This window comes from Pleurodeles waltl, chromosome 10 (assembly GCF_031143425.1).
Source record: "Pleurodeles waltl isolate 20211129_DDA chromosome 10, aPleWal1.hap1.20221129, whole genome shotgun sequence".
Lineage (NCBI taxonomy): Eukaryota > Metazoa > Chordata > Amphibia > Caudata > Salamandridae > Pleurodeles > Pleurodeles waltl.
Window position 1 is genome coordinate 1,008,738,597 of NC_090449.1, and position 72,089 is coordinate 1,008,810,685.

At 45.9% G+C, this 72,089-nt stretch overlaps 1 pseudogene; it reads left to right on the forward strand.

Annotated features, from left to right (window-relative positions):
* The first annotated feature begins 15,388 nt into the window (after positions 1-15,388).
* LOC138262471 (cis-aconitate decarboxylase-like) lies at positions 15,389-53,519 on the forward strand (annotated as a pseudogene).
* Positions 53,520-72,089: the final 18,570 nt, after the last annotated feature.

Genomic DNA, 72,089 nt, shown 5'->3' on the forward strand with positions numbered 1-72,089 from the left:
ATACTGCCAGTGGACGGTGTACCTTTGGCTACCACAGTACTTTCCATTTATGCCACCCATCCCGGAAAGTGTGTTGTTAACAATACTGCCACTCCCGCTTTTTCCCCAGACATGACGAGAGGTATTGGCGGTCAAACCAGCAAGATCACAACCGTTTCCAGTCAACCCTTAGCAAGTGTCTTTCCTGTAGGAGGCAAATGTCACATTTAGCCTCTCTAACAAGGGAGAGGAGGGCCATCCTTTTCACAGGGGAATTGAGGTCCCTGACATTATTACTGATTATTTTAACCATTGACTTAGTAATAGGGATGGACTAAGGCAGGCCAATGAACATGTGTACAACCAAAGGCCCTCAAGGAAATCGCCCGCAGAGCATGCAGTCACTGAGGAGTCGTCAAAGGGAAGAGAGGAGGGGTAAACAAAGAACATGACAAGAAAAGTGTACCCCGCCTGGAAACACAAACAGTCGAACTTGAGGGGTCCATATTGTGGATTCGAGGGCTCTCATCATGATCATTGCCAAGTATCAGAGGGTAGGAACTCTGCCACCAAGAATGGCTTCTACAATGGAGGCCATCCTCTAGTGCCCCAGGTCATCTCTAGGGAAGGGGGAGGCATCTCCCTTACATGATGGTCGCTTTACTGGCAATGCTTGGTATATTGATAAGAAAACTCCAGCGGATCAGTGGTCACTCTCTGCTTCCAACACACTTTCATGGCACGGCAACCAGCGTATCAGCACCACCAGTTCCTTGCGGCTCTCAGTCTCTGTGGGTTTGCATAGTCTCCCTTTCTTCGTGCTCAGCCGGTGACGCTGGACCGTCCCGAAAGGATCCAGGGCCTGCTCTGATTGCTGAGACGAGGGATTTTTCGAGAGAGGAAGCATATCCACTAAGGCTTGAGGACACTCTGCATCTCCTTATGCCACACAAACTGGAGGCAAAAGGGGTGTCCCCATCTGTATCAGATTCCCTTCTCTACAAATGGTATTGCATTTCTAGGTATATATCCCACAGCATGAGTGGTTCTCGGCTGTGAGTGTCCAACTCCTTTTCACTCGATCACGAGCCAGAGACAATTCTGTAGCCTGTTTTCCGCTAGGCTGGCGAGTGGAAACGGAGGTTTCCGCCCGCCGACCTAGCGGAAAACTCTTAATATCTCTGGCGGGGTGGTCGCCGTGAAGGCAGCGGCCACCCTGTCGGGAGTTTAGGGGATGGGCTTTCCATTCTGCCAAACTCGAAATGAGGCCTGTAGTCTCTTTTGAATTCCATTATTATTATTGTGAATTATTTTTCTGATAGTTTGTAATTCTGCCTCATCAGATTAGTGCCTCTGACTATCTATTAACTTTTATGCATGGGATAATTTATCTGATATTGTTATTGTCAATCATGATTTCTGTATTTTTGTGTAAGGAAAAGAGAGGTAACCTATGAAAACTCCAGTGTTTTCTTATTTTTGACCTCCAGTATATTGACCTTTTCTGTGAAGTGAGCCTACCTAATAGAGCCTCACATACTGTAAGGTCTGTTAAATAGCATTGTAAGTAGTATTCCTTTTAATATAAGTCCTGTGGACAGCTGGGGAGAAGGGTTCTGGGTAGGATGCAGGGGACCTAAATATACAAATATTTATTTTACATTATGTATATATGTATATACACACATATATATATACATACCTACATATGTGTGTATATACATATATATATATATATAGTAATACATTTTAAATGTTAATACAATAAATATAATGTGAAAAACATTTTGTATTATTTAAGTTACGCTAAGGGCTTCGTTACGAGTCTGTCAGTCACTAGACTGCCAGACTCGTGGATCGCAGTCGAACCACCACCAATGTGGCAGTCCGACCACCACATTACAACCCTGCCGTCGGACTATTATTATTTTATTTCCCCTGTACCCCCCGACCACCCCTCCCCTTGAGATCTGCAATGGCCACCGCTGCTTTTCATGCTGCATAAGCCGAAAAGGGCATTATTGATGACACTAGGGCCCTTATTGCCTTACATATAATCAGGGCCACTGGAATTATGCGACTACGGGGCATCGGCTCTTTAGCATGATTATGGATTTGCTGCGTTTGTCACATAATTCCATCATCTGCAGGTTTGATTAACTGGTCATCATTCAGCTGCTTATTTCTGTATTTGGTTGTTAAGCTAGTACCGATGAGAAGACATTTTTCCCATACAGTATTACCATATGTAAAAATGTCAAAATAATGAAGTAATACTATTTAACAATGTGCTGAATTATGCTGCATATTGTGCCTTTTCTTGTTGCATAATTTAATCAACGCTGTTGCATAATTTGGTGCTCCCCTGCAGCATTATTGCAGTGGTACTGAATGGAACTGTGGCTGCAAAGTGCCAAGAGGATGCTGCCATAGCCATGTGGGCACTGTGCCCTACTGGTCAATGAATATAGAGTCAGTACTTGCAACCCGTCAAGTAACATTGCTTGCCAACCCTTTAAAACTAACCCAACTATAATCTGTGTATTTAATCAACCTTTGAATTGTGTCTCTGGCACCGTAAGCACGTATTGTCTATTTGTTGGCAACCTTGGCGCTCTCAGCAGTCCTGACGTATTTCACTAGCACACCTGACAGGCTGCTACATTGAGGATAAGACGTTCTGTTGGCACACACTTTTATGAATGGCAAAACCACATGCGTCATTTCTACTCTGGCCAACCTGAGCACTTCTGGGATATTTAGGGAGTTGGTTACTTTCCAGAACTCATAGAAAGACAATGACTGCAGCTAATTTTGTGGGGAAATGTGCTAAGGCAAAGCCCTGCTCTAATTTTTTGAACAATTTCTGGTGGTGTCAGGTTTCTGGTGGGGGCAGATTCTTACACATCTGTGGGAAGGGTCAAACATGCTTGGCAAACCAAGAATTCGATGAAAGAGTCCCTTTAGAAATGCCTCTGAAACCTGTGCTGTGCTGGTCGATTTCATAGACAAACTGCTGAAAAACCTTCGGGTCAGATCTACGAGAAAGTGTTGCATCAGTGCTCCTCCCTTAGTTCCTCTAACGTCACCACTAGCACTGTATTAACAATACAGCGCATCATGGCGCATGTTGCCACTATAGCATCAGTATTTATGATGCTATTGTGGTGCTTTGCTGGATTAGCGCCATATAGCGCCATTAATTATGCCGCTAGTCCAGCAAAGCACCAGGGAGGCCCATAGGTTATTACGGGCCCATTGCTTTAACGCCTGCATTGTGCAGGTGTTAAAAATGATGGAAAAAATGACACAGTGAAATCTTGTAGATTTAATTGCCCCATTTTTTGTGGCCTCCTAGTGCCTGGCGCAGGCATAATGTGGCACAAGGAGTTACAAAGTGGTACAATGCTAGCATTGCACTACTTTCTAAATATGGCGCTTCAGAAATGCCTAACGCCACATTAGCATAAAAAATGACGCTAATGTGGCGCAAGGGCCTTGTAAATCTGGCCCTTCATTTTGCTGACTATTTTCTAAATATTTTCAGCGAATGAACCCGCTAAGCTCCACCTTTGGAGCACTCAGGATCTTTCACTACACTTCCAAGCAAAACAAAGCATCATTTGCAGTGGAACATTCCTCTCAAGTTCAATAGCCACTAACAGCCCTACTAAAAGCCACGCATCACGGGTCAAACTAACACAAAATGTTAATCCTTCCTGCATTGGAACACTTTATCACGCTATTTTGAGCTCAGTAGCAGCCCTTCTTTGTTTGTCACCCAGAGGAAAAAAGTTCTTGTTTTATAAGTGCAGCTTCTGTAAAAGTCTACAGCCAGACTAGATAATAAGGGGTCGAGGAAAGCTTAAATGATGTCACACCACCGAACATGTTGCACCAGTAAGGATACTTTCTGATACTTAGATTATTACAGTGAGTTTTCTGTTTGTTTAATCGTAATTAAGTTTCACTCTAAGCTTCACACAAACGTCATGGAATGTCACACTTAAAAGATGATAATGTCACACATATGCAATCTGAAACTTGGCAACTATGCACCAGAAGCTGGTATGCTTGCTAGTTGACTTACAGGCTTTTGTGACTCTATAATTAAAGTGAAAATAAACCACTGTCGGGGAGGGCTTCATTTAGAGTGAAAAGTCAGTGTACTTTTGCATCGCCAATCTGAAAGATGACAGCAGACTGCGTGACGTCACGAAAGAGAAGCTTGAGAATCAACTCTAAACTTTAGAACTGAAACATAAAGAAATAAAGGCAACAGTAACCGTTACCAGAACTTGCGATACTCATTTAAACAAAACATACGAAAAAGGCATAAACCTCAAATAAGATTTTGGCACAGAGGCTCCGGGCTGAAACTGACTAGTCATGCATGCTGTAAGGGGCAGATTTACTAAAAGTTCATGCAACGCAGCAAGGCAAGTTGCTGTGCTCTGCTCGTGAACGGAAGAGAGCTGAATAGCGCCTTATGTACAAAGATATGGCACGGTTCAGCTATCTCCCTGGGATGGAGGACTTGTGGCTTCCTAGCACAAGGGTGTTTGTGTGTTTAGCAGGATTGTTTTTTGTACACGTGGTATATCGCCCTTCACAAAAACAGTCGTTAGAGGCATTTTCCTCTTTTCATGTGTGCTGCACAATGCATCACGCATGGAAAGAGGAAGTAACGAGGAGAAATTAAGATATTTCACCTTGTTATGCCTTTCTCAGGTAGAAGCACCACTTTGGTACAAACCCAGGTTTAATGTCTTCAGAAAATTGGATTTGTGTTAAAAGACATGGGTGGATACTTGGAAACACCCATGCAATACCCATGTAAGGCCTACCTGACGCAGTGTAATGTAGAACAGGGCAAGGCGCCAAGCAAGGCAATGCAAATCGACCATTCTGTGGCTTTGTAAATCTAGACTAGCATTTTCGAAAATGTTGGTAAACCTGGGCCAAAATAATTGACATAGTTGGTTTGACTTATCTTGTGAAGGAAAAACAAAATGAATGTCACAATTTCTGTCAATCACTTTAGACAGCCAAAAACCAGATAAAAGTATATAGAAATCTAATCTGAAGGATTAAGGTTGTTTTAATTCTCCCCCTGAAAGAATCTAGACCTGGAGACTAATCTGAAAGGTTAACGTTGTCCTGACTCTTCTCCTGACAATCTAGAACTGGAGACTAATCTGAAGGATTAAGGTTGTTTTGATTCTCCCCCTGAAATAATCTAGAACTGGAGACTAATTTGAAGGATTACGGTTGTTTGAATTCTCCCCCTGAAAGAATCTAGAACTGGAGATTAATCTGAAGGGTTAAGGTTCTCTTGACTCTCCCCCTAACAATCTAGAACTGGATACTAATCTGAAGGATTAAGGTTGTTTTAATTCTCCCCCTGAAAGAATCTAGAACTGGAGAATAATCTGAAGGATTAAGGTTGTTTTAATTCTCCCCCTGAAAGAATCTAGAACACGAGACTAATCTGAAGTATTAAGGTTGCCTTAACTCTCCTCCTTATAAAATCTAGGGCTGGAGACTCCTATGGTCAGTGGCGCTCTTTTTACGTGTGTGAGCCTGTTTCTAATTGTACTGCTTTCAAAAACACAAAAAGTCACTAAACTGTCTTGTGAGGTCTGATGTGACCCAGGTAGGGCTTTAAATAGAGAAGGTTGAAAAGACCTCCTCGCCCAGTAAAGTCTGGGTCAGCTATGGGGACGATCGGCAGATTCACAGATTTCGAGTTATTTTGATATAAACTGGACTAATCTGTCCAGCCTTAATTCCAAAGCCAACCAAGAATCTCAAGCAGTGCATGTATAAAAGGCCCACGATGCTGAAAAATGGTGACTCAAAGCTACTGAGCAATTTACTACCCAATAGAAAAGCAAAACACTGTGATGGGTTGGTTTACCTGAACCAATCAGGTTTACCAATGGACATGTTTACCCATGATGATGGCTCTTTGAGGATAGCTGGAGTTGTGACTCATTGAAAAATACGGAAAGGCAACAGGACATGGCAACCGAACTTCTGGATGATGTGAAAACCTTCAAATGTTTAAACTGGATCTTCGTTAGCAAGATGATCTAAACAATCTCTGACACTGCACATTATGACCCTGTTAAACAAATAAGGATTGTGGCAAAAAGAGATTAAAGGGAAATAGGTAAAATGTGGGCCCTCAAGTATCAGGTGGTGGTCAGCAGAGAGTTGATGTATCTCGACTGGACAACAGCAACCAAGAAGTACATAGGGATATTTACTACTAATGTTCAGAACACCTTTACATCAGAGCTTTGTCCATTTACACCTGTACATTTCACAGAGATGTCCAGCCAGCTAAACAAGGGGTCGGGGGGGCATTTGATAAATACAAGAACAGAAGTTGCCTAAAAGAATTGGACTTGTCTCTCAAGGGGAGTGTTATGTCCTTAGAATTTTGCCAAAAGTAATGCAGGGTGCAAACATACAACAGTAGGCGTCAATAGCAGTTTTGAAATGGATTATTATCCTTGAGAAAACAGTGGCAGTCCTAAGAGCCCTATCTGCCTTTGAACTCTGGTTGTAGTGCAGCCGCAGCTTTTTTGCATAATAATCTACAGATTTTAGCAAAAAAAAGTTTCTATCTCACACAGATCAAAAGTTACTAAAAACAGTGGAACACCTTCACAAAGTTTAGCTGATAATCTTTCAGTTGATTATTTCTGTATTTGGTTGCTATACTGGTACTACTGGGATGAAATCTTTGCCCAGACAGTATTACCATGTGTAATACTTTTTTTTAATAATGACGCTTATGCTGCATAGTTTGACTTTCATGCCACATGTTAGTCACCTCTGTTGCATAATTTGGTGCTCCAATGCAGCATAATTCCAGTGGCCCTGGTCATATTCATCCTTTTTACTCACAGCACATAATGCTGCCATAGAACCAACCACTAAGGGTCACCACATACCCAAGCCAAAGTGCAGAACCTCCAGCTCAGGAAATGCTTACCTTCAAGGCAAATCTTTCCTGGCGGTCATAAATTCTATTCTCCCTTGCATATCTGGGCCACTTTAATATAGCACTACTGGGGGGCTGCAGCACCTTATGCATCCCCACACATCACATTTGTTCAATAGTGGTGGTGCTTAGGGCACCACAATGAGAAAATATATACAAAACAGAGCACTGGTGTCTTTGTGAATCATGCTCATTTTATGAGAGTCTTTTTGCAGCCTTGCACTGCATTTTTACTTTTATGATGGGTGCCCCAGTCCCATCCGAGACACCCACAGACCTCATTATTTTTTGGGGGCAGCAGGGAGATTCCTGAGGTCCCAGTGACCCAGTCGACTCCCCAGTATTAGCTGCCATGCTATACAGGAGCCTGTATTCTCCATGTGATTTCCACGGCAGTGGGAGCAGCACTGCGTTTGTTAAACAGCTCCCGCCGCTTCTTGGTGCCAGGCCTCCTATACTTTGTTTCAGTCTTGGGGCATGAGGACCCAGGGGCATCGTTACATCAGGCTTCAGGAGATGGGTTGCCTCGGGATGAAGTTTAACTTGTTAAGGGTAGGGGATTGGGCTTAGCGCCAGACACTCTCTGCAAAAAAAGAAATATCAAAGTCATACCAACCCTCAGACACCGACCCAGCCTCTGGGGACTTTCTTGAAGGTATGGAAGAGCACCACACTTGTTTTCACTGTTTGTGGGTGTTTAATGGGCAAAATGTCAAAGGTGCATAACTCGGGCCTCAGTCGACCAATTTTCGTGATCTTTGGCTTGTTTTACATCTATGTCATCTAAGATGTAATTTGAGATGTCATCAGTGATGTCATAAATGATGTCATAGAACATATCATGAGTAATGTAATATTTGAGGTAACACGCAGTACATGGGGGACGCAAGTTGTAAACTTCCGTGTTGTTTTTTTAGTTCACAATGTTAAAGTTGTCCCAGACAAATTAACCTAACTATATCGTATATACATATCTTCCTTTACCACAGTTATTTTTGTTGGACTGAAGTCTTCACTAAATGCCAAGTTTGTCAATGCCTGACCGAGTTAAAACTAGATTGATGTTTTTGTCCACAAATATCTGGATAGTGTATCAGACCACCCTGCCAAAGTCCACCTTCAGTCAAAGCCCTTTGGAGGGCTTCAACTCACTGCTGAATGTCCAATCAGTTTAAACGAGTGGCTGAACCCTGGCTTGGCACTCTCTGAACAATCACAGATGGAGGAATTAGTGGTATCCCTCAGGGTCCCCTTTGGCTTAAAATTGGCACCACCTGTCACACTCTCTGTGAATTCTGGCCAAGATGATGCTCACACAATGTTCCATACTCTGGTGCTGGGGCTGCCACTTCGGCTCCCAAATCCAGACATGGAGAGTTATGTCAGAAAAAGACCGGCAGATTGATCCAGGAGATGCCAACTCCTACCCGGAAGTATTCTTTTCACTGAAAATGGCAAACAGGTTCTCATGCAAAGAAAGGAGATGAGGCTGTCAAATACTTGGAGAATGAGCATTAGACCTGGAATTGTAGAAGGCATTGGCTCAAGGTCATTGGAGCATTTTACTTGCCTCCTTAAAATCCAGCGAGAAATGGTCTTTAATCTCCTGGTTCAAAGGAGAGTAAAATTCATTTGTAACCAGAAAGGTTTCACTCACATAATCTTCACTCAAGCTGTCAAAGTCTTGAGGGAAGAGAAGGTAGCATTGGGGGATTCAAACACATCAAACAACAGATACTTACACTATCACAGAGCCAGGTGGTGTAACATTAGCCCCCGTGGTGTGGTGGGTCCCCAAACTCGAGGGGCCCACCTCTGCACAATACACTGTGCACAGGGGGTGGGCCTGAGAGCTCCTCACTGAGTCTGGAGGAGTTCCCTCCAGGTACTGTGCAGGGGTTCCCCTCAAGTTTTTTATATGTCACTAACGGGGGTGGAGGGGTCATATTCATCATTGATGCAGCAAGACAACATTCTGCGCTGCTCAAGTGGAGAGGACAGAATTCACAATTTGTACCAAGATATGGCGCCTCCCTGCTCTCTCCCTTCACTGACACACTATGTGCTGCCTATCACCAACGCAGGCACTGTTGTGCCATGATGCCTGGATGCCTGCATTGCACCAGGACACCTTCCTGAACAAGAAACCACCCTTAGAGGCCTTTTACTCTTTGTATGTGTGCTGCGGAATGCAGCACACTTAGAAAGAGGAAACACAAAGGAGAAGGCAAGGCATGCAATTCTGAAGCATTTTCAGATTTACTAGTCTTGGTAAACTTGGGAATGTGCCAAGAAGCATCAGTAAATGCATGGGAACACCCATGCGCCACCTATGGAATGCCTTTCCAGTGTAGGCTTGCACTGCCTCGCGTTCCTTCAAATTTAGCGAGTGTCAGGGCTCTGCAAGGTAGCTTTGCATGGCTTACTAAATCTGACTTAAGGGGTGCAGGCAAGCCCCTGATCAATCTGGGCTCCAATGTACAAAACAACACCCTTAGAAAGACTTGATAAATGATAATTGCGCAACACATAACAAGGTCTGCCTCCCAGAGCCTCCACTGCACTGTGGGATGTGGGGGTGCCGAAGAGGTAACTTAGGAGGAACCAGTGCCTCTGTCAAAGGAAGAAGGGTGCTCTCACCTGCCCAAAACTGCCTACAGAACACAAGAAAAAGACTCAAGGAAAGGAGGACCAGACGGGATACTCACAGTGTGTACAGTCGTTTGCACTTTTTGCAAACTTCTCTTTAAATGGGCTGGATGACTCAGCGAATAAGCTTTAAGTGGATTCTTTGAAAAGTCAATATGGATTGAAAAGTCAATATTGATAAATTGATTAGAAACCTCGTGAGCAAATATAACAAACAAAGCCCGGCGCTTCCTCCATTGCTGGGTCTTGCAACATTCGGTAATAAAAAATAAAGTCTATGTATAAAACGAGATCAAGCTGTTCTGCTGGGACTGCATTCCTAAGCCTTAGTGAAGCTCTGTGATTGGCTCAGCCGGACTGGGCGTGCCTCACCTCTTGACCTATGGCTGATGGTAAACTCAGGTTACGGTACTTTGCAGGGACACAATATGTGTTAGACAAGCTTCCCACGTATTCCGAAAGGCACCTGTTCATTTCTACCCTAATTTTTACGTTTTAGTTTGTAACGACAACACGTCATCCTTCATCCGATGTTGTGCACTCTGGTTTGTCATTTAACTACTCTTTTTTTCCAAGGGCGACGCAGCTGATCGATGGCTTAAGTGATGTGAACACATCCAACAGTGCGTGTCCTCTGTCTCAAGGAGCCTTTCGTAGCGGTGTTCTTTATGTCCCCTTAGCTCTCACATCATCACTGGTGCTCTTTATGTCCCCTTAGGTCTGACGTCATCGCAGGAGGCCTCCAGGAAGAAGACATTTAACATCTCAGGGAAAGAGTGACTTGTTAATCCGAAGGATAAAGAGGTGGGCGTGGCTGAGGGAAGACAATGAGAGACAGAGAATGAAAGATAGAGAGCGAGAACAGAAAAATAATAAAGTAAGGAAGAGGCAAAGGAAAAGAGGCGAGGGAGAAAGAAACATACAAAGCAGTATGTAATATACAAAGCATGTAATGGCAAGTTCACTTGTGCACATGCAGCTTTTCTTGGTTATGTCTTGGATGGGAAATTGAAGAGATTCAAAGCAAAAAATGTCAATGACAAAAGCACTCAGTACTGAGTTTTGACAGGACTTCTCTCCCCAGAGTACTTCAAGGCTCCACATTCCTATTTGACCAGCATGGCACGAAGAATCTGAAATATGGTCAGGCTGAGCTTGGTCCAGGAGGTAGCATCAGCAAGGAGCTGGTGTCTGAGGTTGGGAAATGGCCTCTTCATATAAGTAGACCAGGCATATTCTGACTGTGGGATGAAGGGAATTCAAACGCCGTGACATCAGAGCCTTCGTGACCTTCATGAAATTAGAAGGCGGGTCTAACTTGGGGTGGAGTCACAGAGGACTGTCTGACTGTCAGCGAGGGCACTTTTGACAAGGCAGCGACAGCTTGCTTGTCACACAGTATCATTTTTTTCAAAGACTAAGCTCTGGTTGGACACTGACCTATTGGCTTGTTTTGGTTGAATTATTGAGTACTGAGGGCCTGATTACCACTTTGGCGGTCTGACTGCCAGATTACCGTTCTGTCAGAAAGCCTGCTCGAAGACCACCGCTGGACCGTCGTCACCACGAAGATTCCTGCTACCAGCGCCACAGAGGTCAAGTACGCGGCAGCTACAGGATGCTGTACCGCCGCAGTCACTGCCGTATGGATCATGTCAGGCGGGGGACCGTCATGCAAAGTGCGGCGTAAAGGGAGGTAACGTGGTGAAAACTCACCTTTTTTCGGGGTTCCACTGCAGCATGTGTGTGTTCACGTCCCTCCTGTTCTGCTGCCACCTGGCCACCCCAGTTATCCTAGGAATCGAAGGTAGGAGACACCGTCACTACTCCTGTGTATGTATGAGAACAGTCAGTGAACTTGAACATACACCGACACATACATTACACATGTCTACATACACTGTACTACACTTACACAACATATACATGTTTCCTGGTGTACTTACATTTCTTTTCTGCAGCGCCCTTCTACTCAGTTGATACCCCGCACATTGTAATAGGGCGAGGGGACAGCCAGAGCAGCGGGCTTTTTTGGACTGCCGCTTTGGCCATCTGGCGGTCCAACCGCCAAAGTCATAATCAGGACTTAAGTATCTATCCCATCACTACTTCCCTGCGTAAGTCTTGAACTGCTGGACTTTGCTGCCCTTGGGGGCAAGTGCTGAAGGGATCTACTTGCAGCAGGGGCCCCTCCATTAGGGCAGAGGAGTGTCACTGCCCTGCCGCCAATGCCATAGAAGGTGAAAAATGAAATGGTGATAAAGTGAATTTATTACCACTTTATTTTTCCCTTTCAGCAGCCCAAGTCATTTTGGGGGGCTGGGCTACTGCTGCTGACTGGCAGCAGGGGAGTGGTGCTCACTCCACCAGTTTATAGTGCGCATGTCACATTGGCCAGCTGTCTTGCAACAGCCAGCCTGACATGCGCAGTGTGAACCTCTCCACTCAGTTGTTAAAACAGCTTGGTGGAAAGGAGGCACGGGCCCCCAATGCCTGCAGGAGTGTTGGGGCAGCCCACCCCAGCCAATCCTGGTGCTGCTATTATGCTGCTAACATTATAAACAGCATGAGAGCAGCATTCAGATTAGTGTAGAGAACTGCTGCAGCCTGCAGACAAGACCAGCGCTGAGGGACTGAATGAGGAGGACTGTAGGCGAGCCAGTGTATGCAGTTGATGAGTACATTTTTATTTTATTCTTTTTAACCCACTGATGCACAGTAAGACTCGCACTGCCTTCAGCCTCAACTCCAGAGTTCTCAGTTGTAGTTCGTTAAAAACTATGTTTATAACAAGCCATGACTGACAGCTTTGGCGTTGACCAAGCAAAGCTGGTCAGTGACTGCCCCCATATATATTAGGGAGCCCTCCGCCACTGTGTACTTGGTGCTGATTTCTGGACTCAAAAGTAAGGTGAAGCTCCAGGACATTGCAGCAAAAGTCTCTGATTGTCACAAACTGAGCCCAGTAATCCATGACTGCCATTGGTCTCTTGAAAAAGTTCTTTGACCCCTTCTCCCATCCCCTTATTAGGTCTTACCTTTATACAGGGCCAATGCAATTGAGTGATTCTGCAATGATTTCCACAGAATAATGGATTTGCTGCATGTTCCAAATAATTAATTATTTGCTGCATAATGTGCAGATTTGAACAACAAATTGTTTTTCTAGCTCAAAGGATTCAATGTGGTAGGCTCTTGTCAAAAGTTGGCTGGTCTGCTTTCAGTTGCTTATTGCTATATTTGATTGTTAAACTGGTACTAATGAGGTGAAATCTTTGCTCAAGCAGTATTACCCTGAGAGAAAACAACAAAATAACAAAGTAATACTATTACAAAATGTGTCACATTATGTGGCATAATTTGCCTTTACTTGCCATATATTTTATTCAACCTTGCGACATAATTTGTTCCTCTTATGCTGCTTAATTCCAGTGACCCTGACTATAGAAAGTTTATAAAGTGGGCTTAAAGTCAGCAACTTGCTCGTGTCTGTCTCACTGGAAGGGGCGGCCCCTCCGCTACGGCAGAGGAGCGTCGCCCCAATACAAATAAGCCAGCAGAAAAATAAAATGATAATACAGTATTATCATTTTATTTTTCTGCTGTGTAAGGGTGGGGTGGGTGGAGTCCAGCATCCTCTGTGTCAGGAGGGAGGCAGAGTAGTGATGCACTCTAAGTGCACATGTCAGTTTTGCCGGCCGTCTGGGGCCAGCCAAACTGACATGCGCACTTAGAACTTTCCACCCAGCTGTGATGGAGAGCCGGGTGGAGACCAAGTGCAGTCTCCCACTCCCTCCATGAGTGGCATTTCAGACTGCTCAGGCCAATCCCAGGGCTCCTCTCATGCTGTGTAACAGCATGAGAGGAGCATCTGGATTGGGTAGGGACGGGGGAAAAGGAAAGGAAGCACTGAGGCGGGAGCGGCAGAGTTGAGGCAGCAACAGAGGCAAGGCGGAAGGTAAGGACATTTTTAAAATATTTATTACCCCTCTGCACGTGCTGCGAGCTGCCCCACCTGCCCAGCCTGGTAGCATCCACCACTACTCACTGGCCCCTGAGGGTGATGACAAAACTCACACATTGAGTGATAAGAGCAGGCAGGGTGCTTCCTGGTGTCATTTCCAATTGTACTGTGTGATGGCCCAGTAATAAGGAGCGACACAGCAGAAAGGGTTAGAGCGCCTGCACTGAAACAGGACAAACTTTCATTATTAAGAAAACAGGACGCTCACTGAAAGGGAGTGCATAAATATACATAATATACCACATTCCCGGCCACGCAATGTTTCATGATGTATAGACTGGACCAAATGAACGCTTGAAGAACCCTTTATTCACAGAGCCAGATGTAACGTGACTCTCCCTTCACCAGCCGCAACCATAACTGACAAAAAATATCCCAACAGTCATATTGGAACACCCCCATAACCTCTTGGTTTGATGTCTGGTTTAAATAGTTGAACACATCCAGCCAACTTCTGCTCATATAATACTTTCGGAATCAAAGTTATCTTAGCTCCAGAGTCAAAAAGCATCTTGACCACACATCCATTCACTTTGACTTGTTCCAAAGGTCCATTTGAAGAAAACCCTTTTACTTGAAAAATATAATTCTCCTCTGAGTCCTCTTCATTTTCACACAGATCTATTGCTTGCACCTTCTTCAAATCTTTCACAGATCTGCAACATTTCATAAAATGACCTTTCCTTCCACAGGATTTACAAATAGCTTTCCATCCAGGGCATCCTTTATTATTTGCAAAGTGACCTTCGTTGCCACATCTAAAACATTTTCCTTGCAAGAACCTCAAGTTGGCTTTATTAGATCAGTCCCTTTGTTACTAGATTTAGACTTTTGTACAATTTGTACAAAATCTCCTTTCTTACTCTCAAGACTATTAGTGGCAATAGGCGTTTCCTTTTTTAAAACCTCAGTAAAAGCTTTCGAATGTTCAAAGCTCTTTGCAGCAATTAACACCTCTTGCAAGGATGGATTATCCTTGTGCCACATGCCCTCCAAGGCTTTCCCAGTACTACTTCCCAGCATTAACTGATCTCTTAATCTTTCCTCCAAGGATGCTCCAAAATTACATGTGGAGGCCAATTTGCGCGTCTCTGTAATATACTGTTCAACTGATTCTCCTGAGCGTTGTATACGTCGACCAAAATGAAACCTTTCGAGTACTTTACTAACTTTTAGAAGATAGTTTGAGTCCAACTTCTTTATGCAAATTCCAAACTCATTCAAGCTTGTGTCTTCTTGATCTGGAAGATCTGGAAGATGATCAAATATTTTCTGTCCTTCTGATCCCAAACAATGCATTAAAAGAGAGGTTTTAATTTCTGCACTTAATGATGTTCCACAAACCCTAGCATAATGTGAAAAAACCTTCTTCCACTTCACCCAGGGAATGGGTGGTTCTCCTGGAGAAAACAAAAAGAATGCTGGCGCTGGTACATTCGGCATCTTGAGAGAAAAAAACAAAACAATAAAATAGAAATTTATATATGTTATTATTATTATTATTATTATTTCTTAATACTCCCTTTTCAAGCTAAAAGAGGTTTTACACCCCCAAGATGCCTCCTGAAATTGTCTAGATTGGAACACAAGTGTAAATGAGTCCATCCAATATGGCCGTCAAACATCCAGAAAAGCACTTGGAGCCAACGTACTAACTACTTAATAGCACATTAGTACAGTCCTTTGTTGATTTTAACACTCAGCGCTGCACCCCGAAGAGCATGCTCTGTGAGACCAGCATAAGGAGCGCACTCGGGAGCAGGAAAGGAAGCACAGAGGCTGGAGCGGCAGAGGCAGCGGCAGAGGCAAGGCGGAAGGTAAGGAATTTTTTTTTATATATATATTTTTTAATTTATTTATTTATTCATTTTGTTACATAACAATGAACATACAACAGAAGCCAGCAAAGACAGTCCCGCAGAACATTCGTACATAGATGACAAAAATTAGTCCCATCCTGGTTCATGGGCTCGGTCCAGAAACCGAAAATAGCAGCAGAGAACACAACCAATGCACAGCTTGGAGATATCCCCAACCCATTAGAAGAGCCCGATCTGCTGCAGTATAACATTTCAAAACATAAATCCAGGGACGAGCGTCTAGGAACATAGCATCTTAGGGACTAGAAGCTAGTACAGAAGCAACAGAGTCAAAGAGTGTAAGAGAGAAGGCAGACATAGAAGAGACACGGAGCACACCACAGCCAACCATTTTTATACCTTGGTCACACCACAGGAGAAGAGCAATGGAGACAGTAGTCATTCAATGCGTGGGCGTTCATATGATTCAAATGCAGCCACATTATAAGGACTCCAGAAAGGAGCGCAGCGGAGCCCAGATATCCCTAGGTCGAGACCCCTCGGGAGCTAACTCCCAGAAAATCATCAATTGTTCTTGGCAAAAGGAGGCGTCACGCAGCCAATCGGAGCAGCGAGGGGCCCGACCCTGACCCCAGCACATTGCAACCCTGCAACATTCTTTAAATATTTATTACCCCCCCTGCTCATCCTGCGAGCTGCCCCACCTGCCCTGCCTGGTAGAATCCACCACTACTCACTGGCCCCTGAAGCTGATGACAAAACTCACACATTGAGTGATAAGAGCAGGCAGGGTGCTTCCTGGTGTCATTTCCAATTGTACTGTGTGATGGCCCAGTAATAAGGAGCGACACAGCAGAAAGGGTTAGAGCATCTGCACTGAAACAGGACAAACTTTCATTATTAAGAAAACAGGACGCTCACTGAAAGGGAATGCATAAATATACATAATATACCAAATTTCCGGCCACGCAATGTGTCATGATTTATAGACTGGACCAAATGAACGCTTGAAGAACCCTTTATTCACAGAGCCATATGTAACGTGACTCTCCCTTCACCAGCTGCAACCATAACTGACAAAGAGCCATACAGTAACAAGGTTCTAATAGAACTAAGGTGATAGAACATTCCCTGCTTTTAAAGGTATATACATATGCATGTAACCACATTACTACACATCCCCTCCCTTTCTACTTAAACATCTAAGAAGGCATAAAAAAAGCCTGTTAAATGAATTCAAACATAAGCAAGACATAGAAATGAAAGGCTCAATAACTCTACACGTAATCCTCCAAATAGTGAGGAGGTCTGCGGTCCTGGGATTTTGTGTCTCTCTCATGCTACGGGAGGATTGGCATCATGTTGGCCATGCTCAATCGCATCCCCTCCACCATTACCCATGTGGCTTCTCCCACCCGCTTCTAAATTCCTCACCAGTTCTTCATCATCCATCAACATATACCTGTTGAGTCCTTCTTGAGACTCAGGTTTGTTACCAGTCCCCCCTCTCTGGTATGGAGACACTTTGCGTTTATTCCACATGTTGCCATTCACCAACTCCTGATAACTATCAAACATTTACTTAACCTGGAATAGACCCCTAAACTTGGACCATCCTTTGCTCACTCTTCCATGCTTTAATTTTACCCAGTCCCCAGCTCTTATCACACCTCTTTTTTCTCCGCATTAGAAGGCCTTTCCTCAGTTTATGCTTTTCTTGTGTTTTTTATGGGTCAACCACACTGGAGTCAACTTAGAGCCTGGCTTTGTCCCTCACAATTTTTCAAATGGAGAAATACTGGTCACACCATGTGCTGTGATGCGATGAGCCCAAATCATGTCATTCACCATCACCTTAACAATTCTTCTGCTTTGACTGGCCATAGATATGGCACTCTTCACTAAGCGGTTAGCCCGTTTTGCATGCCATTTGCCTGTGGAATGTCCAGTGAGGTGGATGGTGTTTTATACCACAGATTTCTAGGAAAGACTTCATTTCATGTGATGTGAGTAGTGTCCCATTATCTGTAATCAATATATGAGGAAAGCCTTCTTTCAAAAACATTTGCTTGAACGTTTCAATGGTACTTCTCGTGGTCATCCCAACCCATCGCCAAAAATGTTGTGATAGGTAGACTGGACCAAATGAACACTTGAAGAACTCTTTATTCACATAGCCAGATGTAATGCGATTCTCCCTTTGCCAGCCCCAACCGTAACTGACCATAACTGACAAAGAAAGAGCAATAGAGTAACAAGGTTTAGTAGAACTAAGGTGATAGCACATCCTACAAGCTTAGAGGTATACACATATGCATGTAACCACATTACTACATAGTGATTACCTCAGTGCCCAAGACTTACCTTTGCTGTCTGAGATTGGGCCCGTAAGTCACTGTTAAACCTGTGTTTGCTGAACATTGTTTTCCTCCATACAATAACATTGAGAAGAACTCTGAAATTGCTGTAAGTGTTGATTGCTGAAACTGTAAAGTATTTATGCTTAAAAGTCTAATTGCCTGATTACGAAGTTCTTGGGTTTGAAACATATGTAAAAAGAATTGTTATTTTTCTAAATTGGTCTCGGATTTAGTCTTTGAGTGTGTTTCTCATTTATTGCCTCTGTGAGTACAACAAATGCTTAGCACTACCCTCTGATAAGTTATGTTATGTTATGTTATAATGGTTTATATAGCGCCTAAACTGTCCAGAGGCCTCGTAGAGCTTGTAATGCCATGGCAGAGATGTACTGTTTATGTTCATACAGGAGTTTAGATTTTAAATAGCCAAGTCTTCAGATCCTTCCTAAAAGACATCTCTTGTGGATTTGATCTTATCTTGAAAGGGAGGTAGTTCCAGAGCAAGGCACCTTGATATGCTAGTGATCTTCCTCCCCATCTTGCTTTCCTCGCTATTGGTACTATGGCCAGGTTAGCTGAGGAGGATCTGAGTGTCCTGGCTGGAATGTAGACCTGTGCCAATGTTTTAAGCATTTCAGGGCCATTATCAAATATGGCTCTATGAAAGTGACAGAGGGTCTTGAACTGAATCCTTTCCTCCACAGGGAGCCAGTGTAGGGCTGCGATCCCTGTCCATATCGAGAGTTGTCTAGGAGTTTTTAACAGCAGACGAGCTGCTGCGTTTTGTACCCATTGCAGTCTTTGAATCACATATCTCGGAGAGCCTATAAACAAGGCATTGCCATAGTCAATCCGAGAGCCTATCAGTGCCTGGATAACCAGTCTTCTGGCAAAAAACGGTAGAATAGTTAAAACCTTCCTCAGGGTCCTAAGCAGGGCGAATGCAGTTCCTGCTATTCTATTAGCATGTTGGGCCATTGAGAGAAGAGGGTCCAGCCATACACCCAGGCTTTTAATGAGACATTTTGGGGGTGGGAGGGTGGGCAACCCTCTCAATAGGCTAGAATTAACTAAGGGCATTTTATTTCCAAAAAACATAACCTCAGTTTTATCGTCGTTGAGCTTCAGTTTACTTCCAGACATCCAAGTCGCAACTGCTTCCAGACAAGGACCTAGTGCCGTACCCATGTCTGGGTGGGTATTGGAAAAAGAGACGACCAGCTGCGTATTGTCTGCATAAGATACCAGGTTCAGTCCAAATGGCTCAACTATTCCTGCTAGTGGCCGCATGTAGACGTTAAAAAGTAGCGGACTCAGGGCCGACCCCTGAGGGACACCACAATTACTGAAAGTGCGCCTAGAGGTATATGTTCTATCGAGTACCTGAAAGGACCTCCCTGTATAAATGAAAGGATCCATTCTAGTGCAGCTCCGGCAATTCCACATCCCCGCAATCTGTCTTTGAGGATATTTAAATCAACTGTGTCGAATGCCGCACTTAAGTCCAGGAGGATGATCGCGGTTTCAAGACCTTTATCCATCCTCTTCCTTGCTTCTTCTGTAATAGCAATCAGTGCGGTTTCTGTACCATGTTTAGGCCTAAAACCCATCTGGGTAGGATGTATCTGTTTTTTTTCTTCCAGAAGCATAGACAGCTGAGAATGTACATGCTTCTCCGCAAGTTTGGCTATTAGAGGCAGCAATTAAATCGGTCTATAGTTGCCCAGTATCTTAGAATCCAGATTAGTTTTTTTTAAGAGCGGCTTGACAATAGCCTGTTTCCAGTGGTCTGGTAAGCCTAACTCTATGCCAACACTACCACAAAACAGAGCATTTGACCTATCTATTTTTGCCTCTGCAAACCAATGGAGGATCCACTGGACTCTCTGCACAGTGTACTCCATTTTAGTGCACTATATAGAGAGCCAGCTTCCTATTGGGAGGGCAAGGGTATGTAACAACTATACACCAAGGAGTCCACACACACTGGTTGCCTGACTCAGCCAGCTTTAGCAGTGTAAGCATGGGGATGTTGTGTGGCTTACATGGCATATGCACAGGCCATGGACCGGCCCAGTGCAAGCCTCTTCCAGGGCCTAGAAGGGCACAGTGAAATAGTAAGTGATATTCCAGGGATTCCAGTGGTGCTTTGAAAGTTCATCCATATCATTGGCGTGGTGCTGTAATGTGGTCAGGAGTAAAATGGCAGCATGGAAAGGGACAGCCAGAGGGTACACTGATGCACATGCACACTGCACCCATGTATCCCACATGTGTGGGCTCCAATAAGTGGTCCGCTGTTACGCAAGGTTCCTGCTCTCAGAGTAATGGATGTGGCTTATTGACCGTGAAAGTTTCCCTTGTAGTAGACCCAGTACCTCTATCCTCATATACTCAGTGCTGTACTGTTCCATCTAAATGTAGGTTTTGTGCACTATGGGCCAGATGTAGCAAAGTTTTTGCACGCCGCATACAGCGAATTTCGCTGTTTGCGACATGCAAAAACCACATCGCGATGCCCAATCCCTGTTTTGCGAGTCAGTAACCTGGTTTGCGACTCGCAGTTGACTCGCAAAACGGGACTGCGAGTCGCAATTAGGAAGGGGTGTTCCCCTTCCTAATTGCGAGGCGCAGCGCGATGCTGCATTGCTTTGTGACCGCGAATGCGGTCGCAAAGCAATCGCAGTTACCACCAGTGTCACACTGGTGGTAACCCATTCGCTGAAGCCAAGTCCCAGGATGTCTGCCGAAGCTTCCTGATTGAAGTGATGGTAGCCAATCAGAGCTCTGCGTTTCTCTGCATGAGTTCCTTATTCTTTGCAAAGTTGTTGGGGAGGATCCACAGCCCTAGATATACAAATTTGGAATTCCTTACATTTCTCAATAACTACTGAAGAGATTTACACCAAATAACAAAAAGCACAATCTGCTGTACAAAATATAACTTTCTTCCAAATTTGAGGTAGTTCCATCCAGCTGTGGTCATGTTCAAAACTCCTATCGGAATTAACAAGAGAAACACACTTTTGAAACTATTACTCCCACACACAGGGAGCTGCATTTTCAGCAGCTTTCTACATGAGTGAGCAATGCTGGTGCCTGCAGGAGGCAGGTAGCTGGCTTGGTCATCGGGGCATTGAGGCTCCCCTTGTGGTCCCTTCTATGGCAAAAAACCAAGAGCTTACTTCTGCAAAGTACAAATCATCCAAGTGTGCTTTCTCTGCAGTTCCACCTTGTAAAGTTATCTGATGGCTATGCTTGAGGAACAATCACATTGGCACAGTAATAGACACACAAGGAAACTGGAGACAATACCTCAGCCTCCTTTAGGCAGCTGTAGTGTAGGAGATGCACTTTTACCCAACGAGATAGCACTTACTAATTAGCTAGTAGAAAGTACTTCAGTTGGGTAGACATTCTGCTGAAAACGCTGGCCTCTTCTTTGAAAAATAATCAGGGTAGGATTCATTCTGGCACAAGGCTAATTTCACAGAAAATAAACCTCAACGGGAAGCATTTACAGATGAGAACAAAGCAAGTGCCCAAGTTGAAACTCCACTTCTGTGAAGTACTAATTGTCCGAACTTCGTGTAAAATTAGAAGGAAGTGTTTGCATCCTTACTTTTTTTGCATAATATCTCATGTAGTGACTGTGAAGTGTGGGTTATTTCTTGTCATCTGCTGCTGAGGTTAGATATGATGTTATCCCTTTTCCAAGGAAGATGGACAGCTTACTAAAAGTACCCCTTAAACGCATTTCCCACCGATTTTGGAGATGCGTACTTGGTGAGCAGAAATATCATCACATATCCACGAAACGTCATTTGGCTGATTTACTAATGAGGTGACCCTTACACAAAGCCAATAGGTATGCCTTATATATATTGATGTGGTGACCTTAAACACAAAACCAATAGGCCTGCCTTTTATAAATTGACGTGGTAACCTGTTGAAAAAGCGAATAGGCCTGCCTTTCATATTTTGATGTAGTGACCCCTAGACAAAGCCAGTAGGCCTGCCTTATTTAAAATGACACCCCCTTACATTGTGATGTTGCATAGGAGAGGGCACAGTTATTATGGGGTCATAACCCACTAGGGGTCAAGTGTGATTTGAGGGTGTCACCAAAGGTATTTCCATCTACTAGTACTTGTTTGTAATTTATCGTGTATAATTGGGTATTTTATTCTCAGTAAGGAGGCAATTGTGGACTCATTACTTGTCATAGGATCTTACTTTACATTAAAAAAAGCCCTTAAGAATGTACTGAAAAAGCAAAGGTTAAAGTGATGATGTCATTGAACATGTCATGAGTGAGGAAATATGTTTGGCGATAAGCAGAGGGAGTCCCCGCACAAGTTATAGTTAGCTCAGTGAACTATAAATGGTGAATTTGAGTATTCATTTTAGATTAAACTGCTATGTTTTAACTTGTATTACCTCTTCGTCCTTCCCTGGCTTGAAGCCATTACTACTGAGGCCCACCCACCTCTCCCAGATAGCAATCCCATGCCACCCAGAGGAGAAAAACTTCTCCCTACCACCACTCCTCCAGTCTTTCTTCTTCTCTTCTCAGGCTTGTCAGTGATGATGGGCCTCTATGGCCGACACAGCGTTTGGTTAGAATGTATGTCGGCTCCTGGTGGTACGTGGTGGGGCCCGTTGCAAGCAGGAGGATGATCCGTGCTGCCCAAATATTCTTCTGCTGAGCAACGAACATCCTCAGCAGTGTGGTATGCCTTGAAGGTGTTAGGCAGATCTACGGCAGCTGGGGCACTGCTTCTGGGTTATCTGAGGTGGTTACCCTGGAATAGTGATAGGACGCTTACTGCAGAGAGCAGAGCTTTCCGGGCAAAAAACAGTGGTAGTAAGGTCCAGTTTGGGACACAGTTTTATTACAATTTACAGCATGGTGTTATTTTGAGGTGTTTGGAGAATTATGGATTTCTCTCCAGTTGGTGGCATCTCCCTAGAGACAGGCCTATTGGATGAGGCTTAGTCCGAGTGGGGGTTTATTAAAGGCCTTAGGCTGACTTCTGATGATTCACAAAGTAGGGGAAGAGAGACGCAAAAAGGAAGCATGTGATTTATTCTTCTTCTGATGATGATGATGATGAAGGCCTGATTTGAGCTAAGGTGCCAGCTGGTACTAGGGGTCTATCTTGATCCTTGCCACCCTTGCTGGTTCAGTCAGAGGTGCAGGATATTATTGAGGCAGCGGTGGCAAGAACTTGGCTTCTGCTAACAATAAGAAAAGTAGCAGGCCTTCTCACACTCTGAAACCCAGGAAGTCTTCATCTTTGGATTCTGATAGACCCTCTACATCTGCAGGAAAATATCTCAGGAGAGAAGAGATGTGGGACAGCCTGTCTCGTGTATCCCAAAATGTGGGTTTTCCTCCTTTTCGAATGGATAATGAGGAGCAGACCTTATTTCCACAATATGTTGTCTTGTGCCATGGCAATGCCTTTTCATGGCACTATTAAAGACATGGTTATGTCAGAGTGGAAGGAGATGGATAAGGTGTCAGTTCCACGTTTCCTGCAGAAACCTGTGGAAGGTAATGATGCTCTCCCACACAATATCAAAGTGGATTGCATTTTGACAACTCTCTCTGGCAAAATGACTAATTATTCTGAAGACTGTTCCCATACAGATTCTTCTGATAAGAAAACAGATGCTGGCATGAAGAACGTATTTGCTGCAATGAATTTGGCACTTAAAGCTAGTTTGTATGCAGCATATACCGCATAGTCTGTTATTAAAGACTTTGATCAGCTGGGAATGGCCATTCAGGAGGGTTACGAGTATTCAGGCCCATATTTATACTTTTTTAGCGCCACATTTGCGCTGCTTTTTGACGCAAAAACGGCGCAAACTTACAAAATACAATTGTATTTTGCAAGTTTGCACCACTTTTGCGTCATAAAATGACGCAAATGCGGCGCTAAAAAAGTATAAATATGGGCCTCAGAGTGTTTGGCTGGCATAGCAAAACTCTTGACCCTGCTGGCCAATATCTCATCTAATGTCAAGATGACTGCAATGTCTTCAAGAGTCTTAGTAGTAGCCAGACCTCACCTCTGGATGAGGGAGTAGAAAACAGAAGCAGTGGCAAGGAATGCTTTAATGAAGATTCCATTTCAGGGCAAGATGCTTGTTGAGGAACACTTGGATTCGATGATTCCTAAGGCTTTCAAAAACTGGAATTACACTCTTTCTTACAAGGGAAGGTCAGATTATAAAAGATTTTGGAATAAGAGATCCAGAGAGATCCAGATCATCTCCCCATCATGATTTTAAATCCTACACAGCTCAGAAGCAGAAGTACCAGTCCAGGCAGGTTTCTCCAAAGAAAGATTCCAAGAAGAAGGGTCCAATTCAAAAGAGATCCTGCCAGGAAATCTTCCAGTAACAGGGAAATTACAGCATTTTTTGTAGTCCTGGAGTCAGGATGTTGCAGGCAAATGGGTGCTCGATATAATAAAAAGGGTTATGTAATAGATTTTTGGAAACAACCTCCAAGAACTGGATTAAAGATTACACATCTTCCTGCAACAGGTCCCAAACGCCTAGCTCTGTTACAGGGAGTGGAACTGTTGCTCAAAAAGGGAACAATTGTCCAGGTCCCTCCAGAGGAGAGAGGTGAAGAGGCATATTCAATCATTTTCCTGTTCCAGAAAGTATCAGGAGCATACACACTGGTTCTGTATTTGAAAGGGGTCAATAAATGGATTTGGATGGTTACGCTTCAGGCCATTATCCCTTTAATAAGGACAGGGGAGTGGTTAGCATCCATAGATCTGGGGGATTCTTATCTCATGTGCCCATCAAGAAGTTGCATCAAAGACATTTGGGTTTGCCCTAGAGGATGCTCAATATCAGTTCCAAGTTCCTCCTTTCCGGCTCAAGTTGTTCCCTCAGGGAGTTCACCAAAGTCATAGCACCCTTGGTAGCCCTGCTTCACACCGAAGGGATTTTCGTCCATCCATATCTCGACAACTGGTTGTTTCAGGCTCTGTGGGAGGATTTGCTGTTGTCTCATACAAGCAGGGTTCTGGAGGTTCTTCAAACTCATGGTTTTCTCGTCAGCTGGGAGAAGTCCAATTGAGACCAGTGCAAGATCTAATTTTGATTGGGACTCAATTCCTAACTCCCCAAGGAAAAGTTTTGCTGGCACCTAAGAGGTTTTCGAAGTTTCAGAGGCACGTCAAAGATCTCCCTGTGTACGATCGACCAAAGGTGGAGTTGTGGCTGAGGGTTTAAGGAGATATGGTTTGTAGGGTTTTCTTGTTTTTTTGGGTTTGCTCTCATCTCCAGAAGCTGGGCGCTTGGATTCTCCTCAAGTGGGATCCGAGTTCCTACGACCTGACACATCCTATTCCATTCACCTGGCATGTGAAAAGGAATCTGGCATGCTGATTGGATTCTGACAATTTGTTGCAAGGGGTGCATTCTGCAGCCGATATGGAAAGAGTAAAAAGCATGTTTTCGTGCAGGAAGGTTTCCCTTCCTGTACAGAAGGAATTCTGTCTGTGACGCAGGTGCAAGGGTGCCTGCATTCGCTCTAGGTAGCCCATTGTGCGCCAGCGCAGGGGGAGAGGACAGAAATGTGCTGTATCTTGTATATAAGGTGCATTTCTGCCCTTTCACTGCAGCGCAGGACAGCACAGGCGCAGAGCACAGACGCAGGGAAGCACAACAAGCCACCTTGCTGTGCTGCCCTGCGCCACAGCAAAAGGGCAGAAATGCGCTGCATCTACAAGATATGGCACATTTCTGTCCTCTCCCCTGGCGCTGGTGCGCAATAGGCTGTCTAACACCGACGCATGCACCCATGTACCATGGTGCAAGAATGCCTGCGTCACAGACAGGATTGTTTCTGTGCAGTAAGGGACACCTTTCTGCACAAAAACAATCCATGGAGGTGTTTTCCTTTTTCTATGCCGGGCAGCCGCCACCACTAAAGTTAAAAACCAAAATCCTTGACATCTGGTAGACTTTCGAATCAGTGCTTGGAGTCTGAGATATCTCCACAAGCACCGATTCAGTGAAAGTAAAACAAGAGCATAGGCTTGTTTTACTTTCACTTTTACTGCAATGACGTCAGTGCGCCCTGCGTACCGACCATCATAAAAGTAAACAAGAAAAAAAGAAAACAGACTGATCAGGAATCTCTTCCCAAGCAGTCTGGTGTTAAAAAAACCATAAAGGAAACCCTCTGGTGCAGTGCACTGCAGGGTCCTTAATTTGCCTCTCTGTAGGCCATTGGTTATGGTTATGGTACTTTTATTTTTTGTTTACTTGTTGGCACCACCGTCATTCTGGTTAACCCACTAACTCCGCCCCCTTTGTTTCACGCGCTCCTCTCTTTGTTACTTTGTTTTCCAGGATTTCAGCGTAAACTTGACGACCTATGGGTATTGGAGCGTTTTACATGAGCACCATTCACTTTACACAAGAACACATTCATTTTTGCTTTTTTGGTTCAGGGAGTTCTAGTGATTTGCCCAGAATCACAGGTTGTTGAGACTATGCCGAGGCTCGAACATGGTTAACCAGTTCCGCAGTTCTGGCCGTAATGCCACATCCTCTTTCAAAGACAAAAGCATTTTTATCTTTAGACCTCCGGTAGGAACTTCAGAAGAGCCTCTGTGAGTCAGTTGAGCCCACCCAGGCTTTCAGAAGCTAGGATGGACCCAATTATGAAGCTACCCCTACTAGAGTGGGCGAGGGTCACAACAACAAAAAAAGCTTTTTTCAGAGTAAGGACAACTGAGGATAAACCTGCAACACTGTCGATAATGCGACTTGTTATAGGGTTTAGGGATACTCTGAGTTGATAGTGATTGACATAGGGAGTGTTTATCTCTTACTTATCCCTGGGAGAGGGGTTCCCCCTTCCATTCTGAAAATTCTTCCAGCCCTTCAGAGTGATTGATCCAAACCTATTCGGCAATTTTTCACCCCCATGTTTATTTGAAGATTTGAAGATCCTACTCACCCCAGTACTTTAGAGAAACTTACACTAGAGGTAGGACACTACATCCAAAAAACAGGAGAGTATTTTTACCATTTATAGAATAAATGATAAGGGCCATAACTGCTACAAAACAATTGACTGGTGCAGAGCTATGGGGCAATGTTTTGGTGTGTCTTTAAGTGACTTACCTCGCTTAAACGTAATCTCAGGCTTTTCTCTCATATATTTTGTTAAGTCACCGTCAAGCATTAAGTGATGGCAGTGTTTATTTAAAAACTGGTAAATCTTTGAACTCTCCTGGTTGTACTCAATAACCAATCTCACAGTAGTTTAATCAGTTGCTGCTCTGGTGTTTACATCTTCAGTAGTTTTACACAGTAAATCATTCCTAGCAGAAGTAATGTAAGGTGGATTTGTAGAGCGTGTATCCAGGCGCCGAGTAGGTGAGTGTAGCCGTGTGGTTAGGCTGGGCCTGAGTACAGGCAGCTTTGATGGTTCCGCAAGAAGACTAATTGAAAATCCCGGTCTTCAGCTTCTGGTGGGGCTCAAGAAGTGAGTAGGAAGCCCTGAAGTGTTGGGGTAGGTCTTTCCAGGATTTAGTGGCTTGGTAGGAGATTGATCGACCTCAAGTTCTGCCTCTGTGGATGCAGGATGCATGTGTGAGTGAAACTGATGCTGAGAAAGTTGTCTGGTGGGTTGGTGGAAGTGAAGCCGGTGGCTGAGGTATGCAGATCTGTTTTGTGTGGTGACGTGAATGGGTGTGTGAAAAGTTTGAACTGGCAGCGCTTCTGGATGGTGGCGTGGTGTGGGTTCGGCACAGGAGGTTGAGGGCGAGTCTGTCAGTGGTGTTTTGGATGGTTCAAAGTCTGTGAAGAAGATGGGTTGGGATGCAGGTGTAGAGTGTGTTCCAGTGGTCCAATCTGCTTGTGATTAAGGCTTGCGTGATGGCACGTCCAGTGTCCACTGAGAGCCACTTGAAGATTTTACGTAACATGCAGAGGTTGTGGAAGCATGAGGAGGTGATAATGTTGACCTGAGGCTTCATGGTGAGGTTGGCGTCCTGGGGAGGCATAGGTTCCTATGGTATTCATTTGGGATGGGTGTGAGTCCAAGTTCGACAGGCCACGAAGTGGAGTCTCAAGGTGAGCTCTTATTCTCGAGGATCAGCACTTCAGTTTTGTTGGTGTTGAGCTTGAGGCAGTTTTCTTTCATCCAATTGGCCACACTGGTCATGCATTGTTTAAAGTATTGATGGTGACAGTGTCATCTGAGAGGAACAAAATGAGCTGGACATTGTCAATGTAGGAGATGATGTTGATTCTGTGTGATCTAATGATGTTAGTCAGATGAGTCATGTACATTTTGAAAAGTGTGGGACTGAGTGATGATCCCTGTGGGACTCTGGAGTCTGGAGCTATTTGCCCTTCTGGAAGACCTGCAACCTGCAGCTATGTTCCTTGCGGAAACATAGTTAAATGAGGAAAGTGGCTCAGCTTAGAATGTATTTCCATGAAGAAAGCTGTAATTTTGAAGATATGATCCAATAAACTTCTGGACCTGATTGGACTTTAATAAAGACTAGATTGGAAATTTCAGATTGCGTTTCTTTTTGAACTTTACTCACTTGAATTTTGACTGATTTGATTGGTGATACAATTACTTGTGAAGGGGGGGGGCACATATCATGTGAAGTTTTGTTGGGTTCTTTTGAACCTTGAAGGGATGGGTGTCTTCCCTTGTGTAGGCAACCCCTAATTTGTTATTTGGCTAACCAGTTTCCTGAGCGCCATTATCCCCTGTAATTACACCCCATTTTAATAAATGAGGAAAGTGGACCTAACATTGCGACTGTGCTTCCCTCATTATGCAATAGTAAGATATGACAAATCAGGAAAGAAGGGGGAGGGGCTGCTATTGTGTTTAAAGATCATTTGGAATGCAGGGCAACCCCCGTACTGATTGCAGATTGTGAAAAACTAATGCTTTCTATTAAGCTCTCACACTCTTTCATTTTCTCAGGCCTATTTTTATAAAGACCTCCTGGGACTGCCGCAAGTTTCCACAGACTATTCCAGAAATTGTGGCACGTCAGAGTCTTAACTTATCAAATTTTACCTTGTTTGGTGATTTAAATATTCATCTAGACAACTCCTCTTGCTCTTCTGCACATAATTTTCTAAATGATCTTACTGTAGCATAGCAAGTTGTTACCCTTCCCACCCACAATAAAGGACATGTTGTGGACACCATTTTTACTAATAAGTCTAACTTGATTGTACATGACCCTCTGCCCTTTCCTTGGACAGACCATTTTTTTATCAGATTCGATATCTTAAAGTCGGACACTTCGAGTCTGAAGGTTCCCTCTCCTACACCAACTAGACAACGGTCAAAACTTTACTATGTACGGTGCATAGAGGGCCTACAGGCAACAGCCTGTAGCCAGTTGGGGGATGTCAATCTGGATTATAAGGCATTTGAGGGTTGGATTGAAACATCAACGGACGTGATGGTTCCTAGAAAAGTGCAGAATTCTGCTCCGATTAGAACCACTGGTACATGGTAAACTCTTGAGATTAGGGAACTTAAAAAAAATTAAAAGAGAAGAAAGAACATGGAAGTGCAATGTGATGAGGAGAGAAAGACTATTTATAAAAAAGCTCCGAAAACATATCAGTACGCAATCAGGAAGGCCAGAACCATGGACCTTGCCAATAGGATTTCTCAGTCTTCGAATGCCCAAAAGAACTCTTTAGAATTGTAAACTCTTTTTTGAAACCTAAAGTGGCAGGAATAAGCCCTCCTCCCTCTAAGAAACGCTGCAAGGAATTTGCAAAGTTCTTCCCTAATAAGGTTCATCTTATCTATGATTCCTTGGGAGGAAATTCAATACTTTCTGAGGGCACGGAAGATGGTTCTTTACAAAATCAAACTTCTCCTATGCTATTAGATTTTCCCCGGCTTAACTGTAACGATGTCAGGGAAGTAGCCATTACTATTAAATCTGGCTCTTCAGTGGACCCAGCTCCTGTTGATATTTTGTTAAAAGGTGGCGATATCATCTTAGCTACCCTGACCACCTTGTGTAATCTGTCTTTTGAAAAAGGGCAAGTACCAGACCTCTGGAAGCATGCAATTGTCAGTCCTTTGCTGCAGAAACTGTCCCTAGACCCAGATAATGCAGAGAATTATAGACCTATTTCTTTGCTGCCTGCATTAGTAAGATGATTGAGAAGTTGGTCAATAAGCATTTTACGAATTTCTTGGAAACTCATAACCTTTTAAATCAGACACAAACAGGCTGCCATCCGGGGTACAGTATGGAGACTGTTCTTCCACTTGCCACTGAAGGGATTAGGAAAATGTTAGATCTCGGTGGGTCGGTGGCACTCGTTCTCCTTGATTTGAGTGTGGCCTTTGATATGGTCTTCCATATCATCCTTAGGTACAGATTGGAAGCGCTTGGAATCAAGGGTAGGGCACTAAACTGGCTGTCATCATTTTTGGATAATAGAAGTTTTCAGGTCACAGAAGGTCCCTGTTTCTCAGCGAGTCATAAGCGCAAATGTGGTGTACCTCAAGGCTCATCCCTGAGTCACACTCTTTACAATGTTATGTACGACCCTTAGCAGATATTATTTGTTCCGCTGGTTTCTCATGCAGACGACAAACAGATTGTTCTCTCCTTGACCCCTAACTCAAGGGCTACTTCTGATAATTTGTCCACTTGCCTGGATCAAGTACATAGTTGGATGACTAAGAGTTGCCTTAACCTGAATGGTGGAAGACCGAGGTGATGGTGATTGGAAATAACCTTTCCTTATGGGATTAATTTAGCTGGCCCATGTGTCTGGCAGAACGTTCCACCTCAGAAGATGAAGTTAAGAGCCTAGGAGTTCCCTTAGATAAAAATCGTATTTTTTTTGTTTTTTTGTTTTTTATTGTCAATACCCTAGAAAATACAAATACAGTTCATCAAGTTAGACAATCATATTATATTACAATGTGCAAAGAAGCATTCACACTACGCTACAGAGCCTCTATACTATAATTCCTATTAGCTAACCATTCACCCAGTACTCCCCATATGTCTTGCCCCTTACGTCTCCCTCTCTTCCCTTTTCGGTCATACAGTGCATGTTCCAACTGATATGTTGCAAGGAGGCGGTTTAGCCAACTTTGATATATAGGGGATTGTTGATCCATCCATGCAGAGAAAATACACAGTCGATACACAGACATAGCTACAAAGATAAACTTAGAGACAGTTGGCTCAATTAACTCCGAAACCCCGAGTATCACAACCCCAGGTGTTAATTCAATTTCTAATCTAGCAACATCTTTAATAAACTGCTCAACTTTCTCCTGCAGATTCGCCAACTTTGTACAGGTGACAAACATATTGATTACATCCGCACCATGTAGCTGACATCTTGGGCAGTGCACCCCCTCTACCTGACCCCACTTTACTAATTTCCCTGGAGTAATATACAAATCAAAAATTGTTTTATAATGTTGTGCCTGAAGGGATGCTGAAATCAGGGTACTACGCCCTAGCCCGAGGGATTCGTAAAAATCCATCTCTTCCACATTCAACTTTTCACACCACTTTTTACTATGCTTAGCCAAATCATCAGGTAAATCATCAGTCAATCTAGCATATATTGACCTTATCGTGATCTTATCACAGGAGATCATCATCTCTAACAAAGGGTTCTTTGTAAAGCCTGCTGCCCCACCAGTTTCCCGACAGATAAAAAAAAAGATAAAAATCTTATGATGGCATCTCCAGCCAGGAAGATGGCCAGGTCCTGTTTTGCCATGTAAAGAGCCCTTAGGAAAGCGATCAGATGGCTCCTTGAGGAGAAGAGGAGGATGGTAATTGAAGGATTCTGTATCGACTGGATTATGGGAATTCACTCTTCCCAGGAAGACCAGAGTATGTCATTCAAATGCTGCAGAATATTCAGTATGCGAATATGCGGCAGCCAGAGTGTTGCTACATTTTCCTAGATTTCAGTCAGTTCAGTCGGCCTTGGTCAGCCTGCATTGGTTACCAGTAAAAAAAAAGGATATATTTTAAAACTCCATGTATTGTTCACAAAGTAAAATATTCACAGACAACACACATTCTTGGCACCTGACTACCCCTTATTATACAACACAAGACTTAAGGTCTAATAATCAGTATCTCCTTGACATTCCAAGGTTTTATGAAACCAAGAGAGGTCCTTTGCCTTCTTGGTAGCTAAGCTCTGGAACTCCATTCCCGTTCAATTAAGAGCCAATCACAACTTGCTCAGTTTTAGAAAACAACTAAAGACATATCTTTTTACATAAGCAGTGCCCCATCTTTTATTTTCCTCTTTGTTCCTGTGCTGGGGAGCCCTTATGGATAGCCGTGCGCTTTATGAAGTTTGTGTCATTGACACTGACTCCGCAAATGAGATCCTTGAGTTCTGATGCAAACCGCGTGAGACTCATTGTTGAGTTCTTCCGGAGAGGAAGGAGGCTATTCATTAGAGAGTTTGCTCTTTGCTGCTTTGTTAACAGTAATTTATTGGTACAATGAAATATTCACCTCTTACCTTCTCCATCACAATCTGCACAATAAGGGGAACTCGGAGGAGCATATTTTCAAGCCTCTTGCACCTCATTGTGCCACACTAGCATCATTTTTTATGCTAATGTGGTGTTAAGGAGGCAATTTCCCAGCGCCATATTTGGAAAATGCCGCAATGTATGCATATCGCCACTTTGTAAACCCATGTGCCATATTATGCATACACCAAGCATAATGTCTGCAAGGGGGGGCGTTCTTGCACAGGGAAACCCGAAAAAAGGCACAGTGAAATTTACAACATTGCACTGCTACATTTTTTCCGTAATTTTTAATGCCTGCTCAGAGCAGGCGTTAAAATTACGCACCCATTCTGTTCAATGAGCTTCCCATTTTTGATGCTAGTGTAGCAAAGCGCCCCAATATCGTACAAAATGTTCACCCTAGGGGGCGTGGCCAAGATGGCAACCGGATTGGACGCTCGGTGAAGAGCTCCGTGTGGAGCCCCAAATAATCCTACTTAATCCTGGGTGGAATCGGGTGAGAGTGAAGCGGCAATGAGCCAGGCAGACTGGGAGAGGCATCTGTCATATAATGACAAGTGTGCCCTGCCTAAACCTTGATATCTGGGCCTGTGAGATCCGGAGTCCTGTGTGAAGGCGCGGGGGAGCCGCGCCTCAACCCAGGTATGTGAAGCGGTTCCCCATGCCCAGCGAGGAGAAGGAGCAGGCAAGAGTCGAGGCCCAGGGTCCGAGTGGAGTAGATCGGGGGGACTCCCTGGGCCGTCCCCTTTGGCGACCAAAGAGAGATCCGCCGCATGGCTGAGGCCGTGCAGGAAGCAGCGGCGCGGGCAGTGGCCCCCATCCCCAGAGAGGAGCAGGAGCTGGCAAGAGGCAGGTCTGAGGATGGTAGGTCTGTAATGCCCCCGGGCTGCAATCACTGCGGCTGGGTGGAGATTGCCATGGGCCCTAACAAAAGGTGGAGGAGGTGGAACGAGTAGCGACAGAGCAGTCATGGGCTCGAGAAGCCAGGGAAGGCTGGTGGTCAGCTGGTGGTCATCTCGGTTGATTCAACTGGCTGCCCGTGAGGAAGGGAGAGGGAGCCCAGGGACGCCGATGAGCTAGGGCAAGGAGAGAACAGCCGCTAAACCATAGCCCAGGGTCCCCGGAGTCACTTCGAGGGGGTCTAGGCTCTCCTTTGTCCGCCAGAGTGGGAGAGGTGCCGGTGGCTTTGAGTGGTCCTGGAAGAGATGGTGGGGGCAGTCTACTGGCCTTCACCAAGAGAACCTAACAAGACGGCAGTGCGCGGGGATGAATGGGCCCCCTGATATGAGCGGCAGACATCTGCAAATAGAGATGGCCCCCTCGAGCCACCAGTAAGGGAGGTGAGGAGAACAAGGCCGGAGGAGCGGGGGACGCCGGAGGGTTAGCCAAGACGGAGAGAGTCTGCGATGGGTGCTTGAGAGGCAGAGTGGCCACGGTCAGATTGGAGGGCCAGAAGCATGCCAGGTGGGCACTGGAGGATACCCCTCCCAGAAAGAGACCCAAGGGGAGAGGGCAAAGGGCAATCAGAGAATGCTTAAGGGACAATATCCGGACCAGTATTCTGAGCCTAGGGATCGATGGTGGGAAAGTGAAGGGACGTAGCCCCACTCCTGCATGCAGAGGTTACTACAGTGCATAAAGGAGAGTAGGGGGAAAGTGAAACAACAGAGTCAGGCCTAATACAAGCAAGAAGTTGCGAATCCCCGGACAGAGCCACCGGCTACTGCACCAAGATGACAAGGGAGAAGGATCAGCGATTAGCCCGCCAGGGAAACTAGATAAATACGCCAGAGTGGTCGCCCCACCGGCGGAGGAAACATCGCCGCAACCAATACAGACTGGACCCAATAACGCGACGCTGCTGCAAGCAATACAAGCCTTTGCGAACAGCCGTGGGGGATGGGCTGGGAGAGGTAAAGTCTGAAGTCACCCTCCTTCGCCAGGACTTGCGGGATGTGACAGAAATGGTCACCACCTCTGAGGCCCGAGTTTCTGAGCTCAAAGATACAGTACAGACCCTTCGGAAGGAGATGTTAGACATACGCTCGGTCTCCAAGGACATGGTGCGGAGGCTAGAAGATGCAGAAAACAGGGCAAGATGGAACAATCTGCACTTTATAGGGTTCCCCAAAGGGATGAAGGGCCAAAACATGCAACACTTTTTGGAGAGATGGCTTACACAAATGTTCCCCAAAGACAAATTCTCACCTTGCTTTGTGGTGGAGTAGGCGCATCGGGCATTGAATACCAAGCTGCCGTCGGGGGCCCCCTGACCAATCATAGCAGGATTCTTAAACTACCAAGATAGAGACTTGATCCTCGCTGAAGAAAGGAAAGTGAAAGAGGTCTGCTATAACAATGCCTTAATCCAAATATTCCCTGATTACACACTAGAAGTCCAGTGCCAACAACGCACATTTGATACAAAGCAAACCCAAGGGCCCTCCTGCTGCAACATATGCTGTTATTCCTGGCCAAATTAAAAATCATACATCAAGGGAAGGCCCACTTCTTTCAAACATCCAACGAGGCCTGGCAATCGTTGAAAGAGAGCCCTTGAAAACAGCTCACAGGGGAACGTAGGCATGAAAGAACGAAGCACCGGAGGAAATTCGCATCCGAGATGGAACAGCATTCATCCATGAACAAAGGTCAACCATGCGTGAAGCAGAAAGAGGGGACGGAGAAGGGCAGGTCCCAGTCACTCAGGAGACACAACACATCCACGTCTGACTCAGAAGAGGAACACTCTACCTACATAAAAAGAAGAAAAACTGCTACTAAATCGTTTCCAACATCCAGAGATTTCCCCAGCAACGAGCATCTTGGCATCCCTTGGCAGTGGCTATAGACCATCTAGAGGAAATGCAAATAGAAAAAGAGACTTCACCGCTAGGCCACATCATGGCCAATTACCGTACCACCATGAACAACTAAGGGCACAGGCGGAAGTATAAAACCTGGAAAATTGACAGATACTGCTGAGTGAACAAATACACATTGCCAGGGACGTATCCACACTCCTGTGTGCCAGGTTCTGGGGCACTTCGTTCACTGGTTGGTCAATGTTGTAAGTTAAGGGGACACTGAAGAGGGAAGGGAGGACGACAGACCTCGCCGATCTCTCTGTTGAGCATTTATGATGTTTTTTTTATAGTTATGCTCACAGGGATATCTGGGGGGGGGTGAGGTGGGAGGATTTGAGGGGAGGGAAACGTTACAAGTTGCAAGTTGAGTTAGGTAGGGCACAGAATAAATCCTGACACAAATGCAAGGTGGGAGAAAGCGCTCCCATCGGTGCCAAAAGTCATAGGGCCACAAGTACAGCAGGAGACAACTATACATACATTGCGTTGTCTTGGAACGTAAACAGTCTCAGCAGTAAGGTGAAACGGGGTCCGGTGACAGCCTACATAAAGCAGGGTAAACCGGACATAGTCATGCTCAATGAAACACAACTGAGTTACACCCAGTGCAGCTTTCTAGGCAGAGGGGCATATACACTGCTGGCCCACGCTGGGTTCACTTCGGGCTCCCAAGGGGTGGCAATACTGATAAGGAAATTGTCCCCATTTACGATAGAGAAACTCTGGAGAGATTCCAGTGGTACATTTGTGGCAGTCAGGGGGAAGTGGGGGAGATGGGAGGTAACACTTGCAAGCATTTATGCACCGCCTCACCTCCCACAGCAAACATAAGATAAAATCACGGAGATCCTTTTAGAATCTGAGATGAACTTACACCTTATTGAAGGGGGATTTTAATGATGTGATCAACCCGGCCATGGATCGCTCGGGTCCTCTGCTTCTCACTCAAGAGAGACACCATTGATGGAATGGGCCGCAACCCTAAGGTTGACAGATCTCTGGCGACGTGGTCACCCAGAAACCAGACAATACTCATACTTCTCAGGGGCACACCAAGTTTTTCCTGCCTTGACTGTATACTTGCCCCCACGGGTGAAGTGGGGGAGGTCATGGAGGTGAAATACACAGCAAGAGGGTTGTCAGATCATTCACCTTTATGGCCAGCAATAGGATTCAGGCACAGGCAGAAGAGGGACTGTTGGAGATTGAGGCCCATATTTATACTTTTTGAGGCAAAACTAAGTTTAGCGTCAAAAAGTATAGCGCTGGCTTGCACCATTCCAGGATGCCAGCTGGGCGCCAAATTTATGGAATGGCGCAATCCAGCACAAAGGGTGGGCTAGCATAAAAAAAATATATACGTTAGCCTGGTTGGGGTGGCGGTATGGGAGAAGGGGGTTTTGCACCAAAAAATGATGCTAGGCTGGTTAGAGGCAAAAAAAATGCCTCTAACCAGCCTAGCATCATTTTCAGATGCAAAACCATAAATACCACATGACTCCTGTCTGAGAAAAGACAGGAGTTGTGCCCACCGCCCCAATGGCCAGCACAGGGGACCAGTGTCCCCTGGCATGGCCATTGCACCCTGTACCATGCAGGGGCCCCAAGTTGGGCCCCTGGTGGCACTTTAATTAAAAATAAAATACTTACCCATACTTACCCTACATACCTGAGATGGGGTCCCCATCCTCCGGTGTCCCTCTGGTGTGGGTGTGGGTGTTCCTGGGGCTTGAGGAGGGCACTTGTGGACACATTCCATGGTGTTTGTCCATGGAAATGGGTCCACGGGTCCCCTAACGCCTGGTCTGATCCAGGAGTTAAATAATGGTGCAAAGCATGCTTTGCACCATTATTTAGCCCCTCCTCTTACCCGTGCATCATTTTAGCACAGGGGGATGAATATTGGGCTATGGGGTTCGCACCATTTTTTAGATGGGAACGCCTACCTTGCATCTTATTGACGCAAGGTAGGTTCCCGCATTTGAAAAATGGTGCAAACTCCAATATTTTGGCATTAGATGTGTCTAGCGTCAAATTATAAATATGCAGTTATTTTTGCGCTGAATTTGCGCAAAAAATATGCAAATTTGGCGCAAATGGAGTAAAAATATGCCCCTGAGTGCATGGGAACTGAAAGATGACAGGGTAGCCCAGAAACTCAGAACAGAGACAGAGCTGTACTTTAAAGAAAATAAAGACTCAGTGACATCTATAATCACAGTTTGGGAAGCCTATAAAACAGTGCTTTAGCGCAGAGGGAAGCGAGAGCCTTGGCCGCACAGTACCGCCTATATGAAGCGGGGGATAGGGCAGGCAAACTGCTGGCATGGTTAAGCAGTAGTGAGAGGAAGGCACGATGGGTAACCAGAAATAGAGGGACAGGCTCTGTAACACACACTACTGACCAAGGAATAGTTGCGGAATTAGCTTGATTCTATGAGGACTTGTACCGGCAGCGCAAGCTTGCAGACGTGGTCCAAATCAGGGACTACTTAAATGAAGTACAACTCCTCCGCCTCCCCAGGAGGAAGGAGATCTGCTGGAAAAGGGAGCTGGAACTATCGGAAATCAAAGATGCAATAGGGAAACTGAAGCCTGGGAAAACACTTGGGCCCAATGGGCTTCCCGTAGAACTCTTTAAAAAGAATGCAGACATCATGAGTCCACACCTTCCCCGCATGTACAATAAGGCCCAGGAAAGGGGCTGCCTTCCCTGTGACCTGGGATGAGCAAAGATAGTGGTGGTCCCAAAAGAGGGGAAACCCCCCCATGGAATGCAGCTCTTACTGCCCAGTATCCCTCCTGAACATAGAGACAAATATTTTAGCAACAATACTGGCAACATGATTGATAAACTAATATCCCTACTGATTCATCAGAACCAGTCAGGCTTTATGTCGAAGAGGTCCACAAAGCTTAACCTCCGGAGGCGCACACTTGGCTGGCCACAGTGAACCAGAGGCAGACACCACACATGGTCTTGACAATAGATGCTGAGTAGGCGTTCAACACTGTCAACTGAAAGTACTTGTGTTGGAGATTTGGGTTTAGACCCCAATCTATGGGTTGGATAACCCTGCTATATACGGACCCTGTGGCAACGGTTAGTGTGAATGGGGTCACATCCAACAAATTACACATAGAGAGGAGGGTGCGGCAGGGTTGTTCACTCTTGCCACTGTTGTTCACCCTGATGCTAGAACCCCTAGCATGCAGGGTATGATCCCACCCTGACATATGGGGCTTCCAAATCCAAGAAGGGAGAGGGGAGGATGAAAGGATATTGTTATATGCTGACAATGTCCTGCTGCATATTACGAATCCTAGAGAGTCACTCCCTCAGATGTTGAACATCTTTGAACAATTTGGTGAGTACTTTGGGTACAAAATTAATTGGACCAAATCAAGTATATACCTGGGGGACATAGGACAATTAGTACTCCCTAGTAATCTGAGGATGGTGGAAGAGGGATTGAGGTACCTGGGGGTTTTATGTGACACTGCAGCAGGATCGATCTCTAGATAGGAACATTAAGACAGTCATGGCGAGTGCCCACAAGGATACTGTTACTGATACTGTTACTGATACTGTTTACTGTTGACACCGCTGGGCAGGGCGGCACTATACAAGATGATAATCCTGCCAAAATTACTATATACCCTACAAAATACATACGTGAGGATCCCAGAGGATGTTTTCACCAGATCAGAGGGAGAGACACGAAAATTCCTGTGGAAAAGGAAACACCCGCACATTTCCCTGCAAACGCTGCAGGGGAATTCCTACAATGGGGGGATTGCCCTCCCACATGTGAGGGCATATTACTGGATGGCACACCTTATTATGATAAATGACTGGATATACACCCCGGGCGATAACCCCATGTACCTATAAGAAAAAAAGTCAGTTAAGGAGTAGATCATTCCTCCACTACCTTTATGGCGGGAAGGGCACCCGGGGGCTACTCCTACCAACACAACTGGTAATAGAGGCCTGGAAGAAGGCCAGCACACGAATAGGGTGGTATGTGAAACACACAAGAGAAACCCCCCCTGTGCAGACACACACAACCACACACAGAGGCCCAGATACACACATGCAGACACAGTACTTATGTGGGATTTTGACACCGTTCTTATCCTCAAGAACCCGATGGTCCCACCGTCAATCTTGTTGCAGTTGACGATGGTGGAAGGCCCATTGCAGAGGATCCCGTCCACCTGAGGAACAAAGCCACGTGTGAGATCACAGAGCCACAGGCTGTCCCATAACACAGACTGTAAGAACCATCGATGGTCCTTCCATGGATACTCAAACAAAAGGATCATTATCTTAATTTCATTGTGTGGCTGGACCTCCTTCTCATCATAGACATGGTGGGCACTGCACTGGGATTTCAGTAGTCTATGAATCTTTCTGTCTCACAAATATCAGTCACTAAACTCTGGACTGTTTCAGAAATACCACAGAATCTCCTATTAAATTTAGAGCTACCAACCTCCCTGTCATTCAGGATTCTCCCACATGACAGTATTCATTTTCACTGGAGTACTAGTGGCACTTGACGAGGAGTTTGTTCACTGTTATCTAGAATCACACCATTCTCCAAATACTAGTCACAAGTTAGAAAAACACGCAACCTGTTATTATTAAATTTGGGCTGCAAGCTCCCTTTATAATCAGGAATCCACAACTAAAGAGTCTGCTCACAGTGCAGTATGGGTGGCACCACACAGCAAGTTCACTCTTGCCTCAATCTTTCCATTCTCTAAATCCTAGTCAAAACTTTCTGAAGGCTTTGCCTGTGTATCATTTCACTCTGGGGTCCTCTCTGGCTACTGCATACATCTTCTCATCTTATTGTGAGGAACCCCTCTAGATACTGCACACAAGCCGCCATCCACTCTGCACACCGCACACATCTTCATCCTTTTACAGAGAGGACCACCTTTAGATACTACATAAACCTTAACTATTCCAAGCTACAATCCACTCTACACTCTCAACACATCTTCATCCTTTTACTGAGAAGACCTTGTTTAAGTACTGGGTGCACCTTCAGCATCCTACACTGACATCCTCTCAGGATATAGCATGCATGTTTATCACCTTACTCTAGGCTCTCCTTTCCACACAGCATGCTTATGCATAATCGTATCTAGCCCTGATCTCCCTAGTTGGTGAGGAGGGAGGAGTTCATCCTTCTTAACTCTAATATCTTCCCTGTCTGAGGGGAGGTCTTCCTCCTCGGCAGGGTGGGCCCTGGTGTACTCTGCCAAGAGCTCCTGGAGCTTGACCTTGGTAAGGTTGGAACCTGTTCTAATGTTTTTCAGCTTACAGAGGAACCTTAACTCTGCCATCCCTAGATGGAGGTAAGGGATGAGGTTGAGTTCCACAACCATTTCCTCTGAGCTGCTCATTATGTTACTAAAGTTGGGATAGCTTTTAAAGAAATTAAAACTACTTCTACTTACTAATCCCTAAATTACAATAACTTTTTAAATCTAAAAAGAAATGCTAAGGGGACTTAACCAAGGCCCCAGCCCGGCTTTTAAAAATTAGAAAAAGTGGCCAAATGTAAAAATCAGTCTCTAAAGGCAATTTTTGACTTTAGTTGTGTGATCAGGTATTGCCTGAGTAGTCCAGCAAATGCAAAGTCGTAGACCCCATCGCTGATCCACCAGTGTAGGAAGCTGGCTCTGTATATACTATATCAAAATGATATATAGTGTGCACAGAGTCCAGCGGTTCCCCAGAGGCTTAACAGAGGCTAAAGTAGATAATACTAATGCTCTCTTTTGTGGTAGTGTGGTCGAGCTATTAGGCTTATCAGAGGGTAGTGCAAAGCATTTGTTGTACACACACAAGCAATAGAAGAAGCACACACTCAACGACTTAACTCCAGACCAATGGTTTCTATATAGCAAAAATATATTTTCTTAATTTATTTCTAGAACCACAAGATTCAAGTTGCAGGTAAGTACTGTGGTAGATTTGTATTTCATACATATATCAATAGTACTTTGTTAACCCCAAACACTAGGCAGAGGTCAAAGTGCAGGCAAACTTAACATGGGGTCCTATGGAGACCGGGGGTATTCGGATTCAGGCCTGCCTGCAGGTAAGTACCCGCGACTTCGGAGGGCAGACTTGGGAGGTTTAGAGGGGGGCTGGGGGGACCACAAGTAGGCACCAAACACACACCCTCAACAGCACTGGGGTGGCCGGGTGCAGGGTGAAAACATGGCGTCGGGTTTCCAATGCTGGGCTCTAAGGGGACCCCGGGGGTCACTAAGATGCTGCAGGCGTGGTCCAGGGGGTCGACTTGAACAAACCACAGGCTGGACAGGGAGGAGGGCTGCCTGCTGAACATAGCTGCACTGGAGGTCGGGTTCTCCAAGGCCTGGGGGCCGTGGGTACAGTGGGCCATTAGACGTCGGATATCTTAGTTCAGAGCGTTCGTGGTCAGAGGTGTCCTCGGGATTTCTTCTGCAGGCGTCGTCGTAGAGGGGAGGAGAGGTCAACACAGGGTGGACACTTGCTCACATTCGCCTGGGGACTCTCTCTAGCTGGTTGGGCCACCTGGTCACCGGCCAAAGGCGTTCAGGTGCGGGTGGTCAGGAATCACCGATCCAGGGAGGCTCTGACGTCCTTTGGTGAAGTTAATTTTCTGGACAGGGCCGCTGTTCTCAGGAGTTCTTGGTCCTTTGGAGTGCAGGGCAGTCCCCTAGAGCTTGGCAGAGGTTGCTGGTCCCACTGGATGTGCCGCTTTCTTTGCGCAGGTTCTCTGAAGCAGGAGACAGGCCAATGGGGCTGGGGCCATGTCAGTTTGCATCTTCCTCATTCTCTGCTGTTCAGCTTAGCAGTCCTTCTTCTCTCTTGTCAGGTTGCCAGGAATCTGGTGAGCTGGGTTCAGGGAGGCCCTTAAATCCTGGATTCAGGGGCGTTACAAGGGTCACAGGGCAGTAGCCAATGGCTACTGTCCATGAGGGTGACTACACCCTTTTTGTGTCCACGCCCTTTGGGATGGGGGGGCACAAACCTAACCTTATTGATCCCTGTCCTCCAAACCAAGATGGAGGATTCTGCAGGGAGGGGGGGAACCTCAGCTCTGGACACCTTAAGCGTGGTCCTAGCTGGGGTGGTCATTCCTCCCTGTTTTCCTTAATTTTCCTGCCGGACTTGCCGCCAAAAGTGGGGCTTTGTCCGGGCAACTCCATTAGCTGGAGTGCCTTGTGGCACTGTAACCCGAGACTTGAGACTTTGAGGCTCACCGCCAGGTATTGCAGTTCCTGCAGGGGGGAGTGTGAAGCACCTCCACCTAGGACAGGCTTCGTTTCTGGCCACAGAGCGCACAAGTGCTTTCAGCCCATGTGGTCAGAAACTTGTCTGAAAGTGGCAGGCTGGCACAGACCGGTCAGTCCTGCACTAGCAGTTTGGCTAACATACAGGGGGCATCTCTAAGATGCCCTCTGGGTGCATTTCTCAATAAATACCACACTGGCATCAGTGTGGGTTTATTGTGCTGAGAAGTTTGATACCAAACTTCCAAGCATTCAGTGAAGCCATTATGGAGCGGTGGAGTTCATAATGACAAACTCCCATACCATATACTCAGTATGGCTACACTGCACGTACAATGTATAAGAATGGACTTAGACACTGTAGGGGCATATTGCTCATGCAGCCTATGCCCTCATCTGTGGTATAGTGCAGCACGCTGCCTTATGGCTGTAAGGCCTGCTAGAGGGGAGACTTACCTAAGTCACAGGCAGTGGTTTGTGGGCATGGCACCCTGAGAGGGGTGCCATGATGACTTTGCCTTTTTCTCCCACCAGCACACACAAGCTGCAAAGGCAGTGTGCATGTGCTTGGTGAGGGGTCCCCCAGGGTGGCATAATACATACTGCAGCTCTTGGGGACCATCCCTGGCCACAGGGCACTAGGTACCATGGGTACCTTTTACAAGGGACTTAACTGTGTGCCATGGGATGTGCCAATTGTGACAACAAAGGTACAGATTCTGGGAAAGAACACTGGTGCTGGGGCCTGGTTTGCAGGGTCCCAGCACACTTTCAGTCAAAGTTGGCATCAATATCAGGCAAAAAGTGGGGGGCGGGGGTAACCATCCCAACAGTGGCACTTTCCTACACTAGCTTACTGATATTCTTTAGATAAAGAGTAGACAAACATCAAATTATTTTGAATTGTTTTCAGTTGCTAAAAAAAAGTTATGAAACTTCATCTACCCCCAGTTAGCAAATATTTTTTGTTTAAACTGAGTCCCATTGTAAACTTTATGATGTTTATACTTGGTGACCCAACCTGCTAAAGGTGAGTTATTGACTAAAAATCTACCAAAACCTACTGTCATTAGGATGGCTGACAATGCTAAAAGACTATGGGGGTTATTCCAACTTTGGAGGAGGTGTTAATCCGTCCCAAAAGTGACGGTAAAGTGACGGATATACCACCAGCCGTATTACGAGTTCCATAGGATATAATGGACTCGTAATACGGCTGATGGTATATCCGTCACTTTACCATCACTTTTGGGACGGATTAACACCTCCTCCAAAGTTGGAATAACCCCCTATTTCTGGTAAATATCTCTTCAAAGCAGGCCACACAGAAGACTTCTTGGTCTGGGTTCTGAGCACAGTGTTCTCAGATACTCCTCTTGTGTTGGTAATAGTAATTACTTTGTCTCTCAGCGTGGCCTAGGCTTGGTTGTGGTGAGTGGTGTTAGCTTCTCCACTCAGATTGGCTGACGACTCTACAATTGGTCCAACTTGTGAGAAACAACAGATAAAAAGTGGGTGGCTGACTAGTTACACACACACACACACACGCATATATATATATATATATATATATATATATATATATATATATATATATACCGCCCCCATTCCTACATCAGACTTTATACCTCATTGTGGGATGAGAAGTTGGAAGAGTGGACAGCAGGAAGGCCCTGCTTCCTGAGAGAAGGAAACACATTTGTTTCAACATGTAAACATTTTATCCAAACTATACTTTATCTATTCAACCAAGAAATATAGTTATCTGCTGAGAAACAAAATAAAAGTTATATTATATCTCTGAATGGGGTGAGTGTTATGGTAAAGTACCATTTTAGATCAGAGATATGGAATGATCCTCAGCAATGGAGGCCTGTCAAGTACATGGCACCTATATCCCTGTTTAAAAGGGAGTGAAGGATGAAGTGATTGAACTGGAGAATTAATCTCAGGCACAGTAATTGTTCTGTATTCCAAAAGACTCTTCTGATGCACAACCATGGCACATTACTGTGTCAAATAGCCCAGTAGTTGTCTCTAGAGCTTGAAAGAAACCGTTCCCACGGTGGTTCCTTCAAGGTACAAAAATATCAGTATCCTGGAAGACTTCTGCCCCAAAACGGAGGTGCTTGTACCTCCTTAAGCTGACATGGGTGGAGAATGTTGTGGTGGTTCTTGACTCTGGAGCCAATCGTAGTTGATGGTATCCAGTTTGTAAATCCATTTTGGAGAACCAGCTCAATCCGCTTACCTCGGCAACAATGTCCTCTATCGTAGTTGTTAGATGTCACTCATATTTTATGGCTAAGTTGGGTTGATGCATGTTGACGCATATCCTGACTTCACCCAGTTGTTTGCGCTTGCAAGCGACAATGATTGGGGATACCTTCTACAACAAAGGGCTGGAGTGGATGCCATTGGGGGCTGGCTGGAGAATCAGTAGTTGGAAGTGGAGTGTCTGTTGTTGTCACCTCACTTTGCACTCTTGTGACTTGATTGCTTAGTTGGCGTCCAAATGCCTGTATAAATGGGCAAAGGTGGGTACCAGGGCGACTTAGTAAGTTCTCCTCGTGCAAGAATAGTAGGTGTTTGTGTGTCAGGGTCTTGAGTAGCTTTCACTGTCATTACGTGTATTAATGCTGCACAAGTCCTTGTTAGGTATAAGTGCCTCCTGGAGTATGTTCAAAGAGTTAACTTACAGTTGGAGGTGGCTCCGGAACTGGTGTGCACGCAGTGTCAGATGGTGCTGATTCTTTCTAGGCTTGCAGTGACAGCACAACGTTAGTTTGAAGATGCTTATGATGGCATGCTCCCCTTGGAATGAAGCTTCCTTGTGTTGAGGTGTTTAGGGAGTGGCACTAGTTTCTCAACAGTACTGTGGCAATTATCTGTTGGTTTTACCGTGTTGTGGAGCAGCCCGCCTTTACGGCACGAGCAGCTGCTCTCACCACATTCCTGCTCTTGCTCAGTGGCACTGTGACCTTCTTCAGGGGCTGCTGAGAGATGGAGCAAGCCGCCTCATCTGCACGAGCAGCTGCTTTGATGTGACTCCTGTTCACAGTGGAACACTCGGCAGCGCGAACCAGCTGGAAAACCAATGTGCACTGTCAGAGGCAGATGACATGGGCAACCCCGCGTAAGAGTCGGGTGAGTGGGCAGGCCAGGCAGCATGCAGCGGTAGATGCGTTGGAGGGAAGATCCCACCTTCATCACCAGTTTGTTCCATTGTGCAGCGTGGTAAGGTGGAGCGCAGTGCGACAAATGAATGCTCACACACGTAGTCGCTCTTTGACCACGAGCTCCCGATCCCCAGGCATTTAATTAACTAGCCCTGTCTATGTCATGGCCACTACCATCTTCTCAAAACAAGGTGGGGTAAAACACAAAACCCCCCTCCCATGGAATACTAAGGTGGTCATTAAGACCTTGGTGGTCCTGCACAGCCAGGCCTCCGGTTGCGGTCAGACCGCCAACAGCGTGGCGGTGCAGAACCACCTAGCTGAAGGTTGATCACCTTCGACCCGGCGATCCACCTAACACCACCTGCGGTATAATGAGTATCCTTACTGCCAGGGATTCAGTGACGGCAGCCCGCCACAAAATCCCTGGCTGTAAAGATTCTGGCAACAGGAATAATAATTCCTGTAGCCACATCAGGACTCACCAACCCCCCTCTATGTAGGAGGCCCCCCCAATCCCATCAGAAGCCCCCTGCTCCACCAAGCTCCGACACCCCCTTCCTCCCCCCTGGTCCCCTTACTGACCCCCCACCACGATCCCCATACTGACCCCCACATCCCAGATCTACGCACGCACACACCACACTTACATACATACACGCACACATCCACGCTCACTCATTCACAGACACATGCACACGCGGCCATGACACCCCCCACCCTCTGCATGCACACATTCAGACAAGCTCACAGACACTTGCACACACATGTACACAAACACACACAACACCGCCCTCCATTCACACACATGCACACCCCCATCCATGCACACAACACTCAACACCCCCCCCTCCCTGTCGGGCGATCACCTTACCTGGTGGTTTTGGTGGTCATCCAGGAGGGAACGGGGTCCATGGCGCTTGCTCCGCTGCCAGTGCCCCGCCGACACAACACCGCCACGCCGTTTACAATGTTGTAATACAGTGGGTGGTGTTGTGGTGATGTGGTGGTGGCGGCTGAGCAAGCTCCACTAGACCTCCGACTGCCAGTATGGCTGCTGGCGGCTTCCCCGCCAAATAGTGGCAGAGAGCAGCCAGCAGCCATAATATGGCGGTCTTCAGACCGCCAACACTGACGGTCATATGGCGCAGGGACTTTGATGGTCTACGGAATAGACCGCCAAAGTCATAATGAGGGCCTAAATGTACGAGTCCATTGCAAACATGACAGTAACCACCTCCCTCTTAAGCGTATATAACCTCTGGCGGGTGAGAGACACAACACCTATCAGCACCAGAGCATTTCTTGCCCCTTCCTGTCATCACAAGAGAGAGCAGAGGGCTGTCCCAGGACAGAGACAGAAAAGACCCCTCTGAGGTGGATAGGGATAGACTACGGAGCAGAGACGGTCCATCTCGAAAGACAGCAAGTGATTATGGAGACTGAGAAAACCTCTGTTAGGGCTGAAACTGACTGCTGAGACAGAGAAGACCTCTCTTGGGATAGACTGACTGCAGAGACAGGGAAGACCTCTCTTGAGACAGGGACTGACTGTAGAGACAGAGAAGATCTCTCTTGGGACAGTGAGAGACTTTAGCGACCGAAAAGACCTCTTTCCAGATAGAGGAAGATGTCAGTTTACAAGATGCTTCAATGCGCCTTCTAGATGAGCCCCTGCCACAGATATCAAGGCCCATATTCATACTTTTTTAGCGCCGCATTTACGTCATTTTTTTACGCAAAAACGGCGCAAACTTGCAACATACAATTGTGGCCCATATTTATACTTCTTTAGCGCTGCATTTGCATCATTTTTTGACGCAAAAGCGGCGCAAACTTGCAAAATACAATTGTATTAAGTAAGTTTGCGCCACTTTTGCGTCAAAAAGCGACACAAATGCGGCGCTAAAAAAGTATAAATATGGGCCTAAGTTTTCACAGCTTTAACGGCTAGATTTATATATTTTGCTTCTGTTTGGGAGACATTATTTGTTTCCATACCCACTTACGTTGCTTGAAAACCTATCCCTCCATCTCGAAATTTATTCCGGTTTTTTTAGACAAAGATTGTTTTTGTAAAATACAAGAGGCAGGGCTTTTGCTTATTAGAAGATGCACGTGGTCATGATACTCTTTCTTCACATTTGTTTTCGTTTTTTATTTCACGTTAGCATTCTCATACTCTTTATATATTTTTGGTATCCTTATATTTGCATGTTTTTTTTCTCAAAATGTAAATGTGCGTTGGTGAATAAAAGGAGAGCACCTTTTAATCTTACCTCATCACGTGCTACGATATGACCCGCTCTGAGTCCATTTGTCATGTGGCTGTGTGCTGTTCGGACTGTAGATGTTCTGTCTGCCGGGAGCACTAGCGAAGCATCTCGGGTAGTTTATTAAGGTCTGTTGTAAGATTTTCACCAACAAGTGCGTTTGTCGTGCTGGGCCATTATCATGAAAAACACAGTAATATATAAAGCGTCTGCGGGTTTTGTTGCAGTTCTGTTGTTTGTTGTGCTGTTGCTGTTAACAAACAGAGGCTGCGAAGCACAAACAGCTCTTTAAAATATAGCATGGCCAGCATCAGATGGCACTAAAAGGAGTTTGGGTCTGGATTGTAGGTACTTGTTTCTCAAGGTATGTGTAGTAATGCACATTACACACCGTTTTTCAATAGCAGTAGGCTTTAGAGCACTGGTCTCCAAAATTTTTAATGCCGCTCCCCCCCACCCGGTTAAAAAATATTTAATTGGGCCCCCGCTTCAGAATTTTTCACAAATATTTTATAGCGATGTCAATGTTTAAATATGTCTAGACGTATTTAAACATTGCAGTTCAGTACTGTTACCTTTTTAAAAATGCAATAACATGTTTCTGCTTAAAACAAAACACTGTTATCTGTGTAATGCTTCTTTTGGCCAGAGCCCTGCGCCCCCTGGGATCACTTGAGGCCCCCTGAGGGGGGCCCGCCCCCCAGTTTGAAGATCCCTGCTTTAGAGGGTGCCCTGGAGGGGGGTGTTTCCAAACAACACTCTAGCCGATCAGAGAACCGTGCCATTATACATAAGTGGTCTCAGGTAACATGCTTGTGCCACATGATAAATAGTGCCTGATTGGTACACTGTGCACGAAGAAACATTATCTACATCTACGGAAGGAGCTACATACACAGTTTCATACTGTGCCAACTGGTATCATGCCCACACTGTTCCTGTGCCATCAGAATGCCTGCACCAGAACAGAATCACCTCAAGTGCTGAAATGATGGGCCAAAGTGCTGGCTTCATATGCCTGGGTGCTGACATCATAGACCAAAAGACTGGCATCCTTTGTCAGAGTGGTGTGATCAGATGTATGCCAACGTAAGGTGCTGGCATAATATTTCCTTGCGGTTCCTATAATGTCAGGGTACTTTCATCATATGTCCGTGTGGTGACTTAATATGTAAGGTACTGGCATAATTTGTCAGAGTGCTGACATCATATGTCATGTGTCCAGGTTGTGGCATCATATGCCAGGGTGGTGCCTATAATGCCTGACTACTACTCACTGCTCCAACAGTGCTGTTCACACATGCCAGGTCTCTTACCTTTGACAGAGGGGCAGTTCTGAAGCTAATGTGCAAGTCCAGGGCTGTTTGTAAATCAGGCTTTAACTGCTGATACGCCAGGCAGTGACTGCTTATGTGCCATAGTAGGTCAGCTCATGGGCCATCCTAGGATTGCGCATTTACCAGGCTAAGACTGGCCATGGACCAGGTGGAATGTACTCCTTCACCAGCCTTGGGCAGCAGTTTGACAGAATGAGGCTGCTAAGAGTGACCACCCTGAAATCTCTCCTCTGTTATTTCTCCTTCTCTGTCCCCTTCCCCTTCTCGGACCTGTTGCCCTCTGCTCTGCTTCTCTACCCCTTTACTCTCCTTTCCATGCTCTGATTCTCTGCACCAACTCGGCTAATATCACCCTCTTTCTTCTTCCAGAAACCACAGGCCATCCTCAGGATGTCCAGGCAGGTGCACGCGGCAGTGGTGGAGGGTAAGTCTCTCTTCACTCACACTCTGGTCTGAGGTCGCTCTGTATCTTCTGTACTCAGTTACAGGTCTTGGTGTCACTCCCTTTGGTCTGAGACCGCTCTCTATATCGTGAGCCCAGTTACTGGTTCTTTTGTCACTTTCCCTATTCTGATGTCTCCCTGTATCCTCTGGCTGCCAGTTACTGGTTCTGGGGTCACTCACCTTGACTTGGGTCCCTTATGCCATGGTCCCAGTTACTTGTTCTGGTGCTGCTCGCCCCGGCTGGAGTCTGCTATCAGTCTACACTCCAAGGGTCCTGTTTAATGATTGTCCCATGTAAACAAGCACTGGTGCTGGTCTGGATCAGCTGGACTCTGGTCTCATGCCAACCCAGTGCGCCAGTAGTTCTGATCTTGTCTCTTCTTCTCATACAGAGCTGGAGAGGAGCCCCCTGGAGAAGGTGGTCACCAGCAGGTTTCCTTCCTTCATACATGGAGTCCAAGCAGATCACCTGTTCCAAGCTGTGCCGCACTGAACCAAATATATGAACCTGGACTGCATCGGGTTGGACTGGAGGAAAGCGCGTCTTATGTATTCAACATCGCCCTGGGATACTGCCAGGTAAGAGGAGACTTGGAACACCCCAAAGAACATACCATGCAATACACATTCATTAAAACACCCTCTTGGCCGACAGTGTGGCCATCGCCCTCTCCATACTCCCAGGTAAGATGTGACATGGAACATACCAAGCAACACACCATGCAACACACATCCATGCAAACACCTTCTTAGCCAACAGGTAACCATCACCCTCTGATACTGCCAAGTAAAAGATGATTTGGAATGCAACATGGAACACCTCATGCCACACATATTCATTAAAAACCCTTGTAGGACAAAAGTGTGACCATCTCCCTGGGACACTGTCAGACAATAGTAGACATGGAACACATCAAGCAATGCACTATGCAACATACATCAATTAAAACCCCTTTTTAGGGCAACAGTGGGCCCATCTTCCTGTTATTCTGCTAGGTAAAAGTCAGCAGGTGCTGCACTACGGAATACACTGTAGAAATACAAAGCAACACACGTCCATTAATTCCCTTTGGACATGCAATAGTCACCATCTCCTTGTGGTCCAACCAGAGACATGGCTACAACAAACACACCCACTATATGCCACCCAGCTATTGAAAACCCTAAAGGCCATAATCCTTTTGAGATCCTATCGGTTAAAGGCAATCAGGGTCAAAACCAGAAAGCACATCATGGACTACTCGGCCATTAATACCCCATACATCAAAACGTGCACCTGTACTGTCAGTTAAGGCTGACAGCAAAACAATTTAAACATCCAACCAAGACCCAGAAAGTTAGCATGACCTTGAGATACTCTAAGGGAAAAGGAGACATTTACTTTTAAAAAAGCAACGGTCCATGCATCATGCCATCCCTTAATTAAACCCCTTTTCAGAGTTTAGTAGTTCAATATAACCTTGAGATTTTAACTTGTTACCAGAGTCTTGGACCTAACTAAGCAACACACATTGGTCTACCTACCTATTACATAACCCTATAGACCAACAGTGTGACCATCTACCTGAAATAATAGGTAAGACGAAACAAAGTCCAAAGGCCTGATTTAGATCTTGGCGGACTGGTTACTCTGTCAGAAACATGACGGCTATTCCATCCATCATATTACAATTTCCACTGGATATAATAGAACTGTAATACAGCAGACGGGATATCCATCACATTTGTGACAGATTAACCCCATCCGCCAAGATCTAAATCAGGCCCAAATTCACAAAACACAACTTGAATTACTAGTCCACTAATCACACCCCAGTCTTCCCTCCCATCAGATGTTAAGCGGTTAATATCTTGAGACACCACCAGGAGAGTGAGGATGGACTAGAACAAGCGTCTAAACACGGGGACCTCTGATCTCCTTAACAGATGTCCTTCAGAAACACTACCTCTACTCTTGGAGATCCCTCACCTGCTCCTGTGTTTCTTCTATTAGACCTCACTATGTATGAAGTGTACCATCTGGTGTTTAGCGTTGAGTTATCCAAACTCCACAAGCTCCCTTCTTCCTGCACTGGGTGTCTAGGTGCACTATTCATTCCTAACTTAGTTGTCTCTCTAACAGGACATGTTCTCCTTGTCTGCTATCGGCTCTGTGTAAGGAAGGAAAGGACTGAGAATCCCTTCCATGCTGCCTGCATATGTCAATGGAGTAGCGGTAAGAAATTTGACAGCTGCCTATAAATTTTTCCATGAATGGTAAACTAAGAGTGAAGAGTTTGTGAGAATTTTAGTCCAATGCTATCTCCTCCAATGGACGTTCTTGTCTCTTTCCACTTCTTTTAAAAGTCTGTACACCACAATGGTGCCGACCCTCAACAAAATCTTAGAAATATGGATCCTCCAGATCTGGAAATTTCCATAGGTCGATCACACTATCACCCTGGTTATTATCACTTCCTGACCCCCCTCTTCTTTAAGGACCTCCTAACTCTCTCCTCCTTTCTAACAGACTCACTCCATGGACTTCGATGACACTTGGCACCCTGCCAGTCTACCAGCTCTAATGGCTGCTTCTCAGATGGTCCCCATGGGATCCTGACCCAGCGGCTCAAATTTCCTGTTGGCATTCAGCGTGGAAATTGAGGAGCAAGAAAGACTCATTAATTTCTCCAAAGAAGCCAGCAATATCCCCAAGAGGTATTTGTAATGTCCAGAAAGGACATAAATATCCTATGACCAACACAAGATGTGTATCTCCAGGTCATGGTTATAATGGTCATAGAGCCTAAAAATAGTCTATATATTATGTATGAGATCCCTAAAGAGGATAATGTTATGATGTTTGCCTGATGGGCAGAACTAACCCAAGAGGAACCTATGATGCACACAAAATCATGTATGTGGAGAGCAGACAATACAATGTAAATATGGTATGGTTTATGTTTCTGCTCACTATAAGAGGATTATTCATTTGTGTTAAATTCTTCGTTAGATCTTTGCATATTTTCATTTCCTCCTCATACTGCATGATGGCATAAATGTTGCATGTCTGAGATGCTTTAAGTATATTTCCTACGTTCACACTCATTGTCAGCATTGTGCCTCTTTATCTTGGTATTATCATTGTTTAATGTTTGACAGTTATTTATATTTCCTTTAGGTTTCACCCGCCTTCTGTTGTTGGCACCATGGGCAGTGCTGCTGCCACAGCAAAACTCCTTTCGTTGAATGCAGACCAATGTGCCCATGCTCTGGCGATCGCTGCCTCTCTGGCAGGGGCACCCACGGCCAATGCAGCAACTCTTGCCAAGCCTCTCCATATTGGCAACGCCACCCGCCTTGGCATGGAAGCAGCACTTCTAGCTGCCCACAGGATGGAAGCCAACCCACTCTTCTTGGACGATGTTCCCGGCTGCTCAGGGTTCAGTGCTTTCTATGGTGACTACCAGCCCTCACCACTGGCACTGCCAGATCAAGATTACAGCTTCCTCTTGGAGAAGCAAGACATTGCCTTCAAGAGGTTCCCAGCTCACTTGGGCATGCACTGGGTCGCAGACGCTGCCATCTCAGTCAGAAACCGAGTCATCAACATGATGGGGTTCTTCAACCCCGCTGCCATCTGCTCTGTTCTTGTTCTATGGATACTGGAGGAAGCCCCTCAGCCAAGACTCGCTCCATGAGAAGTTCCGCTTCAACGCTACCCATGTGCTCCACCAAGACCAGGCGGAGGCCATTATTGAGGTGGTGGAGGAGATCGAGAGTCTGGCAGACAGCTCACACCTGGCATCCTCTCTGCAGGACCTTCAATTGTATTCTAGAATTGAACTCTCCCTGTCCCGCTCTCTCATATCTAATTTTCTAAAAACACAGGACAAGTTACATGAATTCAAGAACTTACGATACCGGCCTGTCAGATTTTGTCAGTGAAACAAGTTTTGTTATTCTGTGGTTATTTATTTAATTTTGAATAAACGTCCTGAATTTATTGTACAATGACTGTACTTTTTGCTCTGTAAGCACCTGACATTTTAGATAGTAACTTACAAGGCAGCCACAGTTTGGTGCTGTGAGATTTGAGACTCTCAGACCCAGATCTTACTTATGAAGATCTCCTTTTTATTTTTTGCTCATCATGCTTGGCCCCCCTGCCAGTTTCACAATCTGTATAAAAAAAAGCCTCCCTGTTTTTAGAAGCTTCCCTGACACGCACAAGTACATAAATAACAACCGGAACATGGACAGCTGAACAAGTACTTAAGATTGATTACAATGCGGTCTAATGGGAACATCTTCCTGTATTTTGACCAAACTCCGCCGAAGTCCTGGTAAAGGTGAATGATATGGTTTCTTATCATTCAAATAATATGCATACATATTTTATGGCTTCAAGGAGCTTGATGCATTTTACAAATAAATCACAATCTGATATCGCTTTTCATCCTTAGAGCTTTCGTGATTTTAGTGCTGGTTAATTAACATTAATTGTCACCGACCCCTCACTCAGAAATAACCTGTCTCAGAGAACATAAGAAACTGTTTCATTCAAATTGGAACATCTTCCAATTTGTCCCATGTTCACTTTCTCAATGCACGTAATGGCATAGGTAATATTTAGTCATAGGAAAAACATGAATTCAAAATCAAGAGTTTGATAGTATGTGCTAAATGCATGTTATTATCATATTTTTGAGGTTCTTTTAGCTCTAAAATTGTATTCTTGCAATATTTTGCAACCATCAAGCCTAGAATGGAGCATTCTCCACATTCTAAAGCCTGCTTGTTAAAATGTCGAAAAATTACAATCCTTTTGAACTTTGAATTTGCTCCTCCAACTGCTGTTGCTTCAAGCACCGATTGGTTGCATGTTAGAATATGGAAAGAAAAATACAGTTTGACATAAATATTGTGGCCTATATTTTGTTTATAAAATATTGCTCGACCTATGGTAGTCTTTCTATGAATAATTTCAATGGGGTGATACTTTTGTAAATTATATTTAGGGCACACTATTATTGTTGGATGATCTTTAGTCCCCGATGTTGTGGTACGATACTCATGATTGCTTAGTCATTTAGAACAATTCATATTGTAAGTAGAATACTTTGTGAACAGACAAGGACATTGGCTGAAACAATAAGGATGAAATAATGTGTACCATTAATTAAATCTGGAATCACTGGCAATCTGGAAAGTCAGTCATTAGAAAAATCTTTGAGTTTCAGATAGGTGCTGGACATCCAGGACTGAGATGTCTGATAGACTGTTGATTGCATACATTTCACGTGGGCAGAATATTGTGTCAAAAGTACTGAATAGTAAAATATGAGAAGGTAAGTGCAATCGATAAGTATAGAATTTCCCATAGAAACTTACCTTTGCAATGTTTTTGTCCTTGATAGTCTTGACAAAGTACAAATCGATAAGTATAGAATGTCCCATAGAAACTTACCTTTGCAATGTTTTTGTCCCTGATAGTCTTGACGCAATATTTTGTCCACACTTTTCCCCCCAATATTTTGTCCAAACACCAAGGTCTAGATAATGTATGGCACTATTTGCTATGTTGGGTGACTGAAGTAGACAAGAATTTCAATTAGATGTAGATATCATCAGCATATTAGTGAATCGTGATGCTGTTTTCTGTGAGTAGAGCACCAAGCAGCTCCATGTAAATGTTGAAGAAGACAGGAGATAGTATGAAACTCTGGGGGCCCTTGCAGATAACTGGAATATTTCATGACCTGGAAGTGCCAATGTGAACAAACTGGAATCAGTTGGAAAGGTAGAAGGCGCTCCAGTGAAGGACATTGCCGGTGAATTCTAATCAGGACTCTAGACCATGTATGAAGGTGGGATAGTCTACTGTGTGAAATGCAGGTGAGCGCTCCAGCAATATCTGGAGGAGGGAATCATCTACAATGTGTAAGAAAGCAGTCTCCTTGCTGCAGCATGATCTGAAGCCAGACTTGCAGTCATGCAGGAGATGGTTAGTTTTGATGTGATCTCAGATCTGAACATAGGCTAACTTTATGTTTGACTAGCTTTATTGTTTTTTTCACTCTAAGCAAACAATGTATCCAATTTCAATAGAAGAGGATTCTGAGCCAGGATTACTCCGGTAGCACTGACCTGAACACATAGATACAATAAAAAAAATCTTTAAAAGACAAACAGTTATTTAAAAGAAGAAAAGAGAGAGGTAAGGCATGATAGCCAGAAAAATCAGCAATTTACGTTGTCAGCCTCTGCACAGTCAGTCCAATGGTCATAGGTATTCCCAGAATGTGCAGCTGGATAGGGCTGAATGAGTAACTGATGATCATTCATTAGAAGAGACCCAATTGTATGATCAGCTAATGTCACCTACAGAGGTATGTACCCCTTCCAGGGATAATTATTTCAAGTATGTCCCCCAAATGTCTTCAAGCACTTATAGCTGATCATTCAGCTTGTATGTCACTCGGTGTGTGTGTGGCCATTTCTTTCATTGTGCTGTACCATTCTCCAGTATCTGGTGGTAAGGGCTATTCACAGTGTCTTAAAATGCAAATCATTGCAAATGCCAAGCCTATCCATCATTTCTCGTGGTTGTTGATTCTGATGACATCCTGAGTGCTGTGTGATAGGGCAGGTTTAACTGTTGAAGGTCACTTCTCCAGTGGAGGTGTCATACTGATTCCCAGTATGATTGTAGTAGTGGACAACGCCATAGGATGTGTATCATCTTGTCTCCCTTGGGGTGTGCGCAGAGCCAGCGTTCTGCAGTACATGTGAATTTTGCCCTGCAGCGTTTCTAGGGAGACCAGTGCTAGTGATGCAAACTTTTGTCAACGTCGAATTTCATCCATGCTTCTCAAAAACCTCTGTCATGATCGCAAATCAGTTCCTTCCAATCTCCCTCATCATATTGTCTCTTCAGATTTTGTTGCCATCTGTTGTCGAGGTGTTTCAGTGTCTGTTGAGAATATTCTATGTCTATCATGTATCATAGATGCTTAACACTAATTTCTTGTAGGTTCTCTATTTTGTCAAGTAGTCATGAAGGGTGGATGTGGCTGATTTAAGTGGGCGGCTGGTGAGTTTGGTGGTGAAGCATGCTTTGAGATGTAAATACAATAGAAATTGATTTCCCTGTAGATGGTAGTTTGCTCTCAGGTCTTGAAAAAGTTTAAAGGCCCAATGAAGGCCAACAAAGTTTCTCCCCTGCAATTCTTATTTCTGCACTGTGCCACTGGGAAGTCTGAAGGTGTAAGATGCAGCTTTGCTGTAAAAGTTTGTGAATGGTTTTCCAAATCCACAGAGATCCTATTGATATAGAATTGGCATCTCCCGCTGATGACGTAGGTTTATTGTAGATTAATGAGTTTCCTTTAAGCCCATCCTAAATATGATCTTCCAGTATGACCCAATCTGGGGTTTCCAATTCTGGAAGATAGTAATAGGAGAGTTGCAGGAGGTGTTTGACAATAGGATATATCCCCAGCTTGGGATATCAAGATATGCCTGATGCTGTAGCAGTGTTTAACTTTGCACCTGACAATCTAGGTGTATCACCTGGCAGATATAGGGGGTCATTCCGACCCCGGCGGTCATTGACCGCCGGGGTCGGCGGGAGCACCGCCAACAGGCTGGCGGTGCCCCGCAGGGCATTCTGACCGCGGGGGTTTAGCCGCGGTCAGAACAGGAAAACCGGCGGTGTCCCGCCGGTTTTCCGCTGCCCTATGGAATCTCCGCCATGGGGATTCCGACACCCCATACCGCCATCCTGTTCCTGGCGGTTCGCCCGCCAGGAACAGGATGGCGGTATGGGGTGTCGTGGGGCCCCTGGGGGCCCCTGCAGTGCCCATGCCAATGGCATGGGCACTGCAGGGGCCCCCGTAAGATGGACCCACAAAGAATTTCAGTGTCTGCCTAGCAGACACTGAAATTCGTGACGGGTGCAACTGCACCTGTCGCACCTTCCCACTCCGCCGGCTCCATTCGGAGCCGGCTTCCTCGTGGGAAGGGGTTTCCTGCTGGGCTGGCGGGCGGCCTTCTGGCGGTTGCCCGCCAGCCCAGCGGGAAACACAGAATCACCGCAGCGGTCTTAGGACCGCGGAGCGGTGTTCTGTCGGGGGAACTCTGGCGGGCGGCCTCCGCCGCCCGCCAGAGTTGGAATCACCCCCATAGTCTCTGAGTTGACACTCAATTTTACATAGTCTAATTGTGGGTTTTGGAATTGGAAGCACACTGAAGATGTAGTTAAAGCATGTGGGGCTCATAATTTGGATGGTTTGTATACATCCCCACATGGAGAGGTGACGGTTCTTCCAAATTGCAAAATCCTTCTTCTCCTGTTTAGTCAAATCCTCCATGTTGTTTTTCAATCAACCGGTATTTGTATAGTGCAGCACTGTCACTCCTATTGGTATCTGGGTGCTGAAGGTGCTGTGTCTCTGTCGAAAAGCCAGGTCTTCAGTTTTTCTGAAGTCCGATAGGGTGGGTGCTGTTCAGAGGTGCAGAGGCAGGTCATTCCAGTTCTTGGCGGCAATGTAGGAGAAGGAGCGGCCCCTGATGTAGTTGTGATGGATGCGGGGTGAGTGCGAGGGAGAGTAAGGTGGAGCAAAGGTGTCTTGTGGGCAGATGGAATCTCAGTCTGTGGTCTATGTAGGCTGGTTCTTGGTTGTGTAGAGCTTTGTAGGTGAGCATGAGGATCTTGAACTGTCATCTCTTCTGGATGGGGAGCCTGTGGAGGTCTTTGAGGTGGGGGAGATGTGAGTCCTCCTGGGGAGGTCCAGGATGAGTCTGACTGTGGTGATCTGCATGGTCTGGAGTTTTCTGAAGAGCTGGGTGGAGACTCTGGTGTAGAGAGCATTGTTGTAGTTGAGGCGGCTGGTGACGGGGGCCCGCGTGACAGTCTTTCTGGTGTTCATTGGGATCCATCTAAAGATTCTGCAGAGCATAAGGAGGGTATGGAAGCAGGAGGAGGTGACTGCATTAATGTGTAATTTTCTGGTCAGTTGGCTGTTGAGGATTACGCATTGCACACGTAGTCTGTTGGTGTGGGTGTAAGTCTGAGTTCTGCCAGCCACCAGCTGTGGTCCCATTTGGAGGTGTTCTTTCCAAAGATTCTGTTTTGCCTGAGTTCAGTTTCAGACAGTTGTCTCACATCCATTTGGCTACGTTGGTCATGGCGTTGCAAAAGTTGGTTTTGGTGTTGGAGGCATCTTCGGTGAGCGAGAAGATTAGTTGACTAATGTCTGCATAGGAGAATATGTTGAGTCTGTGGGATCTGACGATGTCTGCAAGGGGGGGGTCATATAGATGTTGAACAGGGTGGGGCTAAGGGATGATTCTTAGGGTACACGGCATACGACATCTGTTGGAAAATGGGTTATTGGTAGGGCAGGTAGGTACCTACACCTAGCAACAAGCCACAAACCTCCACAAAAGTACAGTTAGGTCTCAGTAAATTAATCCCAGCTCTACCCTTGGTAGCTTGGCATCGAGCGTCAAGGCTTAACTTAGGAGACAAAGTGTAAAGCATTCAAATATCACAAAACAGTATTTAAATAAAACACAGGAAACAGTTTAAAAATCCAAAACCAATTTATAAAAATAGCTTATATTTTTATCTTTAAAATGACACAAAACCGATTAAAATCGGTTCAGGGGAACCGGAGATATGAATTTTTAAAGTATTATTATTTTCTAGCGCATAGAAACAAAAAGCGCCAATCGGGTCATCTGGTTGCACCAGGACCGGGACAAGGTCAAACTTTCAGGCCGACCGCGATGGAGCCCTGCTCGGATACAGGTCGCGGGAAGCCTCGGTTAAAAAGTTACCTTCTGACTTAGTCTTTATTTTGAAGTTTTTCTTCACCGGGACGAACCTGCCAGTTGGATCCGACCTCCTGGAGCCCTTGTCCGGATACGCGAAGTCGGTTTCCTCGGTGGTGATTTCTACCTTCGGACTTAGTCGTTTTTTCGAGATGAAAATCCTTCAACCGGGGTAAACCTGGATCTTGATCCGACGTCCGTGGAGCCCTTCTCGGATACGATGGCTGGAAGGTCCCGGTCAACTTTTTACGTTCGGACTTAGTCTTTTTTTCGGATGTTTTTCTTGACCGGGACGAATCACGAAGTCAGGCCGGGTCGCGGTTGAGGCAAGCCGGCTAGAATTTCCGCGTCGAGTCGGTCACTTTATGGAGCTTTTTTCTAAAATTTCTCCAATCTTTTCCAAACTTCTGGGGCTTCACCCAGATGTTCTTTTAAGGTTCTTTTGGGGTCCACAGCTCACCCCAAGGGTCCAGAAGTTCTGTGATGGTCCTTGGGAAGTGCGGACTTCAACTCCCAGAGTGCACCTGGCGCAAACTCCTTTTTGGTCACTGGGCAGTGGTCAGCTGGTCACTTTTTCAGGAGTTGGTGCAGGGGACTCTGGTTAGCAATTTTTCACCTGTAGCAAACAGGGAGTCCCTCCTTGAACCAGTGGAAGCCAGGCAAAGTCCTTCTTGTGGTGAAGCCCAAGTGTGCAGCTGGTGCAGTCCTTCTGAGTGCAGGGTCCAGGTGCAGGCCAGGGGTCCAGCAGGGCAGTCCTTCTTCTTCTTTAGTTCCTTTCTTGTTGAATTCTGGAGGGGATCTGAGGCGTGGGTGCAGGTCTGCCAGTTTTATCCTTGCTCCTGGGTGAAAAGCAGGGGGGCCCTGGTCCTCCAATCAGGGACAGGGTCGTCCCCCTGTGATGACCACTTCCTGGGAAGTGTGGCAAAAATCCATCCCAGAAGGCAATAGTCTCTAAAAATCCAAAATGGATGAATCTGATTTTTGGAGGAGAGATCTGGCTGAGCCCACCCACTGGTGTGGCTAAAAATCATAAACACACCCCTCTCCTGCCCTCTCCTAATCTAATCAAGGGGGCACCTAGCTGTCTGGGGTTGCAGGATGTGGGGGTGTTGCTGGGTGCTCCAGATGTCCTTCTCTGCCTTTGAAGACCAGTTTGGCAGCCCTCCCCCTTCCTGCTTCCCCATCTGCTGAGGGGAGATTCTCTCCCCCAAGCACATTCCTTTGTGTGAAGTCAGGCCACTTCACACCTCATTAAAGTAGCCTGGCAGAAGCTGCTGCAGGCTGGCCAATCAGAGCACAGCAGCAAAAACAATGCAGAGCTGAAATTGGCAACTTTTTAGGTAAAGTCTAAACTTTTTACCTGCACTAGTTATATTAAATCCAACAACTGGAAGTTGTGGGATTTATTATAACAATCAATTTGATACCAAATTCTTGGTATGTAACATTTAAGGAGACTTTAAAATTTAAAATAAAGTCTGCCCATTCTAGCCTATGAAGGCCATTTACTTCAATGAGGGAAAAACGAATTTGGCTGTTTTTACCTCACCAGGGCTTATAAATCTATTTTTATAAAGTCCCTGCTTATAGTTACATGGCACCCAGCCCTAGGGGCACATAGGGCACACCTTAGGGGTGACTTATATGTAAAAATAAGGTAATTTAAGACTTTGGAAGTACCTTTAATTCCAAAGTCGAATTTGCATATAACTTTAATTTAAAAGCAGCCAGCAAGGCAGGCTTGCTTTTAAAATGACACTGGGCACCTCAGCAATGCACCTAGGTGTGCACCACCTATGCTGTGGTCCCTAAACCTACATGCCCTACCATATACTAGGGACTTATAGGTAGGTTAACTTAGCCAATTATAATTAGCCTAATTTGCATATCCATTTTACACAGAGCACAGGCCCTGGGACTGGTTAGCAGTACCCAGGGCACCATCAGAGTCAGGAAAACACCAGCATAAAGTGGAAAATGGGGGCAAAAAGTTAGGGGGCCTCTGCAATCAGCCCCAGTTTCTCACACAACCCCCCCCCAGCCCACACGCCCAGGAGACTCAGCCCAACCCTGGGAGAGTCTTCCTGGCTTGTTAGGCGAGGAAGACAGTGCAGAAAACTGGCTGTCCCTTTGCAGGGCCTACTCTGCCTTATATCCTCCTGTCAGGGTCACTCCCTCTGGGTAGTGAAGCCATCCCAACAGTAAAAGGACCCAACCCAAACTGAAACTTCCCTCTAGGGGGGTCTTCCTCCTCTCTCTCTGCCAACTTGGGTAGTGAGGTGCCCACCTCCCCTACTCCTAACTTTGCTAGGGCAAGACCTAGTTTACCCAAAGAGGTCACCCAACACTTGAGCAACCCCACCATGACCAACAGGGTCAGGGGGCCTACTTTGCTATTGGCCTTGGGGTCTGCCTCCCAGGCCAAGTACAGTGCTGCCTGGAAGGCTAGCACCCAGCAGAGGCTACTGACAGCTGTCAGTACCCAGAACCACACCCTAAGCTCTCCACTGACAGGTGGCTGAGCTGCTTTAGGGGCATCTTTGGGGTCCTGGCACCCCTCTTGCTGTCTAGAGTGGGGGGCTACCACCTCCTGTGGCAGACACCCTCCTTCCACTCTCCCTTCTGTCAGTGCAGGGGCAACACCCTGCATCTGGACAGCTGCCTGACTACTCAGGACTTCCTTGGGGTCAGGTGAGGCCTCACCAGTGCCAACTCTGGGCTCCCCCCCTACTGGGGCAGAAGGCCTTTGGCTCCCTGGAACTCTCTTTAAGAGTGGCCTACCCTTCCTTTTCTTCTTTCCTTTTCTTGGGGACCCCTGTCTCCTAACTGTAGGGACTGACTCCCCAGGACTTTGGGTTGGGGGGGCGCCCTGGGCGACCACCCCATCTGTGACCAGACTCACCTCTGGGAGGTCATTGCCCAGGATACAATCTAGGGGAAGGTCAGCACTGACTACCACCCTAATCCAGTCAAGGATACCCTCCCTCTCTAGGGGCACTATGGCTACAGGTTTGGAGGTGACCTCCCCTGTGGCTATCCTGACTTTCTTTGTCTTTCCTGGGACATACATGTCTGGGGTCACTAACCGGTCACTCACTACAGTGTGACTGGCACAGGTGTCTCTCAGGCCAGTGGTAGGGATCCCATTCACTTGAATGTGGTGGAAGTGCCTACTCCCACCCTCAGGGATCACCAGCTTACCATCTGGTCCTGTCTCCCAGCACAATGCTAGGAGGACTTCATCATCTGAGGAATCCTCCTCTATGGCTACACTGGACAGCCCAGTGCTAACCACTTTCTTTGGACAGGCTGCATCTCCTCTGAAGTGACCTGTCTGCTGACAGTCAAAGCAAGCCCTACTGTCCAAGAGCTTTTTTAACCCTGGGTCTCCCTGTCTCTGCATGTCAGATTGGGAGTGGGATTTACTCTCCTCCTTCTTAGGGTTCTGGGGTACAGAGGGAGTCTCTGTGGTGGGCTTACCGCCTCCCTCCTTAGGTTTTTGGGGACCTGTCCCCCCCTTCTTGGAGTCTCCCCCCTGGGACTTGACAACCACCCTGGTTCTCAACCACTCATCAGCTGCCTCCCCTAGCTCTCTAGGGTTGGTCAGCTTAGAGTCCACTAGATGCTGGCGTAACCTTTCTTGGATACAATTGGTCAAGATGTGCTCTCTCATGATCAGATTGTATAACCCCTCATAAGTATTTACTTTGTTGCCAATAATCCAGCCCTCTAGTGCCTTTAGTGAGGTGTCCACAAAGTCAACCCAAGACTGGGTACTGACCTTCTGGGTGTCCCTGAACTTCATTCTATATTGCTCTGGGGTCAGACCAAACTTCTTGACTAAGCACCTCTTCATACTAGGGTATGAATCTGCCTCCTCCCCCCTTAAGGTCAGAAGCCTATCCATCCCTGAGTTGGGGACCAACTCCCACAAAAGGGAACCCCAGTATTGAGGCCTAACCCTTCTCATTTGGAGTGCCCTCTCAAAGGCCCCTAGCCACTTATCTATGTCATCCCCCTCTACATAAGCAGGAACCACCCCCTTGGGTAATCTGGGGCAAACTCCCCCACCCATGGACACCTCAGCTTCTTTATCGCTGCTTCCATCTTTTTTTTCTTTGCTTGCCCACTTCTTTTTTTCTAGGGCAAGCTTATCTGCCTCCAAAGCTATGTAGGCTAGCTGGGCTTCCAGCTCTCTCTCCCTGATGGATGGGTTCTCTCCTCCTGAAAGGACCCCCTTCCTACCACTAGCTTTGGGTCTGCCCCTAGTGACTGTATTTACTGAGGACCGTTCCTCCTCTTCCTCACTTGGGGTCTGATGCCTTCCCTCCCCTGAGTGGTTAGAGTTAGCATCTTCCTCTTTTTCTTCCTCCTCTGGAGCTTCCTCTGTCTCTACCTCTTGGGCCTCAGCCCATGCTGTCAGGGATTTAATTAGGATTTCCTTCCTGAGATTAGTGGTTGCAGGCAACCCTCTCTCAACACACAACACCCTAAGCTGGACTACTGTCAGTGTAGGTAGGCTAGCCAGATCAAGCTCCATGGTTCCCTAGTTTTGTGTCAACAAAAACTTTTTGCACAAATTGGTAACAGGAATTTAGAAAAATTACAAAAATTCAATAATTGAAATTAATCCAAATTAATTAAAAAAAAAAATTAAAATTAAAAATTAAAATCAATTTTTGCACTAGGACAATTTAAAGGATTTTTAATTTGTTTTATCCAAAACTGTAACGTGATATTGAACACAAGTACAGGATCCCGTCGCTGCTTCCAATTATGTTGGAAAATGGGTTATTGGTAGGGCAGGTAGGTACCTACACCTAGCAACAAGCCACAAACCTCCACAAAAGTACAGTTAGGTCTCAGTAAATTAATCCCAGCTCTACCCTTGGTAGCTTGGCATCGAGCGTCAAGGCTTAACTTAGGAGACAAAGTGTAAAGCATTCAAATATCACAAAACAGTATTTAAATAAAACACAGGAAACAGTTTAAAAATCCAAAACCAATTTATAAAAATAGCTTATATTTTTATCTTTAAAATGACACAAAACCGATTAAAATCGGTTCAGGGGAACCGGAGATATGAATTTTTAAAGTATTATTATTTTCTAGCGCATAGAAACAAAAAGCGCCAATCGGGTCATCTGGTTGCACCAGGACCGGGACAAGGTCAAACTTTCAGGCCGACCGCGATGGAGCCCTGCTCGGATACAGGTCGCGGGAAGCCTCGGTTAAAAAGTTACCTTCTGACTTAGTCTTTATTTTGAAGTTTTTCTTCACCGGGACGAACCTGCCAGTTGGATCCGACCTCCTGGAGCCCTTGTCCGGATACGCGAAGTCGGTTTCCTCGGTGGTGATTTCTACCTTCGGACTTAGTCGTTTTTTCGAGATGAAAATCCTTCGACCGGGGTAAACCTGGATCTTGATCCGACGTCCGTGGAGCCCTTCTCGGATACGATGGCTGGAAGGTCCCGGTCAACTTTTTACGTTCGGACTTAGTCTTTTTTTCGGATGTTTTTCTTGACCGGGACGAACCACGAAGTCAGGCCGGGTCGCGGTTGAGGCAAGCCGGCTAGAATTTCCGCGTCGAGTCGGTCACTTTATGGAGCTTTTTTCTAAAATTTCTCCAATCTTTTCCAAACTTCTGGGGCTTCACCCAGATGTTCTTTTAAGGTTCTTTTGGGGTCCACAGCTCACCCCAAGGGTCCAGAAGTTCTGTGATGGTCCTTGGGAAGTGCGGACTTCAACTCCCAGAGTGCACCTGGCGCAAACTCCTTTTTGGTCACTGGGCAGTGGTCAGCTGGTCACTTTTTCAGGAGTTGGTGCAGGGGACTCTGGTTAGCAATTTTTCACCTGTAGCAAACAGGGAGTCCCTCCTTGAACCAGTGGAAGCCAGGCAAAGTCCTTCTTGTGGTGAAGCCCAAGTGTGCAGCTGGTGCAGTCCTTCTGAGTGCAGGGTCCAGGTGCAGGCCAGGGGTCCAGCAGGGCAGTCCTTCTTCTTCTTTAGTTCCTTTCTTGTTGAATTCTGGAGGGGATCTGAGGCGTGGGTGCAGGTCTGCCAGTTTTATCCTTGCTCCTGGGTGAAAAGCAGGGGGGCCCTGGTCCTCCAATCAGGGACAGGGTCGTCCCCCTGTGATGACCACTTCCTGGGAAGTGTGGCAAAAATCCATCCCAGAAGGCAATAGTCTCTAAAAATCCAAAATGGATGAATCTGATTTTTGGAGGAGAGATCTGGCTGAGCCCACCCACTGGTGTGGCTAAAAATCATAAACACACCCCTCTCCTGCCCTCTCCTAATCTAATCAAGGGGGCACCTAGCTGTCTGGGGTTGCAGGATGTGGGGGTGTTGCTGGGTGCTCCAGATGTCCTTCTCTGCCTTTGAAGACCAGTTTGGCAGCCCTCCCCCTTCCTGCTTCCCCATCTGCTGAGGGGAGATTCTCTCCCCCAAGCACATTCCTTTGTGTGAAGTCAGGCCACTTCACACCTCATTAAAGTAGCCTGGCAGAAGCTGCTGCAGGCTGGCCAATCAGAGCACAGCAGCAAAAACAATGCAGAGCTGAAATTGGCAACTTTTTAGGTAAAGTCTAAACTTTTTACCTGCACTAGTTATATTAAATCCAACAACTGGAAGTTGTGGGATTTATTATAACAATCAATTTGATACCAAATTCTTGGTATGTAACATTTAAGGAGACTTTAAAATTTAAAATAAAGTCTGCCCATTCTAGCCTATGAAGGCCATTTACTTCAATGAGGGAAAAACGAATTTGGCTGTTTTTACCTCACCAGGGCTTATAAATCTATTTTTATAAAGTCCCTGCTTATAGTTACATGGCACCCAGCCCTAGGGGCACATAGGGCACACCTTAGGGGTGACTTATATGTAAAAATAAGGTAATTTAAGACTTTGGAAGTACCTTTAATTCCAAAGTCGAATTTGCATATAACTTTAATTTAAAAGCAGCCAGCAAGGCAGGCTTGCTTTTAAAATGACACTGGGCACCTCAGCAATGCACCTAGGTGTGCACCACCTATGCTGTGGTCCCTAAACCTACATGCCCTACCATATACTAGGGACTTATAGGTAGGTTAACTTAGCCAATTATAATTAGCCTAATTTGCATATCCATTTTACACAGAGCACAGGCCCTGGGACTGGTTAGCAGTACCCAGGGCACCATCAGAGTCAGGAAAACACCAGCATAAAGTGGAAAATGGGGGCAAAAAGTTAGGGGGCCTCTGCAATCAGCCCCAGTTTCTCACACACTTTGGGTGCGGAGGTGAAGGGGGGTAGTCGGATGCTCTGTGTAAAGCCTGTCAGGAAAGAGGTGATCCATTTGAGCGCTTTCTGATGTATGCCGGTATTACAGAGTCTGTCGATGACGATGTGGTGGGAGATGATGTTGAATGCAGTGGGGAGGTCGAGGAGAATTAGGGCTACAGTTTCTCCATGGTCGAGGAGAGTTCTGATGTCATCGGTGGCAGTAATCAGTGCAGTCTTGGTGTTGCGGTAAGCATGGAATCCTCATTGAGTATGTGGTTTTGTTCCAGGTATTTGGTGAGCTGTTGGTTGATGGCTTTCTCAATAAGTTTGGCTGGGTAGGAGAGCATTGAGAATTGTCAGTAATTTTTGAAGTCATAGGGTCTCCAGAGGGTATCTTCAAGAGGGGTTTGACCTCTGTGTGTTTCCATCTGTCAGGGAAGATTGAGGTGGAGATGGAGATTTTGAGGATGGTGGTTAGTTTTGTGCTGATTGGGTTGGTTCCGAGGTTGAAGATGTGGTGGGGGCAGGGGTAGGTGGGTGCCCCGGAGTGGTTGAAAGCAATGATGGCTGCGGTGGTGAGCAGAGACCAGGTGCAGACTGTTCGGGTCATGTTCAATGGTTAGTTGGGGTTACTGAGGATGAAATTGGTGGGCTGGGGGTCAAAGTTGTTGTAGATGGTGGCTATCATGCTGTGGAAGTAGTCCAAGAGTATGTTGTAGAGTTCTGGGAAGGGGTGGATGGTGTTCTCAATGGCTGTCAGGTTGGAGAATTCCTTGACTATTTTGAGGAGTTCCTTTGTGTGGCTGGCCACTGTATCAGTGTGGGCAGATATGGCTGTTCTCTTGGCTTCCTTGATGCATAGGTGGTGGTTTCTGAGGGCTGTTTTGTAAGCAGCTCTGTGGGAGGGGTTCTTAGTGATGCGCCATCACTTCTCAGTAGCAGTTGCATGTGGTGGTTCTGGGAGGTGCAGTGTACCAGCTGGATTGTTTTGAGTTTTTTTTGGCTTTTGCTGGTTTCAGAGAGGTGACTTTGTCAGTGCAGTTGGTGATCCAGGCAGAGAAGCCTCAGATGGCCTGGTCAAGGTCTGCTGACGTTCTGGGTTGTGTGGTGCTGAGGACCTGTGTCCACTGAGTCTCCGTTACCTTGCCCCCAGATGCGGTGGGGGAAAATGTGGTGCTTGGCTGTGGTTTGTTGGACATCAGAGATGATGAAGTGAACATTTAATCATTGCCAGTATATTATTACTGATCAGTATGTCCAAGTTCTACATCTTGGTTTGTACCCATTGGAAGGGCAGTCCATGTAGGGAGTGAGCAGTGGTGATGTTGTTGTAGGTAACTCTTCGCTCTTCTCCCAATTAATTTTGCAGCTGAAGAAGATGGAGAAGCAGATCATTTCCATGAGTGCTTGCACAGAGGTTTGGGAGGGGGGAAGGAAAATGTCAGTAGGATGTCATCTGCGTACAACTTAAGATTCAAATTCTGCACCAAGGTGGTAATGTCCAACATCTCCTGTGATTGACAAATTGCTATAGCGAGGAGCTCCAGTGGTAGGAGAAACAACAGAGGACGTAGTGGTCAGGCCTGTCTTGTCCCTCTACTAATACTAATTGCCTCTGAAAAAAATCCATTACAACATCAGAGAGTTTCGTTTTTGCCATTGCGTCATAGCCATGAAAGCAGGATCAATGCTTAGCTTGGAGAGTATTCAAAATAGGTAGCCCCACTCCTCTTGATCAGACGCCTTCTTAGTGTTGAGGGACAGGGCCACCGTATCACCTGGGTCATGTCTGGTGTTCCACAGCAAATGAAACAGGGTTTGCATGTTGTTGGACCTGGCACTTTTTGCAGGGTCATCCCTAAATGTTTTGCCTCCTTCCTCCTAGTTTTTCTGACCTGTTTTTGTTGGCTTTAGGATTCTGGACACTTTACCACTGCTAACCAGTGCTAAAGGGCATATGCTCCCTGTCTAATTTGTATTGATGATGGGTTTATCCATAATTTGCATATTTGATTTACCAGTAGGTCCCTCGTAAAGTGCACTATGGGGGTCATTACAACCTTGGCGGTCTTGCAAAAAGACCGCCGAGGCTGTGGGAGACAGAATACCGCCATTGCCGGCAGTATTCCTGGCTCCCTATTATGACATTTCCGCTGGGCCAGCGGACGGTAACAGTGTCACATCAACATTGCTGCCAGCTCGTAATAGAGCCGGCGGCAATGCTGATGTGCAGCGGGTGCAGTAGCACCCGTCGCGCATTTCACTGCCCGAAATTGGGGCAGTGAAATGTGCGACGGGGCTATGCCTGGGGTCCCCTGCACTGCCCATGCCAAGTGCATGGGCAGTGCAGGGGCCCCCAGAGGCACCCCAAGTCCCCTTACCACCAGCCGTTCCATGGCGGTGTGTTGGAGGGGCCGGCGGTATGGCCGTGGCTATTGCGCCACGGTCATAATTGCTGGCGGAACACCGCCAGCCTGTTGGCGGTGTTACCGCCACCTTACCGCCGGACGCCAGGGTTGTAATGACCCCCAAAGTGTGCCCAGGGCCTGTAAATCAGATGCTACTAGTGGGCCTGCAGTACTGATTGTGCCACCCACATGAGTAGCCCTGCTGGCATGTCTCAGACCTACCACTGCAGTGTCTGTGGGTGCAGTTTTGAAACTGCCAGTTCCACCTAGCAAGTGCACCCACTTGCCAGGCCCAAACCTTCCCTTTTACTACATGTAGGTCTAAGGTATCCCCAAGGCAGCTCCGTGGGCAGGGTGCAGTGTATTTAAAAGGTAGGACATGTACTGGTGTGTTTTACATGTCCTGATAGTGAAATACTGCTAAATTTGGTTTTCATTATTGCAAGGCCTATCTCATAGGGTGACATGGGGATTGACTTGAAATAGCTTTCAAGTGTAAATTCACATTGAGAGGTCTCTGAACTCACAATTTAAAAATACATCTTTTGGTGAAGTTGTTTTTACATTGTAAGTTTGAAAATGCCACTGGCTGTGGAATACACGTCTGGGTCAGGTTGACACTTCACAGCTGGGCTGTTTGTGAATTCACTCTAGACAGTCACACATAGGGAGCTGAGGTGTGCCCTACTTATCCTGATGGGTCTTCCTGGACTAGAGTGGTGGGAGAAGCTGACGCTTGCACTTGAATAGGGCTGTGCCTGTCCTTATGCAAAGTAGTCTCCAACCCCCTGGGGTGTGTCTGGGGCCAGGGCAGGAAAGGTATGGTCTTGTGCACTACAAAGAATTTCCTTTGAAGTTTGCCTAATTCAAAGGCAGAATTGAGTATATGTATTGGGCCTCTGAGACCACAACTTCAGACCACTTCTGTACTGAGGACATTCTTTCAGGAAGAAGAGCTGGATGCTGTAGAGGGGACTGCCACTCTGCCTGTTGCTTTGCTGTGCTGGCATGCTGCTTTCTGCTTCTGTCCTGGGAGTGAAAGGATTGGACTTTGCTTTCTACATCCTGCTTTCCAAGGTTCTCCAAGGGCTTGAACTGAGCTTGCCTCCTATTAGAAGTCTCAGCGACATCAAATACTTCATCTGCCAGCATCTGGACATTCATGTTGAGAGTCCTGATTTGCAAAGTGGTGCCAAATCAGGTTCCTGGGCCCTTCGAAGTAAGTTCTGGCAAAAACAAGAAGAAACCAAGTACATCGACTGCAGAGCGACTTCGGACCCGGCACCGCTGTCTGACTCCGCACCGCTGCCTGCACCAGGAGCAGTGGTCTTTGCTGAGTGCATTGACCGACGCCGCAGGCCTGACACCGCTGCAGTGCCTCCGAAGTACCGCCACAGCGTGGATCGTGAGTGCTGTGTCCCCGACATCTTAGACACCCGAATCTAACTCCACCACAGCACCTGTGGCCCTGTGGTCTGATTGAGACACTGTAAAGTTGATGCTGCACGTCTTGACCTGCTGGATCCATTGACCCCGCTGTATCTTAAGGAACCGACACCTCGCCACTGACGCCGCATCACCTCCCTTGCACACATAAGGAACCGATGCCGCACCTCCTCTGTATCTCAGTAGGGAACCGATGCCTCACCTCCCCGGTAGCAGTAAGGAACTGATGCTGCACCTGCTCCAGAGTAGCCTCACCTCCCCAACTCTGTGCCACTTCTTTGCTTCCTCATCGTTTTCCAAGGCACTGTTCCTGGAGGTCCATGCGACTCTGTGACCGGCTCCCACACCCTTGCGAGTGGTGTCAGACTGTTGGGAACAACTTTGTCAACAACGACGTGATAGCCCCATTTGGAGCTATTGTGTTTCTAAGCGCTTTACTGAGATTTAATCTTTAACAAATTGTATCTTTGCTTGTGTATGCTGGATTTTTGTCGTTTTTGGTCCTGTGCTATTCAGATAAACATTGGCTATTTTTCTAAACTGGGGTGGAGTCCGTTTGTGGTGTTTTCATTGTGTTACTGTGTGTGTGTACAAATACTTTACACATTGCATCTGAGATAAGCCTGACTGCTCATGCCAAGCTACCAAGGGGGGTGAGCAGGGGTTATCTTAGGTGTGTGACTCCTTTACCTTGACTAGAGTGAGGGTCCCTACTTGGACAGGGTGCAAACCACTGCCAACTAGATACCCCATTTCTAACACATGTGATTGTGTGAAGAACACCCTGGGAAGAATCCTAGTTGATTTTTATGCAGTATTGAACTTTTCAGCCATGTGTGAGAATCTTTGCCAAAATCTTAAATCTTGATGCCATTGTTATAGGAAATCCTCCTTTTCTGCGTTATCACCCTGTATTTTTCACCGTTTGCAGGCCCTATATTTTTGCTTGCATTAGATCTCTGTGCACTTTTACCCTGCCAACCGGTGGTAAAGTGCCTGTCTTCCCCTTTAAACATGGTCGCATTGGCATATTCCTAATTGGTGGAATTAATTTACCTATAAGTCCTTAGTATATGGTGAAAACTGTATCCAGTACCTGTAAGTTAAAAGTCTCTAGTGTACTGCAGCACATATTGTGCATCCACTACAGTAATGGTGTAAACCATGGCTTTAGGCCTACCATTGAACCCGGACTGTGGCAGTTTAAATACTGCAATTTGATATAAACGGTTTTGACAAGTGAAAACATCCCTTTTAAATATTAATAGGCTATCCCTAGGTAGTTATTGTAGGCACAAGGCAAGATGCATGGT